Source organism: Cebidichthys violaceus, unplaced genomic scaffold, assembly GCF_023349555.1.
Source record: "Cebidichthys violaceus isolate CVI_PGR_0920_01 unplaced genomic scaffold, fCebVio1.0.p SCAF_8, whole genome shotgun sequence".
Taxonomy (NCBI): Eukaryota; Metazoa; Chordata; class Actinopteri; order Perciformes; family Stichaeidae; genus Cebidichthys; species Cebidichthys violaceus.
Window position 1 is genome coordinate 1,504,245 of NW_027176964.1, and position 71,390 is coordinate 1,575,634.

A 71,390-nucleotide genomic window follows, 5' to 3' on the forward strand; every position below is an offset into this window, starting at 1 on the left:
GCCCACCATAATACCATGCATAATCACTTGCAGCTGCTCAGTAAATACTTGTCCAAGCCTGCCTGTTCCTCCAAATGGCTAGGGAGGATTTCAAAGAATCAATAACCACATATTTAGTTCATATACTGAAAAAAAACAGCAAGCAAAAACTAAAAATTATATTTATCAGTGTTCTCTTTAACACTGAACTAAGAGTGCTACCCTTACCTGTCTGTCTAGACCTTAGCCTGGCTGCCAGGTCATTGTTACTGCTGCTGGAGACAAAATAATGATTTGGGGCCGGAGGAGGGAGGCCCCAGACCCCCATTGTGTGAAATTCAGGGAGTCCTGTCACGTCTCTTATTACGTGTCATGTCCTTAACTCCCTGAGCGACCACGCAGGTATCTATTAGCTAATGAAAGCACATTCGCAGTATGTGTTGAGGATTATCAGCACGATTAACAGGACATCTAAGTTTACGGTCAGAATGACTTAGAGGACTGGCCGAAGATGGAACAGTTCACCACCTCTATAATTAGACCATCTTTAACATGGTTATTGATGCTTGTGGTCTTAACACTTTCACAGTTTTTACACAAAACGCGGTTTGCTACTACCACTGACTACCTTAGCACGATGGTGATATATTTATAGCCAGTTCATGAAAGATAAGGTCTCTCTCAGGATACTCCCTCTGCTACTCATTTTCTTCTCCAGCAGCAGCAGCAGCAGCAGCAGCAGCAACATCAGCGGTAGTTTGGGAAAAGTAAAATTGGTTTGTTACCAGCTGCATTAATTGCTATGGCTGGACAAATAAAGAAAAAAACGCCACGTCCAGGAAGGATGAGGTCACCCCTCAAGATGATATTTGATGCAAAAGCACCAGAGCAATGACCAGAATGCACCAACAAAGACCAGCGTTTAAACAAAGACAAAGACCAGGGGAATATCCAGATACATAATGATTCACTAGTTAATGGACCGGTGTGTAGCATTTTGGGGGATCTATCAGCACAAATGGAATATAATATTCATACCTATGTTTCCATTGGTGCATAAACACCTGAAACTAGTCGTCATGTTTTTGTTAGCTTGGAATGAGCTCTTCATATCTACATAGGGAGCTGGTCCTCTTCATGCAGCCTTGCCATGTTTCTACGGTTGCCCAGAACGAACAAACCAAACACTGACTCTAGAGAGAGCCTTTCAGGTTTCTATGTTACCTGAAGGCCATCGTAGTTACCACCGAGTAGTCATGATAGCAAGGAGGGCCTCTCAGTCTTGGAAAGGGAGTGGAGAGGTAGTCAGTTGGTTGCAATCTGCAACCACACTGCTAGATGCTAGCTCCTACACGCTGTTCCTTTAAATGCAGAAATGAAGAAAACCATAAAAACCTGCTGTACTCAATGTACCAAGCTGGATCAACAACTTAGAGACTAAAACAATATTAATAAACTGTATTTATAAAGCCCTCGTATAAGAAAACAATAAAACAATTATAAAGTTACTGGTAAAATTTGAGGAAAACTTTCTGCCAAAATTGAGTTTCAAATAAAAAGAGGTTACTGTGAAGACTATTTTAAAGTTGCTCATATAAAGAGTGTTTATTGTCAAGGTGTCCTCCGGGACCAAAGGCCAGAGACACGTAGCTAAAAGCCCCATCTGTTTCTCCTTCTCCAGTAACTATATGTGGCGACAATATTCTCTTGTTGTGACATAAACAAATCATGTGAATCATGTTTCCTTTAATGAATACAAGTTTGAACTGTGAGGTCAGTGTTGTCTTCACTTGGTCTTTAGCAGGGGCATGGCATCTCTCACTTCCATTTGGCACCCTGACGCCGGCTGTCAGTAACGGGGCCGGGAGCCGACCTATCAGAATGGAAATAATCTCAGCACTTGTCACCAGCTGTTGACCCTCCTTTTATCTCTTGACCTCTGAAGGGGCTGTGATTACTGGTGCTAGTGACTGGTTGTGCATTATAGTTCCTAACAGGGCAGTCGAGACCATCGGGAAGTTCTAGATGAGTCCCGTATGGCCGATCTATTCTAGGCCAGTGGTCATTGAGTTTTTGTCTTTCAATTTCTAATGTAAGTCGTGGCGTATGGTCCTCAGTCGTGGCGTGTGGCGTATCTAATACCTTCAATACTGAGGGGGGATACAAGCAGCCCCTCCCAGTTTGAAATCTGACTGATTCCATCTTAAAGTCCCAGACTGAATTACAGTCTCAGTATGTCCCTGGTTGCTATACATAATAACTAATGTATGCTGAATAAGTTGTATGGGTTATACATTATTAAAGGTGCTATACACAAAACTGGGAGCATTTTGATGTGACACTCAATGGCTCTGAACATGGCGACGGTTGAGCCGGCGGCTTGCAGCTAACGGTGCTAACAGCACTAACAGGGCAAACTTTGGCAACAGTGCTGACTAAGCTGTGTTTACTTGAGGGGTAACAAGCGCGTGTGCGAGGGAGTGACTTCATTCTCTGCTCAGGTAGACATTACTCCTCTATATCTTTACATAGATAATACTTGTTAACTGCTTTATTAATACTTTGAATATCATATATTCTACCTTTAAGTGTTATTCAATAGTGGGTTAGGTCGATAATTTGTGAATTAAATTTTTTAAAACAGATACCTTGATAACCAGCAAGGGTGAGCAGTTGCTACTTTAGGAGATACCTACTGTAAAACTGAAGCAGCTCAGCTTAGACTCAGACTCCACATTGGAGTGGGGTTTGACACGGAACATTAAAAGTTGATGTGCTGTAGAATAAACCTGCCACTCACATTATATTTATGTGAGACAGAACCCAGCTGGAGGCCATCATCTGCTACAAGTGATCCCAGATGCAAGCAAAAGGCAGGGTCCCGAAAGCCTCTGAGGCTGTTCTCCTCAATCAGTGCCGTGTGCTAAACAGGAATTTCACACAGTTATCTTTGTCCTCCAAAGACGCGATGCCATGTCAACGGCACTGTAACTGCGAGGGCCGACTCGCGCCCGCCGCTGACTGATAATGGGAGAAGGCTTCCACGGTGACCTTCGCATCTCATCGGAGCATGTCGCGCTGACATAGCCCTCCATTGTGTGTCATCATTACCGCCTTTCAGTGAATCTCAAGCATGTCACCTGTGGCAGACCTCTGTCTGTGTTGCCTCGCACTTGTCGTCTGGTTAATCTCACAGAGTGCTGTTCTTTATTTAGACCGCCCCATGCGGTATCTGGTGGCTGTTTATATTACCCCAAAGTCCATTCTATGATAACTAAACACAATATGTTATGCCTCACTGCGACTCCACCTAAGCCTTCTGGGTAATTGAGACCCATACATGACATGCTTCTCTAGAATATCCCGCCAAATATTTTCTGCGTCTTCTTTTGTGTTAGAAAACAATATCAGTACTTTGCATTTACGGAATACTCTGGATTATTTTTCATTGTGCGAAGAATGTTAACTCTCCTTTTTAGTTTTTTTCTTATTTCTTTGTCAATCTCCAACACATGTATTATTTAAAAGTTTATCTTTTGTAAATGCAGAAATATATTGAATTAGAATGTAATGTGATGATTTCTAAATTTCAAAACAGATATATAATACCTGACTATTTCCACTCTAAATTCTAGCGATATACTAAAATGTACTATTTTTATTTGTTGTTGACCTCTACTTGCTTACATTTTTTATTGAATGATTTTTTTATTAAACTTTGTGTGAAAGTGCAGATCATCAAGTAAACATGATATAATAATATATAAACACATTTTAAACATGTTTTCTTTCATTTTCATTTATATTGGTAATATTTCCATTTGTCTTCTAATAGCAAACAGCTGTTTATCCACATTTCAATTACATCAATGATCATCTTTGTTTGACCTGCCTGGCAAAAAAAGAAAAGGTCTCACCAATAAATATTTAAAGTAAAGACACAACTAGAAAGGTTTTAACATCCTAAAGTTGATCATGTCACCATCTGTTTAAATATCACCACATCTATTTTAATTGTAGGCCATTACAATCCATTTGAACAGTTTTTGATCGGTATCCGTCTTGCCTGTTCGAAGTGAGGATGCTTCTGCTCAGTGCTGCATGTATTGTTCCTGTAACAGAAGCTCACTTAAGGGATGATGAGAAAGGAATTCCTCCCTGTGTCTATTTAAAGAGTGAGTTGTGGTCCCCTGGCTGCTTGAGGATACCTATGATTAATCGCTGCACCACATGGAGCTCCTAATATGGCCTGTCAGGAGACCCCATTGCTTATAACACTCTGACCTGCTGATTTCTATATTGCTCTCCGCCACTCATTAACCCCCTCCCCTCACGCACCCCCCGACCCCACGCAGACACAATAACATTCCTGGACCCTGAACACTCCACCATATTTGGCAGAGAGGCTTTGTTTATAAGGGGAACTCATGGTGAAACCCCCAACAGGTCACCATTCTATCTCAAGGTAAGGTGCGGGGACAATGGCTAACAAATCACTTTGTGCATTACCTGTGTTGGTGTGGACTTCAGGCTGGTCTCATCAGTTTCCATTATTTACTTCCTCAGGACCATTACACCTCAGTCTCCTTGGTAGGGATTGGTAAGGTAAGCAACTGAAAAATTAAAATGTGTCTGATTGAAAAACTGAATTTTATGAAACGAGGAAAGCAATAAAATATATGTGATAAATGAACTAATACAAAACTGACAAAAAACTGACTGGCATATGGAGTGTTTTTATCCTGAATTTCAATCATTTTTTCCTGTAGACAAGGTGAAAAATGGGTGATGCTGTCATGAGAGACTTCGGGGCAGCAGCCCCTTACCTGAGGAAGTCAGACAAGGAGCGCCTGGAGGCCCAGACCCGTCCCTTCGACATGAAGAAGGAGTGCTTCGTTCCTGATGCGGAAGAGGAGTTCGTGAAGGCTTCTGTCACCAGCCGTGATGGGGACAAAGTCACTGCTCAGACTGCAAAAGGGAAGGTTAGTGAGCTGGCAGGCACAGCTGCTCTGGATGCAACTGGTTTCATAACTAAGACACAGTGGTACAATGCAAGGGATGATTCAAGTCCATTTGTCCTTTAGTTATACATAGCAGAGAGACAATAGGAGACAGATGCTCCTACTGCATGATCACACAGAAAAGCATTACATTAACATTCACTATCTTCATTTTCAGACTGTCACAGTGAAGGAGTGCGATGTCCACCCTCAGAACCCGCCGAAGTTTGATAAAATTGAAGACATGGCGATGTTCACCTTCCTCCATGAGCCAGCTGTGCTGTTTAACCTCAAAGAGCGTTACGCAGCGTGGATGATCTATGTGCGTTGAGGCAAAGATTGTATTCCTCACCTATAGTACAACTACATCATAATTGTATCTTTTGAAATCATTAACCTCCTCTATTTCATTCTAACAGACCTACTCTGGACTCTTCTGTGTGACTATCAACCCCTACAAGGGGCTGCCAGTCTACAACCAAGAGGTGGTTGTTGCCTATAGAGGAAAGAAGAGGACTGAAGCTCCTCCTCACATCTTCTCCATCTCTGACAATGCATACCAGTACATGCTAACTGGTAATTCACCTTCAGTTATTATAACGTTCACAGAGAGGTGAATCCTAGAATCCTCCAGTGATAATTTCTTCTCTTTTCCAGACAGAGAAAATCAGTCAATTCTCATCACGTAAGTTGTGTTTTCGTGTTAGACTGCAATTGAGAATGATATATAGCTGTGAGAAATATTGTTTGTTTTGTGAGTCTGCTGTCCCAAAGTGTTGTTGAGTCATTTTTAAGTTATGTTACTTATGTTTGTGTTCACGTACCTATTATAAACCCAACCATGATGTTTTTCCTAAACCTGAGTAATTGGTTGTGTTGCCTCAAGCTAAGTTTAAGTACTTATTATAAAACCAACCATGATGTTTTTCCTAAAAAAAACTGTGGTTGTGTTGCCTAAACTAAGCTTACATACTTATTTTAAACCCAACCATGATGTTTTTCCTAAACCTAACTAAATTGTTTTGTTGCATAACCCTAAGCAAGTGTTTTTGTTTGAATTAACAACGTTAACCACGTGTTTATTGCGACCATGTACTTGGCTGCCATGTGTGTTAGAAAATTATGCTAAGGCATCAACATTGTCTTGAATCCAAAAACCTGACAAGTTATCAAAACCGTTTGTGTCTTCAGGGGAGAATCTGGTGCTGGTAAAACTGTCAACACCAAGAGAGTCATCCAGTACTTTGCCAGCATCGCAGCTGGAGGCGGGAAGAAGGACGCAGGCTCTGACAAAAAGGTTATAATGCTGAAACATTTAACAGCATATTGAATGAATCATTTTCTTTAGATTTTAACTATTTGAACAAAAGTTGCACTCCTCAATTTGTTTAGGGAACCCTGGAGGATCAAATCATTCAGGCTAACCCTGCTTTGGAGGCCTTTGGGAATGCCAAGACCATCAGGAATGACAACTCTTCTAGATTTGTAAGTTTCTGTCTGTAATGAAATACCCCTTTGTGCCAATTCAATTTTTAACACATTTTCATTGTCATCATTTTTAGGGCAAATTCATCCGAATCCACTTTGCAGCCAGTGGAAAGCTGGCCTCAGCGGATATTGAGACATGTAAGCAATCTTTTCTCTTTGCTTTTCATTTTGTCTGTTCACATGTTCACAATGATCACCAAACCCACTTACCTAATGCAAATGTCTTTACAGATCTGCTGGAAAAGTCCCGTGTCACCTTTCAGCTTAAGAATGAGAGAGATTATCACATCTTCTATCAGATTCTGTCTCAGAAGAAACCTGAGCTGCTTGGTAAATGAAAACAAACTGAAACAACAAGTAGTTGGAATGTTGCTACATCCCTACTGGCATACAGAATCTAACACTTCTGTGTTGCTTCTCAGAGATGATGCTAATCACCAACAACCCCTATGACTACGCCTTCATCTCCCAAGGAGAGACGACGGTAGCCTCCATCAATGACTCTGAGGAGCTGGTGGCCACTGATGTGAGTAGGGATGAACCATGATGTCTAATCACGGAGCCGGCCACTCACACGAAAAAGTCAAGTAAAAGGGTGACATTTTATAATAACCATCATTAATAAATGGTTAACTGGTTAATTCAACTTTAGTTAATAGTTATCTAAATTTTGACAAACAATGGCATGATAATTATTCATGTTTGCTTATTATTAGTTATGCTATAATTTATGTTATTTTATCATTAGTTTGTGTAATATAAAAAAATTAGAAACTATATATTTCATCATTGCTAATATAATAGACAATAACAATTACATTTTGACCAAAAAACAATTGTTAACCATTGAGTATTAACTATAAATAAAGTTTTAACAGATAGTAATAGATATGCTTTACAAAGTATTTATTAGCCATTTAAAAAAGTAAATTAAAGCATCACTAATAATTAGTAAACATTATTAATTATTACTGTATTGTTTGTTAACAGGATAATAACTATTAACCTAAGTTGAACTAACAATCAATTTACCATTTATTAATGATGGCTAATATAAAGGGTGGCTTCCTGCATGTTATTTTGCATCTAGCTGTTGATCTAGCATTATAAAACTTGATGTCACGTATCACCCAGTATCACTGTGTCTCTAGCCAAATGATTGAAATAGGCTGGATTAGATTCAAACTATGGTTATAATGTGGGATCATGGTGGCTCAGAGAGCACATACTATCTTATCCCCCGGATCTCTCCTGCCACTCTACTGTGTACCCTGATACAATCCAAAAAGTCAATGACATATCAAATATAATATCCCTCTTCCCAATTTAGGATGCCAAAACTAGCACAAATGTTGAGAAGTTATCCTGTGCTTCTCCACAGGATGCCTTTGATGTGCTGGGCTTCACTCAAGAAGAGAAGAACGGCATTTACAAGTTGACTGGTGCCATCATGCATCACGGCAACATGAAGTTCAAGAACAAGCAGCGCGAGGAGCAGGCTGAGGCTGATGGCACTGAAGGTGAGAGACGTTTTTTATTTAAATGAACTACAACTGGGGATCAAATAATGATGAGGACCTTGAATGGCAGCAATGACTATGATAAATTTATGAAAACATTTCTCAAAAGATGCTGACAAAGTCGCATATCTGATGGGCCTGAACTCTGCTGACCTCATCAAAGGTCTCTGTCACCCAAGAGTCAAAGTAGGAAATGAGTGGGTCACCAAGGGACAAAATGTCCAGCAGGTAATAATGTAACTTATTGTAAGGTGTTCCTTGAAGTACAATAGATAAAGGAAGAAACGCTGACTGCAAAACAAAGGCTATTTACAGTAACTTTCAAAGGTTGGATTTTTCTTTAGGTGTACTATGCTGTTGGCGCACTGTCTAAATCAGTGTATGAGAAGATGTTTCTGTGGATGGTGGTGAGGATCAACCAATCCCTGGACACCAGGCAGCCCCGCCAGTACTTCATAGGAGTACTGGACATTGCTGGATTTGAGATCTTTGAAGTGAGCTTCTTCTATTAATGTCTATATAGTATATATTATACAGGCAACTTTATTTAATCAACACCATCTTTTTCAATTTAATGCAGGTAACAAAGATATGAGTATGAAAATTACTACTTACTTATAAATACTTTTGTCCCATTTCATTACAGTTCAACACCTTTGAGCAGATGTGCATCAACTTCACCAATGAAAAGCTGCAACAGTTTTTCAACCACCACATGTTTGTGCTGGAGCAGGAAGAGTACAAGAAAGAGGGCATTGAATGGACTTTCATAGATTTTGGTATGGACTTGCAGGCCTGTATTGACCTGATTGAAAAGGTGAGAGACTGGGCTATTACATGTTCATGAATTAAAAAATAAAAATGTGTGGTAATTTAAAAACACTTTTATTGTTGTCCCTTCAGCCCATGGGTATCATGTCCATCCTTGAAGAGGAGTGCATGTTCCCCAAAGCCTCTGATGCCACCTTTAAAGCAAAGCTCTATGACAACCATCTGGGGAAATCTGCCAACTTCCAGAAGCCCAGAATTGTCAAAGGAAAACCAGAGGCTCATTTTGCCCTGATGCACTATGCTGGAACTGTTGATTATAATATCAACAACTGGCTGGTGAAGAACAAGGATCCTCTGAACGAGACAGTTGTAGGACTCTACCAGAAGTCTAATCTCAAGCTGTTATCTTTCCTCTTTATAAATTATGCTGGATCTGAAGGTAGGAATAAACTGAATGTATTGCGTTTGTCACAGAAAGAACTGCAACATTGAACAACTTATGGCTGTGTCTGTTAATGAAATCTAATGAGTTGTACAATGGTTCATTAGTTGATGGGGGAAAGGGCGGCAAAGGAAGCAAGAAGAAAGGTTCATCCTTCCAAACTGTCTCTGCCTTGCACAGGGTTAGTAAAAACACATAAATATGTGTCAACGGCTACTTCATATGTAAATTAATGACTGAGACTTAATTTTACATTGATAACGGGGAGATATGTATCACAATAATCATATAAAATGGGTGTTAAGCACAGGATTTAATGCCATCCACAGGAGAACCTGCACAAGCTGATGACCAACTTGAGGTCTACTCACCCTCACTTTGTCCGCTGCATCATCCCCAATGAGACCAAGACTCCTGGGGCCATGGAGAACCCTCTGGTGATGCACCAGCTGCGCTGTAACGGTGTGCTGGAAGGCATCAGGATCTGCAGAAAGGGCTTCCCCAACAGGATCCTCTATGGAGATTTCAAACAGAGGTATTATTTTGTATGTCAAATATTAGTTTTATATTTTTATATAATATTAATATATAGTTTGTTTTATTTATATATATATATATATATATATTTTTAGATGTTTCCATTTCATATTTCTCAATTTCTTGTAGTACTTTCCTGATTTTTTTGTCTATTGTATGCCCCAAATACCAAGGCAAATTCCTTGTATGTGAAAACCGCCTTGTCAATAAACCTGATTCTTATTATTCTGAAATGCTTAGTCACATACTTAATAATTCTAAAATAAAGTGTAAATGTAATTTTGACATTTATTTTTACCGTTCCATTTTCCAGATATCGCATCTTGAATCCTGCTGCCATCCCTGAGGGCCAGTTTATTGACAGCAGGAAGGGAGCTGAGAAACTTCTTGGGTCTCTGGATATTGATCACAATCAATACAAGTTTGGACATACAAAGGTAATTAATAAACAAGACAAGTCCAAAGCACATCTGTTACAGATGTTTAAGCAATAACAAACTACAGAATGATGGTAAATGCAAAATGTGGCAGAAAAGTAGAAGAAGAAAAATAATTAAGAGGTCTCATCAAGTAAACCAGCCAGAGAAACAGATGAAGAAGTAGATCGGATATTGAACTGTTTTCAGTGGTCATTTGACTAATACAAAAGAAAATGCTGATAGTTGTTAGTTATGGTGACAAGAAACGTCAGTGGAGTCGTAAAATGTTGTCGCAGCTCCCAGGGAAGAGAATGGATTCTGCTCCTGAGATGGATGGCTGGCTTGTTAAATAGTTAGCTTGTCCTTCTCCAGAGGTTGAGGCAGAGGGAGCGTTAGACCCAGGGTAGCTAGCTAATTAGTCAACTGTCCGCTAGTTAGTTAGCTAGCTTGCAAATTCCACACTGGTAAAAGAAAATGAGCCAAACAAAGTTGTATCGCATCTGGCGATAGCAATGAGCTTTCCTATGGTGTGACACGAGCGTGTGGCCGAAGCGTTGAGTTGTTAAATTTTAAGAATTTACTCTGGCTTTCTACGCTTAATAACGTTACTACTCCACTGCTCTTTTTAGTCGTTACTGCAACACTTCACTGAGTGAGTCCACAACTTCCCGTAAGTGGGTTTAATTTATATGGAAGTTTGGCCACTACAAGTGTATTGCATTGAGCAAGGGACCATTTACGTTGAACTTTGAATTTCTAAGAGGAACATATGTTTACATGTATCTAAAGGTGTTCTTCAAGGCTGGTCTTCTTGGGACACTGGAGGAGATGAGGGATGACCGTTTGTCACTCATCATCACTGGAATCCAGGCAAGAGCAAGAGGCCTGCTGGCAAGACTGGAATTCAACAAGATTGTTGAGAGGAGGTCAGAGAAATCAGGAATTTAAAAATTAACTAAATCCAAGAAAATGATAACGATCATTCATAGAGATTTACCTCTGGTTGATCTTCCGACAGAGACGCACTATTGGTGATCCAGTGGAACATCCGTGCCTTCATGGGGGTCAAGAATTGGCCCTGGATGAAGCTCTTCTTCAAGATCAAACCTCTGCTGAGATCTGCTGAGGCGGAAAAGGAGATGGCCAACATGAAGGAAGAATTCCTGAAGCTGAAAGAGGCTTATGCAAAATCTGAAGCTCGTAGAAAGGAACTAGAGGAGAAAATGGTCTCTCTTCTTCAAGAGAAGAACGACCTACAGCTCCACGTCCAGGCTGTGAGTCTCATAACATTATTCTTAAAAGTGGTAATATAACCATACAGTATACAAAACACTATCTCAGTCCCAACTTGTCAAATATGGATGCTTTGTCAGGACTTATTGGCATCCCTTCTTAATGCACTGATCATTTTTCCATGGGCATTCTTAAATGGGTTGTCCCATTAACTTCAACATGTTAACGTTACGTAGGTGACATAAGTTAAGTACGTGACATAAGTTAAGTACGTTATATTACTTGTTGTTAAACGTTGACTTTTACTTTCATTTGTACCAACCATCGCGACCCAATTTCACAACAAGCCTGTATAATTCGTGAGAAGAGCAAATTTGTGCATAAATGAACATACTGGACGATCTTTACTGCCATTTCCACATCACCTTACATTATCTTGAATGGGTAAACTAGCCAAAAAAAAAATTGGAAATGATAAATCACAACTTCATTTTATAGTTATTGAAACAGAAACACAAAATGAATACTTTATAAGTGAGAACAAATAAATACATATAGGTGTCATTCTTTTCATTTCCTCTCATCAGTAAAACAAAGAGAATGTACGCAAGCCTTTCGAACTGCTGTAGACTTCTGTGGTTCTGGTGTACCACCGATGTAAATGTTAATTAAAAGAAATTCTGCAAATTTGATTAGCAATCCACCTGTGTCTTTGAGAATGATTGGTAATGGTGATTTCTTTTTTAATTAATGATGTATCTTGGAAGTTACCATATGATAACAAAGTAATGACCATTTCAATTTAGGAGCAAGATAATCTTGCAGATGCTGAGGAAAGATGCGAGGGGCTGATCAAGAACAAGATTCAGCTTGAGGCTAAAAGCAAAGAGCTGTCTGAGAGACTGGAGGATGAGGAGGAAATGAATGCTGAACTGACTGCTAAGAAGAGGAAGCTGGAGGATGAGTGCTCTGAGCTGAAGAAAGACATTGATGACTTAGAGTTGACTCTGGCTAAAGTGGAGAAAGAGAAGCATGCCACTGAGAACAAGGTATGACATACACTAATTACTGTAAAGTGTCCCAAATAACATCTGCATTGAAGTCCTTGATATAAATGTCTTCTGGCCATAGGTGAAGAACCTGGTCGAGGAGATGGCTGCTTTGGATGAAATCATTGCCAAGTTGACCAAGGAAAAGAAAGCCTTACAGGAAGCTCATCAGCAAACGCTGGATGATCTGCAGAGTGAAGAAGACAAAGTCAACACTCTGACCAAGGCCAAGGCTAAGCTGGAGCAGCAAGTGGATGATGTAAGAATTCTACTACGTATTGTCGCAACCCCTAAGTGTTCAGTAATACCATATGCTCCTTGCATATTGGGATACATAGTTTGACTTTCTGCAATAATATTATCCAGCTTGAAGGTTCACTGGAACAAGAGAAGAAGATTCGGATGGATTTGGAGAGAGCTAAGAGGAAACTAGAGGGAGACTTGAAATTGACCCAGGAGAGCTTAATGGACCTGGAGAATGACAAGCAGCAACTTGAACAGCATCTGAAAAAGTAAGCACATTATACTACTGTATGTACAGTATGCCTGGAACTCATACAAGACATTGAAGCTGTACAGATAAAAGCAGAACCGATGACCATTTGTTCTAATCCTAACTACTGTATTTCATCACAGGAAAGATTTTGAAGTCAGTCAGCTCAACAACAAAATAGAAGATGAGCAGGCCATAACAATTCAGCTTCAGAAGAAATTGAAGGAGCTGCAGGTAATAGATGATTACAGTAATGTGTAATGGTTCAAAACGGTTAAAACCCTTGATGGTAATAGTGACCAACTAGTTCTGCATTTACAGGCCCGCATTGAAGAGCTGGAGGAAGAGCTGGAGGCAGAGCGAGCTGCCCGAGCCAAGGTGGAGAAGCAGAGAGCAGACTTGGCCAGAGAGCTGGAGGAGATCAGTGAGAGGCTGGAGGAGGCCGGTGGAGCAACATCCGTCCAGATTGAGATGAACAAGAAGAGGGAGGCCGAGTTCCAGAAACTCCGCAGAGACCTTGAAGAGGCCACTCTGCAGCATGAAGCCACTGCTGCCACACTCAGGAAGAAACAAGCCGACAGTGTGGCCGACCTGGGAGAGCAGATTGACAACCTGCAGAGAGTCAAGCAGAAAATGGAGAAGGAGAAGAGTGAGCTCAGACTGGAGCTGGATGATGTGGTCTCCAATATGGAACATATTGTGAAGACAAAGGTTGGCTGAACTGATTTCTTGCTAATGTTGAAATTGTACAGATATGGGGTATAATTCGGTGTACAATGGTAATATTTAAAATGTTTATTTTTTTAAATCTAGACAAATCTAGAGAAGACATGCAGGACTCTGGAAGATCAGATGAATGAATACAAGACTAAGTTTGAAGAGGCTCAACGCTGCATAAATGACTTCAATATGCAAAAAGCAAAACTTCAAACGGAAAATGGTATACTGATATCTGCTATATGTATTTGATAGCTGAGAATTTTCATGTCAAAATCTTTTTTTTCAAGTTTCCATGAATACAGACAAAACCAGACAAAATATCTCTAAAAAAGGTTCGTTGGCACACTGACAATATGATTCTGCATTTGCCGATACAAGGTGAGCTCACAAGGCAGATGGAGGAGAAGGAATCCCTGGTGTCTCAACTGACAAGAGGAAAAATGTCCTACACTCAACAGGTTGAAGATCTAAAGCGACAACTGGAGGAGGAGACCAAGGTGTAATGAAGTTTCAATGCACAGTAACATCATAGGACATTAACTTCTAATCAAAGTGTTTTACAGTGTTACTCATTCATATGATTTTGTTTTGACAGGCAAAGAGTGCCCTGGCCCATGCAGTGCAGTCAGCTCGTCATGACTGCGACCTTCTCAGGGAGCAGTATGAGGAGGAGCAGGAGGCCAAGGCTGAACTGCAGCGCGGCATGTCCAAGGCCAACTCTGAGGTGGCTCAGTGGAGAACTAAGTACGAAACTGATGCCATCCAGAGAACCGAGGAACTAGAGGAGGCAAAGTAAGACAGTTAAACATACAAATTCATGATTTGAAATATAATTCCTAAAGATACATTTTACTTCGTCTAGCAGATCAGCTTTTTGTTTGTGTTATGTTCCTACTAAAATGTAAGACGAACAAAAAGTTTGTCTGTTGGACGACCGAGCAGCCATATTAGTTGAATTTATTATAATTTATCCAGTAAGCAAAACTGCAGGAACATTGAACGATTTGAATGGTTGATTTCTAAAGGAAGAAGCTGGCTCAGCGTCTGCAGGATGCTGAGGAAGCTGTTGAAGCAGTGAACGCTAAATGTTCGTCTCTGGAGAAGACCAAACACAGGCTGCAGAATGAGATTGAAGATCTCATGGTGGATGTGGAGAGGTCTAATGCTGCTGCTGCTGCTCTGGACAAGAAGCAAAGAAACTTTGACAAGGTGAAATACTGCATCTGCATCTAAATATCTGTGAGCACCAAAATTATCAATTGGCAGGGTCTCTTCTCAGCCTTTGTAGAACCAATATCAGGACATTTACACTAAACAATCTAGATTGATAAATAACGCTACAGGTAAGAGAAAAAATATGTATTTTTGATATTGGGGTGAATTGTCCTTTTAAGTTCATTGGCCAATGGAACACTAACATGGTTTAACTCCTTAGTGGTAGTATGAAAAAGACACTCTAGCATACAGATGATTGGGCTAAAACATTGCATAAATTTAACCCTGCACTCAATATTTTCTAGAAAAAAACTATACCATCTGTAAAAGATGCAAATAGTGGCTTTACAAGGCAGGAGTGACTCTCCATCGGTCCAAATGTGTCTTTAACACCTATTGAGCAAATTTGTTCTGCTGCATTTACACCAAATCTGGTGTTTGGCAAAAAAATGCCAGTCCTTCCAGTCATTTGGATCTGGGTAAAAAAACAACAACCAAAGGTTGAAGCCGAATAAACTTTTGGAGAAACACAACCTGACCTCACATTGAGGTAACCGGTGATCAGACCAGAAGATGCTGACCAGAAGAAGAACCTTGGTTACGATGTAGCATTCCGCTGTTTACCAAGCTCTAAAGATGGAAGAGAGACTGATCGCTGCCACGACAACCTGTCCAGAACTGTACAACCCTTCGCTTGGCGATGTTCACAACATGACGTCACATGAGCAATTTAAGTGACACCCCCACACCGCCCAACAACCCTGCGGTAGTTGCTGCAATGCCTTATTTGGTGCAAATGCAGCCTTTGTGTTATCTTTAACTCCACCTTGGAGTGCTTTTTTCAATAATAGGACAAATTGTTTCACACAAAGCGAACTCCCAAACACGTTATCTGACGCATATACAGTTATTGTTGACCTTACTATCCGCTGTAGGTCCTGTCTGAGTGGAAGCAGAAATACGAAGAGTCCCAGTGTGAGCTGGAGAGCTCCCAGAAGGAGGCCCGGGCTCTGAGCACTGAGCTCTTCAAACTGAAGAACTCTTACGAGGAGTCTCTGGATCATCTGGAGACCATGAAGAGAGAGAACAAGAACTTACAAGGTAAGATCTTTTTTAAGAGTTTTTGCAGACATACTTTATGAATTAAATTGCAAAGCCATTTTAATCACTCTGCTTGACATTCCACAGAGGAGATTTTCGACCTCACTGAGCAACTTGGTGAGAGTGGGAAGAGCATCCATGAACTGGAGAAATTACGGAAACAATTGGAGCAGGAGAAAAATGAGATCCAGTCTGCTCTTGAGGAAGCTGAGGTACAGGCCCTCTGAATTAAACATTTTTGAGCTCAAACTGTCTGCTGCAGTGTATAACTCTGTACCCCCCTGTCCACCAGGCCTCCCTAGAGCATGAAGAGGGTAAGATTCTAAGAGCCCAGTTAGAGTTCAATCAAATCAAAGCTGATATTGAACGCAAGCTAGCTGAGAAAGATGAGGAGATGGAGCAGACCAAGAGGAACCTGCAGAGGACGATTGACACCCTACAGAGCTCTCTTGAGGCCGAGTGTCGCAGCAGGAATGAGGCTCTCCGTTTAAAGAAGAAGATGGAGGGAGACCTGAATGAGATGGAGATCCAGCTGAGCCAATCCAACAGGCAGGCAGCTGAGGCCCAGAAACAACTTAAGGCTGTTCATGCACATCTGAAGGTAAACTAGAAAGGGAAAGGCGGACTTTCTTAAGTTTCAAATTCAAACTGATTCTAAACATTCATGTGGTTGATATCATCCCATAAAGGATTGCCAAATTCAGCTCGATGAGGCTGTTCGGGCCAATGATGATCTCAAAGAGAACATTGCCATGGTCGAGAGACGCAACAACTTGCTTCAGGCTGAGCTGGAGGAGCTCAGGGCTGCTCTGGAGCAAACTGAGAGAGGTCGCAAACTTGCTGAGCAAGAGCTGCTGGACGTTAGTGAAAGGGTGCAGCTACTGCACTCACAGGTAAGATCTAATAATTCATTGCAACAACCATGGATTACTGACTAGGTTTTTTTTGGACATTATGAAGAAATCAAAGGCATTACTATTTCTAACTGCAGTAACAATCTCTCAAATCTCACATCTCAGAACACCAGCCTTATAAACCAGAAGAAGAAACTTGAGGTTGATGCTTCCCAGCTTCAAATTGAAGTAGAGGAAGCGGTGCAGGAGTGCAGAAATGCTGAAGAGAAGGCCAAGAAGGCCATTACTGATGCTGCCATGATGGCAGAGGAGCTGAAGAAAGAGCAGGACACCAGCGCTCACCTGGAGCGCATGAAGAAGAACATGGAGCAAACCATCAAAGACCTGCAGCACCGTCTGGATGAAGCTGAACAGATCGCCTTGAAGGGAGGCAAGAAGCAGGTGCAGAAGCTCGAGGCCAGGGTAAGAGAAATTAGCCAATATACAAATTTTACACATTTCTGCAAGTACAATTGTGTAACCAATATAGGCGGCAACCTCCGGTTCTGAAAAGTGAAGCCAATGCAAAAGTGTGTTAAAGCTGCATTCTCTCTAGTGTCCACCAGGGGGCGACTCCTCTGGTTGTATCGAAGTCTGTGAGAAAATGACTCTACTTCTCTCTTGATTTATTACCTCAGTAAACATTGTAAACATGAGTTTATGGTCTCAATATCTAGTTTCAAGTCTTCTTCAATACAGCATGATGTTCATTTAGTAAGTTATGGTCCATTTAGAGTCAAACAGACCATAAAAAGGAACATTATTTAGGGCGGGGCTACCTTGGGATTGACATGGTGCTACCCTGGCGTTGTCCAGTCTGGAAGTTTTCTGGGTTTTCATCTTAGAACTTTAACCCTTTCACAGTGTGTTTTCAGATAATGAAAGTTAATTGTAAGCATTTTGGTCCCCTAAAAATGTCTTATTCAGTGTTGATTTTACTTAGCTCCACCCTCTTGTGTCACTTCAGGCTGCAAAAAAACAACATGCCGTCGGCCAAAATCCAAGATGGCAATGGCTAACATGCCCCACTAGAGACTTCTAAACAGTCCACAAACGTCACAGTGACTACGTCCACTTCTTATATACAGTCTATGGATCGACATTCATTTTATATTCATGAAGATTTAGTTCCACAGTTTGAACTCGCAAGCAGACAACATGATCATCCCACCAGAATCTTTCAAATGGAAAAAGGAAAATGCTTATTTTTAGTTTGCTAGATAATCATATTCCTTCACCAGGTTGTCGCTAACTTTCTTTCTGCTGTTTGATTACGTACAGGTAGTGTACAGTGGGTATATCAGACCTTCGAGACTGTGCCATGCCATTAAATGTAAAAAAAACAGTGAGCTGAAATTGGTTAAAAAACTCAGCTGTGCCGCAGAGTGGACTGATAATTATCTTTGGAGTCAAATGTTAAAATATATTGTTGTAGACCAGTGCATTTTCAATGAGTCATTTTCTGATGTTTTATAGGTGAGGGAGCTGGAGAGTGAGGTGGAGTCAGAGCAGAAGAAGAGCAGTGAAGCTGTGAAGGGAATCCGTAAATATGAGAGACGCATCAAAGAGCTCACATACCAGGTGATTTGTTTTTTTATGAATGGATCAACACATTTTTCTGAATATTCTCTTTATTCTCCTTATCAAACTTGAGGCTTATACCTATTCCCTCCATGTATTTAGACTGACGAGGATCGCAAGAATATGGTGCGTCTGCAGGATCTGGTTGACAAACTGCAGTTGAAAGTCAAAGCCTATAAGAGAGCTACTGAGGAGGCTGTAAGTGTGGAAAGTTGTTCTTTTTTTGTGCTGTGTGCTCATGACACTGTTTCTTTATTCATTCAAAACTACTTCTCTTTTGTCAAATGTGTCTTGAAAATACTTTAACATTTTGATATTGTACAATTTATTACATTTGGTAATTGCTAAAATGCTATTACAACAGCAGCTGTTTTAAGTTTTAGGCAGAAAAAGTTTTAGGCATAGCCTCCACTATGACTTGTTTTAGACCTAATTGGTAAACTACAATGTTGAAGCTGTGAAAACCCTTACAACTGAAGACCATGTGGCCCCAGGTTCATTGCTTCTAGCAGTGATAGTATATTGTGGTCTTTGTTTTTGTTGCATCCTGTAGGAAGAGCAGGCCAATACAAATCTGGGCAAGTTCCGTAAACTGCAGCACGAGCTGGACGAGGCTGAAGAGCGAGCTGACATCGCAGAGTCTCAGGTCAACAAGCTGCGTGCCAAAAGCCGTGATGTGGGCTCAAAGGTAAGAAGCCTCTCTACACTTCATGTACTGTCCTACTGCCTTCACAGTGCTGCACACTACTATTCAATCATCCATTAACCATTTCAATGTAATCCATTTAATATGTGTTTTAATCCCTTTTAATGAGTAATTATAGAAATGTTCATCATTTTAAATAGGAGTATTAAGGAGTAAATAAACCAAACCAGTTTTTGTATAGATCAAATTTATTTACATTTCTTTTAATTAATTTAGTTAGTTGTATTAGTTAAATTGAATAGGTTAGTGGTACTGCTTTCTTTTGTTACACAGAAGGTACCATGGTAATTTAAAAGCCAACTATAACTACAAAAATATCAAATAGTTACTTTTTGTAAATAATTTTTTCAGTGAGTTGACAGAAAATGTATGACAGAAAATCAGGGTAGAAAGAGATGAGGAACAACATGCAACAAAGGTCCCCTCCTAAGGGGACTCATGGTTAACGCCTCAACCACCAGGGAGCCTCCAAATTAATATTCTTTACAATAATAACTATCAGTATCAATAAACATTCAACCAATCAAATGGATGTAGACTAAATAATATATATATAGATAAATAATAGCAATTAGTGTTGACAGTTCCAACTGTATTATTAGCCCTTATGCAGTGAGTGGGATATGCTGATGTTGTGGCAGTGTTGGTATACTTACCCACATTTTTGTTAAAGTCCGGGTTTGTTAAAAAGTTTGTTTCTAAACATACATAGCATTAGCGTTTCTGCTGATCAAATTTCTAGTTACAATTTCTAGTTACAACCATTACTAGCATTACAGCCTAGCTGTGGTGTACTGGCCGCCTGACATACCGGGACAAACTCCAGTGGGTCATCCAACCCGTCTGTCTCCTTACCTGCCCTCTCTGTGTGCCTGTACAGGAGAGCGTGCAGCATGTGTGTTCCGGTTTACTTTGTGCTTAGGTCATAGGTTCCGCCGTAGCCTGCTCCGTCGCTACTATTGTCACTGTGAAACGGAGTATAAATTGTCTCACAACCGCCACAAAATGTGTCGATTCACTATCAGAACTTTATCAATTTGGTCCAAGAACATTCAGAAAGTAAAGAAGATCCAATCAATTTAATTATTTTGTCCTCATTCAAGTTCGGCGGCTTGGCGGAAGCCTCTGGTGCCCCTGCTCTGCCCATAGAACATGTGCGTTAACATTCAGCAAAAGTAGCATGCAGTAGTGAGATATACAACATGTGGTATTTACAGTAACTGTACATTTGAAACCAACCCTCACCCACAATTGTGCTTAAGTTCCGAGCCTCCAGCGTTTCAGAGAACATTGCCTTTTTTATGATTTTGAAACCTAATTTGTATACTTTTTATAATCATTCAAATTTGGCTGGGCGGTTAATAACACATTGTTTTGTGTTGTGACAAACTTAGAAGACATATTTATTTTTGGTTTACCCAAACTTTAACCTTCTATCTTGAAACTAAATTATTTCAACAGAACTCAGTTTTTAGTGTAAAAAAAAAAATGGCTTGATACTTAAAGCTAGGGTAGGCAGTTTTCTGGAAAAAGCAAAAAAAAAAGCAAAAAATACGCCAGGATTTGAAAAACAATCCTCCTGAACCTCTTCCCTCTCTGTCCTAAGTCCCGCCCACCAGACGAGCATGGGCATTTACATGTGCAGCGGCAAGCTGGGAATCCAACTTGAGGCCAACGCAATCACGACGTTGACATGTTTTATTGTATTTATTGTCAGACTCTCTTTGAGACTTTTGAGTCTGTCTTCTTTTGTGGGTTGCTTCAGTGTGGGCAGTTGTTGCCAATGCTGGAATAGCAACTTTGTCTGCAGGATTTTCTCCCACTAAATCAAAACTTTCACCCTTTGAAGGGACGCGCATATGCATCTGCATTAGTAGACCAGCCAATAGGAACACCCTCTCTGAATACACTGTGGGCTACACATGGGCTAGATCATCTAAAACCTTAGAACAGAGTGCAGAACTTTAGCTTTCTCTCAGACAACTTGAATTACAATATATTGAAAGGTTATTTTGTCCAATAACACCCCAAAAAATAATTGCCTACTCTAGCTTTAAATAAAGATACGCTTCTCTCTTTTTTAAACATTTTAGCTCTCCTCCAAATTCATTCATTGCTAGAATCTTTAGATTCATCTAATCCAACAAATTACATAATAGTACTCTAGCATTTCAAATGATTTGTGCCGAGCCAACATACTACAGTAAAGGAAAGCTGACAGTAAAATAAACCTGATGTTGAATCACTAACTAGTAACATCTTCAAGTTACCTTTGGTAACACTTGTTGGGTCTTGTTGGTCCGCTGTCACTAATCTGTGTCTCTTTGTCTACTCTCTTATCATTCTTCATCACAGAAAGGGCTAGATGAGGAGTGAAACTCTCAGACGACCACCTAAGACCTTTGGGATCTCCTGTGCTGTGGTCCCCTTTGTCTTCAAAGTAATTCTGTAGAATAAAGAAAAAGTGCATTCAAGTTAACGTGTAGAGTCCTCATTCATTTCAATCAGGCAGAATTCTCCATGTTAACCTAGAGAAGTCATATCACATGTATGTTAAATCCACCAGCTTGACCCATGATGACTATCACCCAGCTGGTAAATGAATTCCAGTAGACGAAGACATCAGAAGGGTTAGCATTAGAAAGCACAAAAGAAACCCGTCACAAAACTACTAAATTCTCTTCCTGTGTCACAAATGGACTAGAGTTACTAAAGGTCACTCCTGCCACCTTGTGCTGACACTCTGAACTTACTTTCTGTTGTTGCGGAGAGGTTTTTGACAACAATTTCTTTTTTCACTGTTTTTAATGACAACCCTAGATCCTAATAGTTTCATACATTTATGACTAGATTGTGACTAAATGATCACGTTGACAATATGGGAACAATCTTGGCTTTATGTGAATGTATTATATATCAGTTAGTAAAGGTCCTTTCCTAACTACAGCAATACAACTGTAAATATATCTGTGAATAGAATCAAACAAGAAAAGAACAGCTAGCCCTCTGAAGAATATGCTTCAGTGGAATGTTACTCATGGAGGTTTCTTTACCTTCTCCCTAATAAACCTACATACAGGGGAAACATGGATTGTAAACATAATTCTATGGAAGTTAAATATTTAATGTTAATGTTTAAAGGAGACCAACTTTTTATTGGCATTTAAAAAACCACAGTGGTTGAACCCAAATTTGAAAATCACTGTCGAACAAGAGAATCCCAATGCAAAAAAAAAGAAAACATCTTTTCTTAATGGTGTTGTGTGAGATGCTACCGTGTTAATCAGTGTAACATGAACAGTCTGGAAGTGGAACTTGTTTCTACAACTTTAGCGCTACTATAAACAAAGAGCATTTGTGCATTGATTGAATATAAAGTAAAATATAGGTCAGAAGAAGAAATCTTTAGAAGTAGATTTAATATTGTTTTTCATATTTATAGATCTAATATGACTGGGTGGAGACCTGAAGCACAAAATGACCCTCCAAACCAGACAAGAAGACTTTTGTTATCTATATACAGAGATGTGGAAATGACAGCACAATAACATCTAAAGATGCTGTTTGTCTGTAGGTAAATTATACTTCCACTGGCATTTTAGATGTTCAATGCATTCTGACAGTCGCTCAATTGAAGCACCAAACTAAAGGTAACAGATTATATCTCTGCTTGTGTGTCAATGGGTGATAATTGGCTATTATCTTCATATTTCATCAGACTTATCTCGTAGTGGTGTACTGTAACCTTCTCATGTTTTCACCGTTGTTCAAATTAATATTTTGGCTATACATATATGAAGAGTTTGGTCTTATGAAATGCATAACAGTGGAACAAACTGTAGTTCAATGAACATTTGCCACATTGTACATGTCAATATTTAAAAAAAAATACTCATTGTCATAATGTTAGAATAATTTCAAAGCATATCACCAAGGTGCATTATGTAACATGCAGTTAAACAATGTAACACTGAGTGTAACAATCATTATAAACTAAACTGTTTTATATAGTGAAACATAATTAGTAAATTAAAAACAATATAATTATATATCAATTAAACAAAATACAATATAAACAAACAAAGCTGAAATAAAAAAAAAGTATCTAATTATAAAAATCTCAATCAGCTCTGTTTATAATAAATCTAGCTTCCAGCTCAACCTAAGAGAGGCTTACCGTTCTTCATTCTCCAGCAGTAGCACAAGGAGCGACTCGTGATCAGGTTCTGACGATATCAGAGGGATCCAAGTGAAGGGCAGCTATCAGCTGCACACTTGTTGAGCACTGCATGCTGACTTTGATCTCACGTGGCCCCGTCCTTCCAAGGATTTAGATATTTGCAGAGAGATTACAAGATAAGACATAAAACACGTAATGTTATTCTTTGTCGCCCACATGCTAACACTAACAAAACTCATGAGCCATTGCTTGATTTATTTTCCTGCTGACCCTTTAAGACTCAACCCTTTAACGTCATTACCTCTGTGCTTATAGGCTCCTCTGTGTCAACTGCTTCACATGTAGGACTACAGTGTCTAGAAATGCTATGGGGCTAATTAGCAGACAACAGCAACAATAGCATCAAGGTGACATTGTTTGTTCTTTCCATCGACGGTTTTTGCCGCCAACATTAGTGGCATTACCTTAGAGAATTCTGATGGCAAGTCCGTGCCCAAAGAAGGGGAGGAAAGTCAGGAAGGGGGCACGAAACAGATAAAGATTTCCGCAGGGATTTGGACAGCTGGGAATGAGAGCGAGTCCAACAACGTGAAAAACACCCTCTGAACAACTGTCACAATGTCTCACAAGAGGTGAGAGTGGCTACATTCCATGAAACTAAAATTAATCTAAATCAATTTGTATATACTGCATAGATTCAAACAACCAACATCTATTAATTACATTCCATAATGGAATAAAAATTAAACTTGTGGTGTAGAATAAAGGACGGTTTCTAGGTATATTTTTTTAGTGCCATACACCTGTTACCCCTCGTCCATCATGACACAAGAGATGGCACTTCAGCTATATCGCTGCCCTCAATCACAGAGAGAAAAAATCCAGACAAGAATTTCACAGGGTTATCTTTGTCCTCAAGGCCTCAAGGAAAAGGGAACAATGCCATGACGACACCACGGGACAAAGGGTGTCGACCAGAACGGTGATGAGTGATAATTCAGTGTGCCTGACCTTAGCTCTCACTGCAACAGCTGCAACGCTCAAAGAGCATCATGGGAGAGAGAGAGTGGAACATGTCGTTTTGATTCACTTCTATTTTTGATCTTACATATTTATGTGAATTCAAATGAACTGACTTAACTGAATCAAGTCAGCACTTTGTATGACGTGACATTAAATGATAAACTCTTATGATTCATCTGAATAAAACAAAAGTCCTTTGACATGGAGCCTGTCCCTGATCCACACCTCTGCCCCTCCTCTCTCTTTGTACCGTGTATTGTCCTCGCTTTGTTTGTCACAAGGTGAAAGCAACAAATAGCAGCAGTATATCCTGCCCAATTAGGAGAAAGCTTTATTTTTGTATATGCAACCATATTCCAAAATTGTATCCCATATTTGGTGGATAAATATCCTTTATTAATGCAGGGAGGGCTGCGATCAGCTACGGGGCTCATCACTTCTAAGAAAACAGTTATAATCAGTGATATGGGATTGGACATATTTTAGAGTAAAGATTTAGTAATCTTTGTGTCTCACAAGTATATCATGTTATTTGCTGGTGGTAACACATGATGATGGTATGGTAGTTTTCATGGAATCATGTTTTGCTATGTTATCTGGTTTGAATAGCAAGTCCTTGACTGACCCTGGTCTCCTTTGAACACCAACCAACCCTAGGTAAAAAAATATTTTTATTCTGTGTGAAAAGTATTCCATCATGACAACAATATGACTAATAGTACATTTTGTTTGTTTATGTATAGTTGTTGACATTGAATTGATACATAATTAAGATAGGGTTGGGCAGGGGGTCCTATAAAGGTACTATCATTTGAACTGATTGAACTGGGATGATACTTTCAAAACTGGCTTTAATTAATTAATTAATTCATATTCAGGCATCTTGCTCAGCCACGCTGCTTGACTGAGTGCTGAGGACTGGGGCTGAACAGGTCGTCCAAACTAGGGCTGTTCCTCGAACAGGGAAATTCATGGTCCACTAATGGATGACTTGACACTTTAAATGTTGTGTTTACCAGAGATGTGCTCGTAAATGTTTTAGAAATAAGTCATTCAGCATGAAAAAAAGCATAAAAAACAACTAATTGACTTAATTTGTCAATTCATTTGACCAAAACAACCGACTAGTTGTCAACTAATCGAGTAAGAGGGGCATTATTGTGATACATTTTAGCTGACGTACATATTACGACAACCCATTTAGTTAGTCTTTGGTCGGTGTGACTTTAAATTATTTTTCTTTGTAGACTGTGACAGCGAAGGAGTGCGATGTCCACCCTCAGAACCCGCCAAAGTTTGATCAAATTGAAGACATGGCGATGTTCACCTTCCTCCATGAGCCAGCTGTGCTGTTTAACCTCAAAGAGCGTTACACAGCGTGGATGATCTATGTGAGTTGAAGCAAAGATTGTACCATTCATCTATAGTACAACTACATGCTCCATTCATATATCAATGGGTAATGTAATAGCATCTTTGAAAAACATTTACTTGCTCTTTCTCATTCTCACAGACCTACTCTGGACTCTTCTGTGTGACTGTCAACCCCTACAAGTGGCTGCCAGTCTACAACCAAGATGTGGTTGTTGCCTATAGAGGAAAGAAGAGGACTGAAGCTCCTCCTCACATCTTCTCCATCTCTGACAATGCATACCAGTACATGCTGGCAGGTGAATAATCTATTTTACCCTTCATTTTGCTTTAAATTTTCAACGTAAATTCCATTTTTTACTGATGATTTGAAAATCCATCTTGCCGACAGACAGAGAAAACCAGTCTATCCTTATCACGTAAGTCACTCAGTCCCAAAAAAAATGACCTCCGTAGTTAAAGGGTCTTGGGTTTTGCACTAAAACGTTCTGTCTCTCTCCCACTCAGTGGAGAATCCGGTGCTGGAAAGACTGTCAACACCAAGCGTGTCATTCAGTACTTTGCCAGCAAGAAACCACTAAACTAAAATGAGTGCCTCTCTTTCTCTTAGGGTAAATTCAACAGAATTAATTTTGACAACCGAGGAAAGCTGGCCTCTGCTGATATTGAAACTTGAAAGTAACACAAGATATTTGAAGGTAATACCTATCACCTTATCGGTGTACCAAAATAACAATTGATTTATCTTACAGACCTTCTGGAAAAGTCTCGTGTGACCTTCCAGCTCAAAGCAGAGAGGGATTACCACATTTTCTACCAGATCTTGTCTCAGGCCAAGCCTGAACTTCTGGGTATATATCCGACAAAAATGCAAAAATTCTCAAGAGCCATCTAAAGGGTTATTACTGTATTTGACTACAGTGATATATCTAATAAAGCATTTCTTTCATTCCCTCTTTAGAAATGTTGCTCATCACCAACAACCCCTATGACTACACCTTCATCTCCCAAGGAGAGACGACAGTAGCCTCCATCAATGACTCTGAGGAGCTGGTGGCCACTGATGTGAGCTGAATCTTCAAATCCAAGTCAAAAATGTATTTATAAATCCTACTTTTGCTAGGCCCGAAATTCATTTTTGATCTTATATCTTTTTCAGGATGCCTTTAACGTGCTGGGCTTCACTCAAGAAGAGAAGAACGGCATTTACAAGCTGACTGGTGCCATCATGCATCACGGCAACATGAAGTTCAAGAACAAGCAGCGCGAGGAGCAGGCTGAGGCTGATGGCACTGAAGGTGAGAGACGTTTTTTATTTAAATGAACTACAACTGGGGATCAAATAATGATGAGGACCTTGAATGGCAGCAATGACCATGATAAATTTATGAAAACATTTCTCAAAAGATGCTGACAGTCGCATATCTGATGGGCCTGAACTCTGCTGACCTCATCAAAGGTCTCTGTCACCCAAGAGTCAAAGTAGGAAATGAGTGGGTCACCAAGGGACAAAATGTCGCTCAGGTAATGACTTGAATGGAACCCCTTTGAAAAAAGTTTGATTTAATAAAAAGGGAAGTTTTACAAATATCACTGATTAGTTTTTCCCAAGGTGTCCTATTCTGTTAGTGCACTGTCTAAATCAGTGTATGAGAAGATGTTTCTGTGGATGGTGGTGAGGATCAACCAATCCCTGGACACCAAGCAGCCTCGCCAGTACTTCATAGGAGTACTGGACATTGCTGGATTTGAAATCTTTGATGTGAGATTGAAAAGATTACATACTCTCTCTATATATATAAAAAATAAGGATTACTTGGTTTCAGGATAAATTATAATGGCTGGTCATACTGTGGACCATTTCATTACAGTTCAACACCTTTGAGCAGATGTGCATCAACTTCACCAATGAAAAGCTGCAACAGTTTTTCAACCACCACATGTTTGTGCTGGAGCAGGAAGAGTACAAGAAAGAGGGCATTGAATGGACTTTCATAGATTTTGGTATGGACTTGCAGGCCTGTATTGACCTGATTGAAAAGGTAAGACATTTGACTATTACATGTTCAGACATACATGAAGATTGATTGATATATTTTCTTCAAATCGCTCATGTTTTTGTCCCTCCAGCCCATGGGTATCATGTCCATCCTTGAAGAGGAGTGCATGTTCCCCAAAGCCTCTGATGCCACCTTTAAAGCAAAGCTCTATGACAACCATCTGGGGAAATCTGCCAACTTCCAGAAGCCCAGAATTGTCAAAGGAAAACCAGAGGCTCATTTTGCCCTGGTTCACTACGCTGGAACTGTAGGGAACCAGGGTAGTGAATGAGCTACAGGGAATGCACAGGGTTAGTAAAAACACATAAATATGTGTCAACGGCTACTTCAAATGTAAATTAATGACTGAGACTTAATTTCACATTGATATATAATTACCTAACATGGGTATTAAAGACAGGGTTTAATGACCTCCTCAGGAGAACCTGAACAAGCTGATGACCAACTTGAGGTCTACTCACCCTCACTTTGTCCGCTGCATCATCCCCAATGAGACCAAGACTCCTGGGGCCATGGAGAACCCTCTGGTGATGCACCAGCTGCGCTGTAACGGTGTGCTGGAAGGCATCAGGATCTGCAGAAAAGGCTTCCCCAACAGGATCCTCTATGGAGATTTCAAACAGAGGTGTCTGTCAGATATGCAGACGCATGCCAAATGAAAGAAAAAAACTAAATCATCTTCACAGCAGCTTCAAGTTGCCTTGTCATACTAGAAATTCTTGAAGTTTCTGGCACTTTGACAAAGAGATGGACAAAATCCTACCAAAGATATTCCCTCATTCGTTTTGTTAATGTGAAAAGGAGCACTGCCGAACATGTTGCTCCACAAATATTTGATAGGTGTTGAATTTGGTCAAGATCTGGCGACTGTGAATGCCACAGCATATGATTCACACCATTTGTGTCAACTCTCAAATCTCACATCTCAGAACACCAGCCTTATAAACCAGAAGAAGAAACTTGAGGTTGATGCTTCCCAACTTCCTACCAGAGGAAGCGGTGCAGGAGTGCAGAAATGCTGAAGAGAAGGCCAAGAAGGACATTACTGATGCTGCCATGATGGCAGAGGAGCTGAAGAAAGAGCAGGACACCAGTGCTCACCTGGAGCGCATGAAGAAGAACATGGAGCAAACCATCAAAGACCTGCAGCACCGTCTGGATGAAGCTGAACTGATCGCCTTGAAGGGAGGCAAGAAGCAGGTGCAGAAGCTCGAGACCAGGGTAAGCATAAGTTGCCTCTTTGGCTCCTTGCATCATTTAAATATGAAAAATAAATAGCTGCTCTTTATAAAGTTGGCTGACTTTTGTTGTGACTACATCCTCCATTCTGCAGGTCAGGGAACTTGAAAATGAGATGGAAAGTGAACAGAAAAAGTCCAGTGAATTAAAATGCAAAACTTGCATCTTACCAGTATAATCTGAGAAGACATAATAAGTAATTTATGTGGTGGGTTCATTCTACAGGAGGAACAGGCCAACAATAATCTTGGAAAGTTTCGTAAGCTTTAACATGAGCTTGATGAAGCTGAAGAGAGAGTGGACATCGCTGAGTCTCAGGTCAACAAGCTCCAGGCCAAGAGCCATAATGTGGGGTCAAAGGTCAGTATTGAGAGAAATGCCTTACAGTGACAATCCCCTTGTTCTTATACTTTGTAACAATGAGGACTTCCACTGATTTGTCAGTGGTTCAATCCATTACGACACAAGAGTTGAAATAATACTATTAAATAAAAAAAGAACACCTCACTAAACACCTCTTTTCTTTCAGAGAGGACTTGATGAAGAGTGAACTCTACACAAATGATTGTTTCTGAGGCACCCTTTGCCTAAGCATGTCGTTTGTTCAGTAGAATGAAATCAATATGCATCTGAAACTGTTTCTTGACTTTTTATTGACAAATTCTCTTGTAGTTCATTATTATAGGGGAACTAAACTTGACTTGTTTCTATGATGAATGAAAGAAATATAATTATTTTTTCAAATAAATCGAGAAATTCAATAAATGTTTACACAACAAACAAAGAACAAATAGATGAAATGCAAAATGATAAAAAAAATATACAAAATGTGTGTTGTATTTACATTTTTTTAACGAAATGTATTTTCCTTCAGCAACAAGGTCTAGTTTTTTATTCAAATATGCAAAACATGATTATGCCACTCATACTCCTCAAGGTTGGGACCTATGATTCCTCAGTGAATTGTTAATTTAATCAATTAAATATTTTGTATTACTGTATATGTGTGTGGAAAATATTGTGTATTAAACAGTTGAAAAATCTATTTCACCTGTTGTGATTTCATAGGACACAGACAAACTTTATTCTCAGACAATGTAAAACCATGCACTCAGGCTGATATCATTGCATGAGTATCTAAAAAGTAAAGAAATATTTGTGGTATTAAACTATTTGTGTTCTAGGAGGGAATATAAACTACTCCATGTTCACATACATATGTTATCATTTGTCAAGTGAATGTACTTGACTTTTCCTCATTCGTCTGATGTTGCTAGAGTAATTCAGCATCATGATCAGCAGAGTGCGCTGAAACATTCTATTTCTTTATTTTTTGTTAAGAAGGTATAAGGTAGTCTTGTTAAAGTAAAAACAATTAACCCTTTTATACTGAACATCTATTGTGCTATTTAATACTAATAATACTACACAGCTGGTAAATAAGTTGTACGGTGTTAATGGATTTTCCTTTTCTTTAAAATCCAAGGGTGACAATGTATTTTTCTTGCAATATTTCAATAAAAAAAACATAAATATAGTATTTACCCACATTACATACTAATGTTTAATGCTTTAGGAGGTTTCTGGAGTTAAATCAGATTATCTTTCTAGAAGAAGCCTTACATGTGATAAGGAGAACAGACTGCATAATGTTGCTGCCTCAATCCCTCACTGAGAAAGGTGACTTACGGCAGAGTAGTTCAGCAGAGTTTGCTAGTACAACTGAGAAGAAATTCCACATTCTGAATATTAAACACCGACCAAGAAACTGTAAATGTATTTTGAGAGAATTTACTTGACTAGTTCACTACTTCCCACTTCATAAAAGCTTTTCTATGGGAGTACTGTCCACTGCTCAGGTAACATAGCATTTTGAGTTTGCAGTAGCTCTTTAACAAAAGTGGGTAGCTAGTAATACCAATATGGACACCTACAGAACAGTAGTGGACACACTTTTTTGACAACTTTGAGGAGTTCATACTAATCTTTTACAGTGCAATGGAAATATTCTGTAATAAAACAATGGTACTATACAAACTGCTGTAGTTTGAACTATTGATAAGTGAAATGTTCTATTATCGTATAACTATTATGTAAGGTAATTGTAACTCAAAAAATAACTATTTACACATTTATTTATTTTTACAAACCATAAATGTAACTCATAATGTTTCCCTACATTTAGATAAGATTACAGACAAAACTGTCAAAAGATCAAGACTAGTAAAGTCAAAACTACCAACCTTCATATCAGTATTGGAGTCTTTCTCTGGTAACAAACATCTTCTTTTCAAAGCCAGACAAAGCAAGGTCATTTAAGGTGTTGACCGACATCAGGTAGTCTGGACTCGGTGTGTTCTGGGGTAGAGTACTCCAAGAGAGACCTAGTGAAATCAAGCAATACCGCTTCAGCAATCAAAGTAGAACATTGGTAGTAAGAGAATATTGTTGCAAAATGAACTCTTTATCAGCCTTCCTTATTAGCAGATTCACCTACAGATTAAAAGTTCTGCATCCAAAAAAGTACACAATAAAAGTTTTATATCATTAACAGTACCTTTCCATTGTTTTGCCATGTCCTGGACTAGCAGTACTCAGGATATGAGTCCACGCAGAGGTCCACAGTCTATAATAGGTGGGAAGAAGACAAGAGAACAATCACCAGAGCTCAACACCCCCTTAGAGGTGACCTTCCACAACAACAAAGAACAAATACTGACAATAACTTTGCTGACTCTAGTTTCAAACTTAAGAGAAGCAAGGTTCCTCACACCTTCCCTTATGTGTTCATGTGATTGTAAAAGTAAGAGACACAAGGACTGTGGACAGCTGGCAATGAGACCTTTAATGGACGGCTGAGGGCTCTGCTAGAGCCTGGAATAGACTGATTGATAAGTAAAGGAGATGAGAATTCTACTTTGAAGGCAAGCAAGCAGGGAGGAGACCTGGTCAGACCTAATGTGATGGTTCCCATTGCATTGCTGACCAGCATGCTTTCATTTGTACCAGATAATTCACTTCAATTCGTGTCAGGCCAAGAAAATCATATTATATATTTCAGAAAGCTCCTGCCATTATTCATAGTAGTTTCAGGTTGATATGCCTCTTTGTAGTATGACACGTTTGAGTTGTTCACATGACATATAGTACTGAACATATAGTACATAATTGGGTTTCTCGTGGGCTTATCACCTGTTGCTGCTGATCAAAGAAAGAATAAAAACCTGTCCTAACCACCTGCGTCACAAGCTGTCCCCAAGCTGTCCCCTACTACCAAGCCCCCCAAAGGCCGCCAGCAGGAATTTCACAAGTTATCTTTGTGCCCAAGGACAGAGAGAAGAAAACAATGCCGTGTCAACAGAAGCAGGCAGAGGGCACTCACAGCATTCTCAACGTTTGGCTTGAAGCCTGGAATAGAGGTTACAACAATACGAATGTCACAAACATATGTTGGGTATTAAGTTTTTAATAAAACAAATTATGGGAATTCGTCTGAATCAGTATACTGTGAGAAAAATAATAAAACAATATTGAAAATGTAAAAATCTGATACAAAAACTATTGTTTCCAGTTCAAACCCAGGAGCTCTGTCTTTAATTTCTTTAAATCTTTTATTTTTAATTTGTGCCATTGGAACTTTTAAAAACGCTTTGTTTGATCTGATCATGAACTCAACTGCTCCTCAATGCAGGAATTATTTGCTTAAAACCAGTAAAAAACTAAAACAGTGAGCCTTATATGTTTGTCATGATATAGCCTGTAAAAAGAAGACTTCCCAGGCAATGTCACTGACTTGATTACAAAAAAAAGTTATTTTATGATAATTAATACTGCACATGCAAAACCTAGAGTGTGCACATCTAGCCTGCAGCCTTACGGTCTTTTCAGACCAAATGCAAATAATTCTCGTGTATAACTCACACATAAATTAAAAAATTGTAAACTATTTATCTCTACGAACCTATCAATGCCAAATCTGAAACCTGGTATATTTTAGATTTTTGCAGCTTTTTCAGTTTCATTGTTTCAGATGCCGATAAATACAAGTTAACCTTTAACAATCTCACAATCAGTATCATCAGTAATCAATGTCATCATTCTGTTAATGCCTTCACACTAACACACACAAAAAAAGAACAACTTAACATTTTACTGGATGGATGAATAGCAGTTAAACTCATTTGTGATGGTGAGTAGCCAACAAAAAAAGTACAGTGAGAGCCATTCATTTCCAAATGCATTAGCAAATGTATGCTATGGACATTTTACCTCTTAGAAATAACATGAATCTGTTTTTTTGAAAGTTAGCCTCTACTATAAAACCTGACCATATAAGATAAGTTATACTGTTACGTATATTACCATTAGGGCTGTACTAAATGTAATTCTTTACATTCTAAGCTTCTATTGAGGTTTTCCAATGAAGCTTAGAATGTCTGTCTTAAATAGTTTGGTCATCATCCTTAAAAATGGGAAAAATATGGTTTTGTGATATTGTTTAATATGGTTTGTAGCCGGCAAACAGGTTTTTGAAAATGTTTGTTTTGAAAGGCTAACTGCCAACAAATATGAATTGAAGCAGAATATATTGTTAGATAAAAACATGTTGGGAATTTTGGAAATGATTACATCTATCTCTCTAAATTTTGGCTTTTGAACTAAGACAATTACAGAGACTCACTGTGTGTAAGAGAAGATGGGAGGTGGACCATTGAAATGTTTCTGTAAGTTATTAATAATAACAATTTGAATGTCAAAGTTATGGATGAAGCTTGTTATAAGCTGACCATTATAAACTAAACATTAGGCCTTGTATTAAAGAGCATGGATCACATAGACTACATATGATTCATTCCAGTCATGAATGATGAAAACCAATGCAATGAAGCCCAGCTTTACACGTGTTACAATAACATGCTTCTTTGGCGCCACCAATTGGCTATCATATTGAATACAGTGATAACATTAAAACAGGTTAGCGTGTTAGGGTATAATTCCACATGTTACACCTCCATCACGTACACATCAAATACTGTATAATAATAAATGGCAACATGATTATTCAGCTTTCTCTTGGTTTTGCAGATTTTTTAATTCTTTTAATTGTCTCACTGCCAATTATGATTGGGTTAGTTGTAAGCCCATGTGTTTGCCAGCCCTGGTCCAGGTCATTGAGAAGTGTCTATCTCAAAAGGTCAGCCCAAGTAACTTCAGTTTCATGTAAGATGAACACTAGTTGGATTGCACAGTGTCAGAACATTTCTATTGCCAGTAAAGAAAAGAAAATAATGACAAGGGACCATTGTTAGACGGGCGAATATCTGAACAGTCATGAGTGATGAAAAGGGGATTTCACAGCTGTGACCTTGGCATTGTCAACAGCTGCAGCTCTTTATACTCCCTCTTGAAATGTATTTCACACCATATCACTTGACAGACTATTGTTGAACATAAATGACAGACATGCATTATTACAAAAGCACATTGGATCTAACTTCTAAGCAACAAATACCAATAATAAGTGCTGTTTTGGGACATACAGTAGAGTAAGTCCCATCATGTCTTGGTCATGGATTGATACAGACGAATGATTCATTTAAGATTATCACAAAGTGTTATAGATGGATGGGGATTTTTATTCCCTTTACAACAATCATGCCCTTAAATAAAGGCACCTATTCATGTCATATAATCAACAAGCATAGATAAATAATGAAATGTCTCACATTTACTTAATCTTTATTTATTTTATCATAATTTATTTTAGAAGCCACTGATGTTGGTTATTATTCCAAAACTGCTTGATATAAAGGGGACAGAAGAGAATAAATTGATAGATAGCAGCTTGTCCCTGCTCCCCCACCTCCTGCCTTTCCCTTTTCATTTGCCATCACAAGTCTAGTGTATGAGTCTGTTCACAAGGTGAGAGCAACAAATAGCAGCCCTGGGCTCTACCCAATTTGGAGAAGGCTTTTTATGATGCCAACCTGGATGCCATTTCTCTGATGATGCAGCCCCATATTTGGTTGACTAACAACCTTTATTAATGGAGAGGCAGCCTGGTGTCAGCCACTGGATCCATTTTACTAGACAAAGGTTGACGGTCAAAGGTAAGAACATCCACTCAAGTGAGACACTGTTATGTTGTTTGTTCAAATTCGTCCCAGCGATATGTAGAGTGTTGTTGGTGCTAGCTACATTTTGTATGGAGTTAGTAATACATTTTGGTTGTGAAGATGCATTGTGTTACTGTAAACTTTTTAGTTTTTTACTTGTCATTTGATTTGTCTTCATTAAACAATGAAGTAATTACATATTTTGGTTTTCTTCTGCCTATTAAATATAAATACCACAGATTCCAAATCCCTGTGGAGTGAAACACCTCAGGTAAAATTCACACATTTAAATTCTTACATTTAAGTGACAGTGCAATAGTTAAGCCAATTATTAAGCATCTTGCTGTCCTGTTGATATGTGCACATGTCAGGAACAAATGAATGTATTTTCTGATTCTGCCATTTTGGGGTTGTTTTCATTGCATATTTTCATTGCCCTGGCATGTCTTATCATGTCTCTGTAACTCTAATGTTAGAGGTGCATCCATTTATAAAAAGTTTTGAATAATACAGGTATGTTAACAACACAATGACTGCAAACATAGTTTTTTTTTAATTTTCATTATACATTTTTAACGATGTTTGTCTTATGTGAATGATCCACGGGTCATATATATGTGTGCAAAATCACAGGACGTTAAAGATGTTCCATTCTTAATAGGTTGAAAAATGGGTGATGCCGCCATGGCAGAGTTTGGGGCCGCTGCTTCTTTTCTTAGGAAGTCAGATAAGGAGCGTCTGGAGGCCCAGACTCGTATATTTGACATGAAGAAGGAGTGCTTCGTTCCTGACCCCGAGGTTGAGTACGTCAAGGCATCCGTCACTAGTCGGGACGGTGACAAAGTCACTGTTCAGACTGAGTTTGGAAAGGTATGCACATCATATCAATGGAGCTCAGTTCAAATGTTTCTTTACCGTTATTTAAGACTGTGCTATCTTCATTTTCAGACTGTCACAGTGAAGGAGTGCGATGTCCACCCTCAGAACCCGCCAAAGTTTGATAAAATTGAAGACATGGCGATGTTCACCTTCCTCCATGAGCCAGCTGTGTTGTTTAACCTCAAAGAGCGTTACGCAGCGTGGATGATCTACGTGAGACAATTTCCTAATATGTAACTCTCCTTTGTTAGTAAGACATCTCAGCATCTGAAAACACTATCGTCTACTCCTCTCTTACTACGACAGACCTACTCTGGACTCTTCTGTGTGACTGTCAACCCCTACAAGGGGCTGCCAGTCTACAACCAAGATGTGGTTGTTGCCTATAGAGGAAAGAAGAGGACTGAAGCTCCTCCTCACATCTTCTCCATCTCTGACAATGGCTACCAGTACATGCTGGCAGGTGAATAATCTATTTTACCCTTCATTTTGCTTTACATTTTCAACTCTGACGTAATTCCATTTGTTACTGATAATTTGAAAATCCATCTCGCTGACAGACAGAGAAAACCAGTCTATCCTTATCACGTAAGTCACACAGTCCCAAAAAAATGACCTCCGTAGTTAAAGGGTCTTGGGTTTTGCACTAAAACGTTCTGTCTCTCTCCCACTCAGTGGAGAATCCGGTGCTGGAAAGACTGTCAACACCAAGCGTGTCATTCAGTACTTTGCCAGCATCGCTGCCGTCCCGAGTGGGAAGAAAGATCCAGCAGCTGAAAAGAAGGTCTGTTCAATGATAAATATTTCTGAATATTTTGCAAAGTATCAGTTGCAAAGCACAATTACACTTCCATTAAAAATAATTTCTAATAACTGAGACACATTTGGTAGTTTTACTTGGCACTGAACCTGCGGTTGTGTCTTTGACAAATTCAGGGAACCCTGGAGGATCAAATCATTCAGGCTAACCCTGCTTTGGAGGCCTTTGGGAATGCCAAGACTATCAGGAATGACAACTCTTCTAGATTTGTGAGTGTCTGCGTGACTGCAGTTGGGCTACTTGATTATCACTGATATGGTAATTTTTTTCATTTTAGAAATAGATGAACACTTCTTTTCCTCTTAGGGTAAATTCATCAGAATTCATTTTGACAACCGAGGAAAGCTGGCCTCTGCTGATATTGAAACTTGTAAGTAAAACTAAATCCATTCATTCGTCCATTTCCTATTTGTTATTCCTATTCATCCATTTGTTATTTGGAGCCAATCCCTGCATGTGAGAGGCAGGATGGACAGGAACACACTAATTTCCAACTTACATTTAAACCTATGTGCCACTTTGAGTCTCCAGTTGCCTAATCTGCATATAGTAAATCAGAGCGAACAAAGGAAGCGACACTGACACTAGAGCCAACATATAGACGCCTTACACAAACAGCTCATTGCTGTCACCACTGAACCACTGTGCCACACATGTAACAGAAAAATGAATTCATAAAAAGTAATAAAATAATGTTTGTTCACATTTAATTCGCAGTTCTGACCGTTTTGTTTCAGTAAATGTGTTACCTGTTTACAAACCTGTTGATTTTGTATTGTTGCATCAATGAGTGGTAGAATGCCAGTAATTATAGCTAAGCCTACACCGATAGCAACTTATTTATTCCGAAACAAAATAACATAACATATATTATACCTCTAACAGACCTTTTGGAAAAGTCTCGTGTGACCTATCAGCTCAAAGCTGAGAGGGATTACCACATCTTCTACCAGATCCTGTCTCAGGCAAAGCCTGAACTTCTGGGTAAATGCACAATATACATGTGATGGACGTTTATTACTGTACCGCATCATGCATTGTATCATAAAATAAATATTTTCTATTTTGTGAAAATATATTTTTTAGAAATGTTGCTCATCACCAACAACCCCTATGACTACGCCTTCATCTCCCAAGGAGAGACGACAGTAGCCTCCATCAATGACTCTGAGGAGCTGATGGCCACTGATGTGAGCTGAATCTTTGATTGACGGCAGCAAACATTTAATTAATCAATTAAGAATAATATTAGGAAATGCAAGATTTATTTTGATTTTGATTTCATTCAGGATGCCTTTGACGTGCTGGGCTTCATTCAAGAAGAGAAGAATAGTATTTATAAGCTGACTGGTGCCATCATGCATTATGGTAACATGAAGTTCAAGCAGAAGCAGCGAGAAGAGCAGGCAGAGGCTGATGGCACTGAAGGTGAGATAGGCTATCCTATGTGGGGTGACCTTGGCTAAGTGGAGAGCAGGGCTGCCTTTCAATCAGAGGGTCGTTGGGTCGATCCCCGGCTCCTTCTCCGCTAGTCTCATGTCAATGTCTCCTTGAGCAAGACACTTAACCCCAAAATTGCTCTGGATAAAGGTGTCTGCTAAATGACTGTAATATAATGAAGATAGGTATTATTATAGATTCTTAACCATCTTAAAACATAATAATAATTTGATGATACAAAACCATCTATGGACTTTTCATACACGCTCCAGCTTATCAGGTACACTTAGTGAGGTGTTGATTCAACTTTATGGTCATTTTGGAGAATGTAGTTTGTGTTGAACTTAATTGCATTATACAGAGAGCTGTTTCTGTTATTTAACCTACCCTCTTTGGTGAAATGGTGTTGACAAAATAATAGAAACACGTTAGCATAATGAAATACAATTAAACTGTTTCAACAAACTAATGAAGGTAGGATTTATTGCAGGACGTTTGTATTAGACTGCATTAGTTTTAGGTAGCTGCACCTAATAAACTGACAACTGAATGTATTTATGACATAGTCAAGAAGCAAGTCTTTGTTAGCTCTTCCTGTAAGCATTGAGGCTTTGCCTAACATTTTGCATTTATTGCATTGAGACGAAAGACTGAAACAAATGCAAATTAATGAGAATGAAATTGTGAGGGCAGTTGGCAGCGCGTGCCCTCCCGAATCCTTGTGCTCCACATGACAACCACAGCTGAGCCACTGTATCAACACAAGTTATTTTAAATCTGCACTTACAAGCTTGTAAAAAAGAATCTGTTGGAATAACCATTTGTAAAAATGGTAACTTGGGACGGTATCAAAGAAAAGCATTATTTACATGACACTATGTTCCAACCTTGGCATGTTCAACCACGTTTGTTTGACCACCGGCCCATACTTTAAGTGTCAACGAACCCCTAAAGAGAAAGAGAGGGCAGCTGAAAGAGCATGCTCAGTGCCAGGGTAAAGAAAAAAACACTTATGTATGTCTTTACTTTCTCAGTTGCTGACAAAATTTCATATCTGATGGGCCTGAACTCTGCCGACCTCATCAAAGGTCTCTGTCACCCACGAGTCAAAGTAGGAAATGAGTGGGTCACCAAGGGACAAAATGTCGCTCAGGTAATGACTTGAATGGAACCCCTTTGAAGAAAGTTTGATTAAATAAAAAAGGGAAGCTTTACAAATATCACTGATTACTTTTTCCCAAGGTGTCCTATTCTGTTAGTGCACTGTCTAAATCAGTGTATGAGAAGATGTTTCTGTGGATGGTGGTGAGGATCAACCAATCCCTAGAGACCAAGCAGCCCCGCCAGTACTTCATAGGAGTACTGGACATTGCTGGATTTGAAATCTTTGATGTGAGTTTGGAATGGAATACAACGCTGATAAACAGTAGCAACATTTTCATGCCTGAGTTAATTTCTGCTCAATGTCGATGTCATTACAGTTCAACACCTTTGAGCAGATGTGCATCAACTTCACCAATGAAAAGCTGCAACAGTTTTTCAACCACCACATGTTTGTGCTGGAGCAGGAAGAGTACAAGAAAGAGGGCATTGAATGGACTTTCATAGATTTTGGTATGGACTTGCAGGCCTGTATTGACCTGATTGAAAAGGTAAGACATTTGACTATTACATGTTCAGACATACATGAAGATTGATTGATATATTTTCTTCAAACCGCTCATGTTTTTGTCCCTTCAGCCCATGGGTATCATGTCCATCCTTGAAGAGGAGTGCATGTTCCCCAAAGCCTCTGATGCCACCTTTAAAGCAAAGCTCTATGACAACCATCTGGGGAAATCTGCCAACTTCCAGAAGCCCAGAGTTATCAAAGGAAAACCAGAGGCTCATTTCTCCCTGGTTCACTACGCTGGAACTGTTGATTATAATATCAACAACTGGCTGGTGAAGAACAAGGATCCTCTGAACGAGACCGTTGTAGGACTCTACCAGAAGTCGACTCTTAAGCTTTTGTCTACTCTTTTTGCTGGGTATGCAGGAGCTGATGCAGGTATGTGGACACTCACTAGTTGACGTTAATACAAATACATTAAAGCCTACTGAAATATTTAATAATGACTAACATTACTGTACAGTTTTCTGTCCACTAAATTTAATTTCTATTTTATATTATATTTAGATACTGGTGGGAAAGGGAAAGGTACAAAGAAGAAAGGTTCTTCCTTCCAAACTGTATCAGCCTTGCACAGGGTAAAATATAAATGTTTTTTTTTTCATCGACATTTTCAAATATTGGTCAAATATTGCAAGGTAAAACAGCATTGATGAAAAGAGGATGTAAGCTAACCAACACAGAAATTTCTTCAGATTATGACACAATAACTGATTCCTGATAACATATCGAGTTTAATGATTTAGGCACACAATTCATTGCGTTAAACAAAATGAAAACACAAAATGTCTTAAAAGTTTTGTGTTGAAAACTTGCAGGAGAACTTGAACAAGCTGATGACCAACTTGAGGTCTACTCACCCTCACTTTGTCCGCTGCATCATCCCCAATGAGACCAAGACTCCTGGGGCCATGGAGAACCCTCTGGTGATGCACCAGCTGCGCTGTAACGGTGTGCTGGAAGGCATCAGGATCTGCAGAAAAGGCTTCCCCAACAGGATCCTCTATGGAGATTTCAAACAGAGGTTTGCGTGTGATGGACAAACCCACATTGAAAACTACCACTGAAAACAAATGATTGTCTTGTCAGAATTGTTGTGCTGTTTACAATATATTTCCCAACATGCAAAACAATGTATGTGTTGGTTTTGAAGATACCGTATTCTGAACCCTAATGCCATTCCTGACGGACAGTTCATCGACAACAAGAAGGCTGCCGAGAAACTGTTGGGTTCTCTGGATATTGACCACAGCCAGTACAAACTGGGGCACACCAAGGTCAGTAGTTTATACAGATGCTCTTTGCATAACATCTATATGTTATTACTGACTATCTAATCTGACTCTATAAAAAAAGGTGTTCTTCAAAGCCGGACTGCTGGGTCTGCTAGAGGAGATGCGTGATGATCGACTAGCACTAATCATCACTGGTATCCAAGCCCGGGCTCGAGGCCTTCTGGCAAGAATTGAGTTCCAGAAGATCGTTGAACGCAGGTAACTGCTCACAGCATGTCCAAACTCTGTCAGTAAATTAAGGGTATTTTTATTTAATATAGCCCAATATGACAAATCACACATTTGACTCAAGGGGTTTTACAATAAGTACAGCATACAACTCTCTCTCTCCTCTTTCTTAATTCGATATGGAAAAACTCTACCTATTAATACAAAGAAACCATAACCTATGGCAAAACGTTCTGCATAATGCACATGTACTCTGCCTTACATACACAAACAAAACAACTGCCTTTGAAATAAATATTAAACACATGAGAGCATCGTGAGGGATAGGAATCGATTTAGGTCGTATTGAAATGGACATTTATCAGGTTAAAACTGGATTTTTGTTTTGTATACATGTGTTCATGCTGAACAGAAGTATAAGAAATATGTGTATTTCATTTGAGGATATGTGTACATATTGTTGAAAAAAACGCTTTAAACAATGATCTATTGTGCACAGGGATTCACTACTTGTGATCCAGTGGAACATCCGTGCCTTCATGGGGGTCAAGAATTGGCCCTGGATGAAGATGTACTTCAAGATCAAACCTCTGCTGAAATCAGCAGAGACTGAGAAGGAGATGGCCAACATGAAGGAAGAGTTCACCAAACTAAAAGAGGCTTACGCAAAATCTGAGGCCCGCAAGAAGGAACTTGAAGAAAAAATGGTGACTCTTCTCCAAGAGAAGAACGACTTGCAGCTCCAAGTTCAATCTGTATGTTTATAATCTGTCAGCTTTACAAATAATATAAAAATCAAACAAAGTCTGCAAATGTTTAATGCTGTGCCTTTCAAATAACAACAGGAGCAGGATAATCTGAGTGATGCTGAGGAAAGATGCGAGGGGCTGATCAAGAGCAAGATTCAGCTGGAGGCTAAAGGCAAAGAGCTGTCTGAGAGACTGGACGATGAGGAGGAGATGAATGCTGAACTGACTGCTAAGAAGAGGAAGCTGGAGGATGAGTGCTCTGAGCTGAAGAAAGACATTGATGACTTGGAGTTGACTCTGGCTAAAGTGGAGAAAGAGAAGCATGCCACTGAGAACAAGGTATGACATACACTAATTACTGTAAAGTGTCCCAAATAACATCTGCATTGAAGTCCTTGATATAAATGTCTTCTGGCCATAGGTGAAGAACCTGGTCGAGGAGATGGCTGCTTTGGATGAAATCATTGCCAAGTTGACCAAGGAAAAGAAAGCCTTACAGGAAGCTCATCAGCAAACGCTGGATGATTTGCAGAGTGAAGAAGACAAAGTCAACACTCTGACCAAGGCCAAGGCTAAGCTAGAGCAGCAAGTGGATGATGTAAGAATTTATAAAATATGGTGGATTTGTCTGTAACGTGAAATTATGACTGAATTACAAGTTATTTATTACGACCCACAGCTCGAAGGGTCCCTTGAGCAAGAGAAAAAAGTACGTATGGACCTTGAGAGAGCAAAGCGGAAGCTTGAGGGAGACCTAAAGTTAGCGCAAGAGAGTATTATGGACCTGGAAAATGACAAGCAGCAACTCGAAGAGAGGCTGAAAAAGTAAAATGAAAAGTGCCAATGTAAAACACAAATAGGTCTTAAACTAAGTGTAAGATGGTATATTTTACTTATTTTTTCTCTCCACAGGAAAGATTTTGAAATCAGCCAACTCAATGGTAAAATAGAAGATGAACAATTGATGAGTGCCCAGCTCCAGAAGAAATTGAAGGAGTTACAGGTAATAATTTCCATAGGATAAAGACATTTTGGTAAACTGGTGTGTGATCATGACATTCTAAGACCATCATTTCGGTCTAGGCCCGTATTGAGGAGCTGGAGGAAGAGCTGGAGGCAGAGCGAGCTGCCCGAGCCAAGGTGGAGAAGCAAAGAGCAGACTTGGCCAGAGAGCTGGAGGAGATCAGTGAGAGGCTGGAGGAGGCCGGTGGAGCAACATCCGTCCAGATTGAAATGAACAAGAAGAGGGAGGCCGAGTTCCAGAAACTCCGCAGAGACCTTGAAGAGGCCACTCTGCAGCATGAAGCCACTGCTGCCACACTCAGGAAGAAACAAGCCGACAGTGTGGCCGACCTGGGAGAGCAGATTGACAACCTGCAGAGAGTTAAGCAGAAACTGGAGAAGGAGAAGAGTGAGCTCAGACTGGAGCTGGATGATGTGGTCTCCAATATGGAACATATTGTGAAGGCTAAGGTAAAATACTTTTATGTGTATGTTTTACTACCTATTTTTTGATTAACATGTTATTCTGTTAGTCTAAGACACTTTCAGTCCCTGTTAATGCCTTTTGTTTTCAGAATCATTTGGAGAAAATGTGCAGGTCTCTGGAGGACCAGATGAATGAATACAAAACAAAGGCAGAAGAGGGACAGCGGTCCATCAATGACTTCACAATGCAGAAAGCGAAGCTTCAAACTGAGAATGGTATGCATTTGATTTGAACAGTCTGTTTTGTTCGGGATGTCATGAAATACAAATTTTATTCTTCTATCAATATTAGGTGAACTTTCAAGGCGGCTTGAGGAAAAGGATTCCCTGGTGTCTCAACTTACCAGAGGAAAACAGTCCTACACTCAACAAATTGAAGACCTTAAAAGACAACTAGAGGAGGAAGTGAAGGTTGGTTCCAAATACCAGAGAGAACTTGGTACAGATGGTGGTACATGAAGATGCACCAAGATATGATTTCATTTCAGGCCAAGAATGCGTTAGCCCATGCAGTGCAGTCAGCTCGTCATGACTGTGACCTCCTCAGGGAGCAGTATGAGGAGGAGCAGGAGGCCAAGGCTGAAATGCAGCGCAGCATGTCCAAGGCCAACTCTGAGGTGGCTCAGTGGAGAACTAAGTACGAAACTGATGCCATCCAGAGAACCGAGGAACTGGAGGAGGCCAAGTGAGTAAAACTGATTTTGACCAGAACAATTCAGCAAAGTTTAAAAGCAATTAACTCTGAATCAATTTTATCATAATGCAGGAAGAAGCTGGCTCAGCGTCTGCAGGATGCTGAGGAAGCTGTTGAAGCAGTGAACGCTAAATGTTCGTCTCTGGAGAAGACCAAACACAGGCTGCAGAATGAGATTGAAGATCTCATGGTGGATGTGGAGAGGTCTAATGCTGCTGCTGCTGCTCTGGACAAGAAGCAAAGAAACTTTGACAAGGTTGAACTTAGAATACATCTGGCACCTTGGCTCTTTTAGACGGACAATTAGAGTAGAACTGACCTTTAAGCATACATATTTCAGGTGTTGGCAGAATGGAAACAGAAGTATGAAGAGTCTCAGTGCGAGTTGGAGAGCTCTCAGAAGGAAGCGAGGTCTCTGAGCACTGAGCTCTTCAAACTCAAGAACTCCTATGAAGAATCTCTTGAACATCTAGAGACCATAAAGAGGGAGAACAAGAATCTGCAGGGTAAGGGTAAAACCAGCTTACACCTCTGTTGTAGAGTTTGTTCTCATGACCAAACCATTGACAATGTTACATTTTGTTTTTCTCAGAGGAAATATCTGACCTCACTGAGCAAATTGGTGAGAGTGGAAAGAGTATTCACGAGCTTGAGAAGATTCGTAAACAGTTGGACCAAGAGAAGTGTGAGATACAAACAGCCCTGGAGGAAGCAGAGGTATGTTGAATGTTCTACTGGGGACCTCATGAACATTTCTTTGTTATTGCTAATAACATGTCATATATTTCATTTTCATTCTGTATTTCATGATAGGCCTCGCTGGAGCATGAGGAAGGGAAGATTCTCAGAGCCCAGCTCGAGTTCAACCAGATTAAGGCCGATATTGAGCGCAAGCTGGCCGAGAAAGACGAAGAGATGGAGCAAGCAAAGAGAAACCAACAACGAATTGTGGATACTCTTCAGAGCTCTCTTGAGGCAGAGACTCGAAGCAGGAATGAGGCTCTCCGTTTGAAGAAGAAGATGGAAGGAGACCTCAATGAGATGGAGATCCAGCTGAGCCAGGCCAACAGGCAGGCAGCTGAGGCCCAGAAACAACTTAGGGCTATTAATGCACATCTGAAGGTCTGAAGGAACTCAGGAAAAATTATAATGATTATCCATCGCTTACACGCAAATAACTCAAATTGAAATTCCTTGTAATTTCATCTTCCAGGATGCTCAGCTCCAGCTTGATGACTCTCTTCGAGCCAATGATGATCTGAAGGAAAACAATGCCATGGTCGAGAGACGCAACAACTTGCTTCAGGCCGAAGTGGAGGAGCTCAGGGCTGCTCTGGAGCAAACTGAGAGAGGTCGCAAACTTGCTGAGCAAGAGCTGCTGGACGTTAGTGAAAGGGTGCAGCTACTGCACTCACAGGTAAGATGCCGTGGATTTCAATATGTCCTAGCATGTTTGTTTGACACACACTGTTACAATGCAAATTCAACTACTTATTTAAAACTAGAACACCAGCCTGATAAACCAGAAGAAGAAGCTGGAAGCTGATACATCCCAGCTTCAGACGGAAGTAGAAGATGCGGTACAGGAGTGCAGAAATGCTGAAGAGAAGGCCAAGAAGGCCATTACTGATGCTGCCATGATGGCAGAGGAGCTGAAGAAAGAGCAGGACACCACCGCTCACCTGGAGCGCATGAAGAAGAACATGGAGCAAACCATCAAAGACCTGCAGCACCGTCTGGATGAAGCTGAACAGATCGCCTTGAAGGGAGGCAAGAAGCAGGTGCAGAAACTCGAGGCCAGGGTGAGTTTCAAATATTTGAAATGAACAATGTCGTCACGAAATCCGAAAAATCAGACAATATTTAACATTCTAGAACTATTATTTTTCACCAAATTCAAAAAGCCAACAAACTTCATTCCCTCACATCATTCCCTCAACAGATCAGAGAACTGGAGAGTGAATTAGAGGCTGAACAAAGAAAGTCTAGCGATTCTGTCAAGGGAATACGGAAATATGAAAGACGAATTAAAGAGTTGACCTATCAGGCAAGTTTCTATGCATTTACCACATTGTGGAACACTGAGATTGTTATTTCAAATCTGAATTATAATTGTTTTTTTGTTTTTTTGTATCCAGACAGAAGAGGACCGTAAGAATATAGCCCGTCTGCAAGATCTGGTAGACAAGCTGCAGCTCAAGGTCAAATCCTACAAGAGAGTTTCAGAGGAAGCTGTAAGTACTTATTTTATAAGAGAAACTAATCTAGATCAAAAACATAGAAAATGTTCAAGCCCACAGCACATGTGTGCTTATTCAATACCACGGCTCATTTCCAGCTCAATACTGTGAAAAGCCATAGAGCTGGGCAATATGGAAAAAATAACTTCAGTGTTACAAATTAAAATGTTTCATTATATAAGGAACAGTATTAGTGCAGACATATATGCGATATTGTGTTTGTATTCTACAGGAGGAACAGGCCAACAATAATCTTGGAAAGTTTCGTAAGCTCCAACATGAGTTTGATGAAGCTGAAGAGAGAGCGGACATCGCTGAGTCTCAGGTCAACAAGCTCCGGGCCAAGAGCCGTGATGTGGGGTCAAAGGTCAGTATATTTCTACCAGAATCCAGTAATGCCACCAGTTAAATTGTGTGCACATGACCTTCTAACTAATATGTAGGACAGTGAATCTACAACATTTGAAAGTTTCACGACTTATAATTAATTTTAAAAATAACATTTTATATTGTTTACTTGTTGTTTTTCTTATTTCAGAAAGGACACGACGAGGAATGAAGCTCCTGGAATGAATTTGTGTTTCTGAGACACCTGATGTCTGGATAATGGTGTCTCCCTAAGCATGTTAGTTGTTCAGTAGAATTAAATTAATCTGCATCTCAAACTGTGCCTTTGGCTTTTTTTTTTTATAAAATGTACTTTACAATATATTGGTACTTAGAACAAAAAAGATACTGGTGAAACTTAAATTAACTGGGGTATTATAGCAGGTCTACAAATACATTTAGTTATGGCTGATGTGGCCATTACTATTACATAATCACAATGCATTTCCTAATTTAAATTGTATCTATTTACCAACTACAACCTGTACGTAAAATGTAGGATTGTAGCTACACACTCGGTTGCACAACTCCAACAAGCATTAAAAAGAATCTGGATCTTTTCTTGTGCAAATGATTATCATCTCCGGCACAAATGTGTGTGGAAGTCTAAATAGATGCTTCAAGTCGCCTGTGAGATGGAGCTGAGACGCACGCCTGCACAGAGCCGGTGCAGACACCTGCAGAGATTCAAATAAGAGCAAGTGTGTTGAGTGAGGCCTGAGTTATGTGCAGTTCAGCCCTGATTGTGGGTCGTCTTCATGCATTCATCAGTGGTCGCTGCAGACCCACCTTGTAGAGATCTGCACCATTCTAGTTAAAACGTGGATTTGAGTTAAAAAACTTGACTAATATGTTAATGGTTTCAGTAAGTCATCAAAACAGCTTTAGAAAGGCTTAATATTCATTAGTTGTATGCATTTTATGAACAGTAATTTTGGATAAATCAAATCAACTAAATGTATGGTACCACACATATGTCAAATATTGAATTCATAGTTATTGTTATACATTAAGGATACAGTGATTTGTTATGGATATATTGTCATATTTTTATGATTATGTATCACTAATCCTGTGAAGGACCTCTGATCATACCCTGCAACACCAATAGGGGGGTGGGGGGGTCGATGTGGTCAAAAGTGTACCCAGCAGTGAGGTCACAGAGTAGGGACACATCCGGTAGTACAATACTACATCACTGTACAATACTACATCACTGTGCAGTACTACATCACTGTACAATACTACATCACTGTGCAATACTACATCACTGTGCAATACTACATCACTGTGCAATTCTACATCAATGTGCAATACTACAGCACTGTGCAGTACTACAGCACTGTACAATACTACATCACTGTTCAATACTACATCACTGTTCAATACTACATCACTGCAGCAGCTTAGTAATAAACAATATTGTGATAAATATGGAAATCTCTGTGACGCGACACTTCATTAATAGAGACAGTATTTACATCCACAGCATGATTCACACTGCCAAATAGTCAAGACCTCTTTACATATGTGTCATGGATAATTGTCTGATTATTTACAGATTATGATCACGATACAGTGTCCTTAACATAAAAGATACTATTTGCAATACAAAGCTGAAATTCACGTATAGGCTCACCTGGTATACTGAGGTACTCTGGTATACCAGGTGTCTCATTACAAAGCTTTGTGTTTCACAATAAAAGCCTATGATTTTTTCAAAAAGATGAGCATGAAATGTTATAGAATTTGTGACCAAAGGCACTTCAGCTCTCTGTCAGGTAAGTGTAACTTCAAACATACAATATTATTACAGAATTTATACATATCAGCAAAGTATTTAAATGCATTGCAATAAACTATACTAAACTACACTTAAGTGTATAACAATATATTGAAGTAAGCTCACTTATATAAAATACAATAACTGATTGTCCAACAATATTACTATATTTTTACATATTGCAAGATTTCATGAAAAATGTCATATTTAATGAGCACAAATTGCAGATTGAGCATATGTCACGGGAAACATTTCACATAATGACCAATGTATTACTGAAGGAATGGATGAAACAAATTCATTCAAATATAATGTTATTCAAAGCCTACCTTTTCCGCTTCAGTATTCATCAGCAGAAGAAACATTTAATCTATAGGAGTCTTCCAGATCTGAGCACAACCTGCACCAACCACTAACTCCATTGTCTGATGAGAAGGGCAAGACAAGAGAAGGACACATGGAGGCATGTCCAATACTCAACACCTCCTCAAGTGACCCTCGGTAAATAACAAGAGTTCTAACAATAGCAACCTCATCTGAACCACAGCTGGCTCCGATTTCAAACTTAAGAGAGACAAGGTGCCTCACACCTTCCCTTGTGTGTGCGCATGTGATGGCAGAACAAGTCAGAGGTTTAAGGACTGAGGACAGCTGGGAATGGGACCTTTGAGGCCACTAACGCCTGGAATAGATAAGAGCTAAGTAAAGAAGTTCACAATTGTGGTATGAAGGAAAACACATTGTCAACCTTTTTGTATGTCCAATGTAAGGAGGACGTTGTAAATGACGGACTGTTGTTACCGTATCATTGAGCAAGGTTCAATGACAGGGTATTGGTATATCAGGGCCTGCCTAGTGCATGGCATCCTTCAGAAAGTCTATCATGGATGACATTGAGTCACAAATGATATGCTAGTTCCAGTTGAGTGGTTACCTGTTGAACATGTTTGCTTGTCTGAAGTAATTTAGAGATGCACCAATGGATCAGCAGCCGACAGCAACCGCCCGGTGTTAAGCTGATAGGTTCACAGACAGACACACACACACACACACACACACACACACACACACACACACACACACGCACACACACACACGCACACACACACACACACACACACACACACACACACACACACACACACACACACACGCACACGCACACGCACACACACACACACTATATGTGTTGGTGAGTAAAGAAGACGGAAAGCTAACAATTTGTCACAGCAGCAAGTCCTAAATAAGCCCTTGAGGAACGACCCTAAGCCTCAGAGACACTAGACAACCTGATCAATCCATTGGTACCAACCATGTGGAAGGGGGCTGGATAACTCTGCAAAGAAGCAAAACTGCCACGGCAATATTCAGAGGGGTCCCTTGATCTCGCACCTCCAGATATCTGAATAGAAATGGGTAACCCAAAAACATCAATGCAGCTAAACAGCTAATGTTAACGGAGGTTGCTTTGACTTGCACTCTGCTCCACTCTATAGTATATAAGTATATAATCAAGAAAATGTACGTAAAATATAAAAGTACAGGTACTCATTGTTGTTAAAAATTCACTGCGGGCCACGGGCCATGGTTTGGCCACCCATGTGTTAGATACTTACATGGTTCACTTCATGGTTGGTTGGTTTGGTTCAACAATATATTGAATATCGTTGTAGAGGGGTTTTCTGTAACTTAGGATGTAACATGGAGAAGATGTAATGGGACGTGTACTTACAGACTTTGGGCTGTCAAACCTCAGGTGTGGCAGACGTGGGAGAGGTCACCGACCTTTCTTCACAAATACAGTACTACACACAGTGTCTTACCTTACCTAAAAAAACAAGTATTCATTTGAATGTAGTCTAATCAGCCCTGGGAGAAACAGAACCAGAGTGTGATCTAGTTTACATATCAGAATCAAAGATATGAAGAGATGGGTGGGTGTAGAAGAGGTTTACAGGATTGTGCATCTCACATTATTTCCTATCATAACAATATTCTTAACAGGATGTTATTGAAATAAGACCCATATCAATTTTCACTGGATAAAAACTTGTCAAAAAGCTAAAGTAACATCAAAATACAGAATAATCTTGCCATGGAAGATGCATTGCATCCAAAGGATGTCTGAGTAAGTTTAATAAAAAACTCATATGATATTCATAATTTATTTTTCTACGGCTAGTTTTGAGTCTTGATTTCTAGTAGGCTATACTGTTGTTCCCCGTTTCAAATGGCTGTACGGTAAATGATTGGCGGTCTATTGCTAAATCACCTGTTGCTGCTCCTCTGCCTTGTGTCACAAGCTGTCCACTAAGTCATTGCTACCATGAAGGCAGCCAGCAGGAATTTCACAGGTTATCTTTGGGCTCAAGGATACAACGCCACGCCAGAAGGCAAGGACAAGAAGCAAGGGTACCGACCCGTTTTAAATCCTGAGATCATAACAGTACTCTAGGTGACTTATAAAATACAGTACTAGTCTCTACATTTTGAATTTCAAAAAAGCCAGCTGAACAAAAAGGTCTTGGTACAGAAGAACGTGGAGGTGACTGTAGCCAACTCACTGCTACTCGCGGGTCCTCCTCAACACAAACAGAGTCTTGAGCAGTTAATTATCACACAAACGTACTTTATTTCTCTGTGTGTCACCGGCCACCACGAGCTGGATGAAGGATATTTAGCAACAGGTTACAGCTGTGCCAATTAAACCTGACACTGTTCCCCTGAACCAGTCCCACACATCTCTCCCCTGCAGCTGAGCACAGACCACGCCCACTACCACAGTGACGTGTACAAAATACCTTAAGCAAATGTTGGCTAGGTTTATTTCCAATGTATGGTCAACAATTAACCCAAAGCATCATTGTCACACCAAACACACAAGTGATCCAGTGGCAGTGTCTCTCCTTTTGAACGTGCTTTGAATAGAGGTCACAGAGCTCATTATAGAGTAGGATTTAAAGACATGAGATGAAGTACTGTGTTAGACAAAGATTGGATAATGGAGCTTATTAAAGTAAGACTGTCATTCAGTAACTGTAGAATGTTACTGGACGGTTAGTAGAAAGCTTAATGAAATCAACTACAACAAAGTACATATTTATCTCACATAAACCACATACATATAGTATGGGCCTGTGATCATCCGAACTTATATTCAGCATTCAAAACCACATTTAAACCCCCATTATAGTTGAACCATAGCCACTCTAACATTACACATTCTAAACAACTGTGATTGTCTGCAAAACAAGTGTAAGTATAGTTTTTTAAACTAATTACAATACCACGTGCTAACAATAGGCTACATTCATAAATACTAGTCTAATAAACCATGGCTAAGTGGAGAGCAGGGCCGCCTTTCATTCAGAGAGTCGGCGGTTCGATCCCCAGCTCCTGCTCTATTACTCTCATGTCAATGTGTCCTTGAGCAAGACACTTAACCCCCAAACTGCTCCCGTAGCTGCATCTACGGTGTGTAGATAGATACTGAATTGTAAGTTGCTTTGGATAAAAGCGTCTGCTAAATGACTGTAATGTAATGTAAAGAAATGTCACAGCATCTACAATGAACCCAACAAAGCCAAGCACTAAGAAGGTATAGCAGACATAATGACTTACTGTACCAGCCCAACATTCTGAAGACCGACCCTACCTCCATGTGTGGTGTGTTATTCCGGGAAGCTAAATGTAATACTTCTAGTTTAATTAAAGAACAAGAAGTTACTTGTATTGAGTATTAAGTTCTGTCTTTATTAACCTCACAGTCTTCTCTCAAGAGTCATTTTTATGTCCAACATTCATTCATTCACAAAATAATTTACCTTAGCTAGTATGGAGATTAACCTCATCCTTCACTTGTTTGAACCGTCCGTTTTCTTCTCCTTTTGAGAATATGCAACTTTTACTGAATGCATGTCTATTAGGGTGTCAATGTTTGTATTCCACCTCAGTCAGCCCACTATACACCTCCACAGTACTTACAGTTGAGTACAATTTGATGGTACTTGTACTTGTAGCGACAGCACCCCCCCCCATGACACGATACACTTACTTCCTCCTCCGGCTGCTCCTTCATGTTCACGAGCCGCTGTTCCTCACCTGTCCGCCCCCGGACGCGAGCCTGAACGTGGCGAATGCATGACCCGCCCTACTCTGCCTCTGATTGGCTGACCCGGCCTTAACATTCTATTCCAATCTACTTTGGGAACGAGTACTAGCCAATCAGAGGCAGAGTAGGGCGGGTCATGCGTTCGTCTTGACAGGATTCACACCTGCAGCTACAGAGCTTTGCTCTCACAGCAACTCCTCGAAACAAACTACAATAAATAAATAAACAAAGATATATCAACAAATAAACTGTTTTATTTATTCATGATGTATTTTCGCAAAATGTATGATTTGTCATTGATCCCCGGAGTGAATTCACAATCTAACCACCCAGCAATATGGTTACACATAAAACATCAAAATAAACATTGTTGGAATTCAGCCATTCTGCACAATGACTTCTAACGCAATATTTTACATTGAATGCTTGAGCACCGAACCAGGTTACTGATTAACACCGAACAAATGATCCTTATTATACATAAACTTCTGCATATGAATGCATGCTTCTCTAAGTCTGCATACAACGTTCAAATGAGACACGAGTTTGCTTATATGCAAACACACAATGAAAGAACAAATCAGGTTTGTGACACATTTGGTTGGTATATGAGGACAATTCAGGAAGTTTGAGAAGTTTACTTTTTGCAGCCCTAAGTAATCAATTGTCAAAGTATGCATATGATTATATTTGTCTGTGTCTGTGTAGAAACAAAATGTCACACTGTCATTGCTGCAAAGCCTCCAAAGTCAGACTCAGATATAATGTCCAATTAAAGACCAACTATATATACACCAATCAGCTAAATAATGAGGAGTTATGTTTCTAAAGCAGTTCTACCTCAAAGCTCATATTTATACTGTAGTATTACATAAATAATGTCATAGTATAGAATATTGTTAAATTAATATATATACATACATATATATATATATAGTATATCATAAAATAATATTGTATGTCATAAAAATATCATGATATATATAGTATGTCCTAAAAATTATATTGTATTTCATAAAATATCATGATATAGTATGTCTTAAAAAACTAGTGTCATAAAAATGTCAGTTCAGTATGTCATAAGTACATAAGTAAATATCAAAGAGTAGAATAAAAAAAAACACAACTGTGACACTGGTGGATGTTTTGCTCATCTTTTTTTATTTATTTCATGATTAATATTCACATCACTGGTTAACAATGAATCACAATGAACATCTCTTTCATACCAAATATTCAGAATTGGGGGGGGGGGGGGGGGGGGTGGGGGGGGGTGGATGAGCTCTATCTAACAGGACAGATGCCTCTAACAACCAGCAGATTGTTTGTTGTCTTCTGCATGCTCTTGCTACAGAATAATACAGCACACACTACAGTGGCTCCGCTCCACGGCACTGAAAAGCACTTTCTGTTTGTCTCTGACGCCGCTGACCCCAGTACAGCAGGTAACAACGTCTCACAAATCACAGTCTAACAAATCCCGTCTTATAAATAAAATAAATACGTGTCGTCTACAAAGTGGTACTACAGAGTTGTAGCTTTGTGCTCGCCTTGATAAACTGTATGCGTGGTAAAGGACTCTAACAGGGGATAAGAAGCTTTTCAGTGCTGTGATGCTGACAAGCCTCTGTAGGTGGGAGACACAGCTAGGAGGCTCCAGGTGCATATCTACCAACACTCCCTTTGTTCCCAGTTACATTTCACCATCACTCTTAAAAGGTACAGTTCAAGCTCAAACTTTTTTTTAAATCAATTGTTCAAACGTTTCCAAAATGCTCTTGTATTTTCAGCCTTCGCTATCGACGGCGAGAAGATAATTAGGCCCAGAGACATCCCATAATTCAGTCCCGTGTTGGTAGGTATGTCGAGGTGTCTATATAGGAGCTGTCTAATACACAACATTACATTCTACCACATGCCAAAAGACTAAGTCTGGTTAGTCTAACGGGGAGGGGGGGAGGTCTGCGAGAGAAAGGGCTGACCGGTGTGTGTCAGGTGTAACATGTACAGCAGTGCATTCCAAAACCCAAAAGCGGAAACGTTCTTTCTTTCCGTTTGTAATGAACCGACCGATTGTGAAGTGCGGTTTACTCGGTGACTCCAGGTTTGATTTTTGTTTTTCTGTGATGCTCCTTAAGTCGCATGAAACCCGACACACACGCTGCCTCCCTTCCTGCCCGTCGATTTGGAATCCGGGCTAATAGTGTTTTCCGTATGTGATCTATCTTCCAAAAACAGAACAGAGACAAACCTCATACACGTACTCGTACATCTTGCACCTTTAATACATTTTTAAAAACATTCTTGAGACTTCAGCAGCCCTTTTTCTTAGCGGGGGAAAAAAGGCAAGACTCTGAAACAAAAGAAAAAGTACACTTTTCCTCTCTTATAATAATACCATTATTAAGCTTTAAGGTTAAACCTTAAGGTTTTATGAACGTCAATTCATCTGTCAACATCCACAACACCCTGTTAAGAAGTACGATTTTTTTTAATTTTCTTTGTTTATTTTAATTTCTTTGAGTTCATTCTGGAGTGATAAAAACATGGTGGAGACTATATACAGGGGACGGTGTGAGATACTAGTGGAAGGTGGTGTTTAAGAGATATAAGTGGGGAACAAACAGTAGTGAACGGACATCAGAGTGAGTCTGGTTATTACCTTTTGTCCAAGCTGCAAAGTTAACTGTATTCCACAAATCTAGTCTTAAGCCTGATCATATCCTCTATGATTATAATAAATGTGAACTTTATTGTGAGGGGGTCCAGACAGCTGCATGTGCTATAGCTATAGCACACAGCCTGACCCGTGCTAGTTTTCTGGCATATAGCAATATTGATTTTTGTTTAAAATTGATAACGATGTATCGACTCTGTTGGTATTGATTTGCACTGAGCAGGACATTTTGTGTACATCTGTTCGTGGTCTCTTAACAAACACACCGATCCGCTTTGAGCCCAAATCGACCTGATCCTCATGTCAAGTCACAGTAAACCTTCTGACGGTTCACTGTCGTCTAGTGGTTTAAGATTTTTAAGATCTTGATTTAACGTGCCCTGCCCTCATGGGTTTATGAGTGCAGTTCAGAGTGGAGGCCGTTAGCTAGCCACTGGAACAAAGGTGACTTCATTCTCTGCTCAGGTAGACATTACTCCACTATAGCTTTACATATACCAACATTTTTGCTGTTTTTAATGCTCTAAATTTTGAATTTAGCACCGTTTACATGCCAAAGGAACAAGATTCAATCGCTGACAAAAGGATCTGCAAGAGGTGTCTTTGATGCTAGTCCTCTCAAACATCAAACGAGTCTCCTTTAACCGAGTATGAACTAACAACTGTTGTAGCTCGGTCACAAAGTAATAACCAGTGGATGTTGACAGGAACAACATGAGGGCGGACTGGAGAGTTCGTGGCCAAAGCACACCGATGATCAATGTCCCACTAAAATCCACTAAGCCGACCAAGACAAAGGGGCACCGATGTGCCGTTCAACATGCACAACATCAGGTCATCCCGTCGTACGCCAACAAACTCTAACACTACGCTTCCAACACACATTATTAAGAATACAACTTCTTCCTCTGTCTACACCTGTCAAAGTGCTTTCATCCCTTTTGTTCTTCTATCCCGAAGACAGATTCACATGACCGCTTTCACGTGTTTATTTACTTTCAGGCAACTCATGGGCATGACGGTTTGGAGGGAACGGGAACTATTAAATATGCTTTAACGGTGCTTTTAGTTGCCTATTCTTTGTTGTTCACTATTTGATCACTTGCTCTTTGATTATCATAACTTTATCTAACTACCAAGACTGCTTTGCTCCCAGAAGCACACATGTACAGTACACCGCTGACGATGTTTGACCAATAAACAGCAAAGCAACTTTTACATCACTCCAGTGCATCAAGCAATGAACAAGACTGCGTTCAAAGTGCACAAGACTTTTGGAGTTTTAAGGGGGACTGTACATAATCACTAGGATTTTGGTGGAATTAAGTGATTCCAGATACAATAATATAGATCATCAATGAGAACAGCGTGAAACTGGCCTGAAGCTTCTCTAATGGCGACGTAAGGTTTCTCAGAGCCAGACTATCAGTGTTCTAGAGGCTGAGCAGCGCTCTCTACAGGATGGATGCAGTAGTAACACTTCACACATCTGACAACTACGGCAGCACCCCACCATCACGTCTCAGTTCCATAGTTACAGAGACCGGTCCTCAGAACCATGCATAGAATCACAGCCAGTAGAAAGGGCAGCTCTCCGTTAGGATCAGCCGCTTCCACTCCTTTCTATCTGCCGTGACGCTTTTGGGCTGTAAATCAAAGTCACATCACAGTGTTGTTTCCATAAAATGCATTGCACTGAATTGAAGTGATTTCCTACAACAATACAAACAGGGAAAACAAAAACAACTAAAAAAAATTCTCCACGCAAGTTCATTGAAGACATTTAACAATTGTGGAAAAAGAGAAAAACTAATCCCCGATGACTTCAGGCAATTGTATTATCTACTGTTGATTTGAGAGCACTGCGAGCATTTAAATTACACTTCGCTGCTATACTCTATTTTAGTACAGATTGTTCACTAGATAGACATCTTCACACACCCCTGCATGGTCCCTGCTGCAGTCTTCTTGGTTCTGCTGTTGCTGAAATACTGCTGCATTCATGGCATTTTGGAGCTGGGCAGTCCCTCCAGTCCAGTGTAGTAAAACAATTTCTAATTAGTATAGAATTTTTTTTTACCTTTGAGAATTTTAGGAATTTTTTTATATCCAGTGTTATCCTATACAAAACAAAGAACTAGAAAATGCTGAAAAAAAATGTTTAAAAAATGCATTTAAAAAGCTATTTACTTCAATCTATTTACACTACAAATGAGTAAAACATACGCTGGAGACTTGAAACTTGATCATCTGTTACCGTGCAGTAGTCACCTCGAGTGGCTTGGTACTGGAGTTCGATCTACTAGACAGTCTCTAGTGAATTAACTAGACACTAAAACGTTGCAAAGAAAATGCTAACTTCAGACTTGCCATGAATGTAACATTATTCCCCTTTAATTGACACTCCGTCCTGCAAGTGAACTCCCTTCACACCCTTCAACTTCTGTGGTCGTCCTCTGTCTCTGTCTCTGTCGTGTGTGTGTGTGTGTGTGTATGTGTGTGTGTGTATGTGTGTGCCGCGCGTAACAGAAGGCGTTCCGATTAAGATCACTGTATTGCTGTCAGAGAGACAGAGTGAACCACGAGACGAGGAAGCGGACGAGAAGGAGGCGGGATGAGGCGAGCCCGTGATGATGATGTTAGACAATGACCACGGGAGGGACGGCACACCGACACAGATCATCATTAATGTAACGATATCAGCATAGACCACCAAAAACACGACAAAGAGTTGCTTCCATTAACAGAGAAATGCTTCTATGGACAGCGTGCCGTTTTTTTATTTCAGGGTGCATTTTATGTGTGTATTATAACGTGTGTGCACGTGTGCTGATTTCTGTTTGTTTGTGTGTGTGTGTGTGTCTGTGTGTGTGTGCGTGGGCATGCACACCAACAAGCATGTATGTGCTTTCCTGTATATATCTGTGCTTGTGTGTCGGTGTGTGTGTGTGTTTGGGTCTCACAGAGAGGATTCTAAGACGCACCGGCTAGTGGGAGGACTCAAAAGAGGGTGTGGCTCTGTAGCCCCACCCCCTCTCCATGTACCACATGACCAGGAAGTACCACATGCGCAAGAGAAAGAGGGCACTGTCTGTCAGTCTGTCTGTCTGTCTCTGATAGCCATACGTGAACTATGAATGCTGGACACATCTCAGGGGGACTGCTGGGGCCGCTCAGAGTCTACTGTGGGAGGTTTGGGTTCAACCCTCTTATTGAGAAGACTAAAGGGTTAAGTTCCCCCAAACTTTATGTCACGCAAATGGTCGGACATAAGAGTGTATGAGCTTTTTTATAAATAAAGGTTAAGGGGTTTGTAAGTCTTACACATGAAATGGTCTTTTGCTTAATTGCTTTTTTTTGGGCCTTTACCCAGCAGCCTGTGTGACACTGAATATACATTCAGTATACTGTGTATTGACGCATTCATGTTGACTAAAAGATGCAGCAGCTAGCAGTTGAACTCCAAGGTTTAACACTTACTCTAAAGGGTTAAATACTCCTTTTTAGATTAAATACTGTGATTCCAACTCATTCGGCTTCAAGATCAAATACCTGTGCCAAATTCTTCTTGAGCCAAGGTGAGAGAAACCCCATCACTTTTCGCCTCTTGATGATTCTCATGCACTAATCACATCATTAAATGATGTTTCCAATTGTGGCAAAAGCCGTCTGCTTTGTTATAGCCTCTACATTTCTGTACTGTACTGTCATTGAATGCATCTTTTCTTGAAACCTAAAACAGGAGTCGTCTGACATCCTAAGCTCCGACTTTCTGCACTGATTTGGAACTCCACCTTCAGATCCGTTTCCAAACGTCTCCGATAGTATCCTCTCTACTCCACATAAGCCCCTGTCCTCTGCGCTGATCGCTGCTACTGCTGAAGATAAAGAAGCATTGTTGTCGTACATCTGGGTGAGACAAACTGGTGCAGTGATGTAAGAGATGTATTGGGAGATAATGTTTGACTTGTGGGCTGTAGAATGACCTATGATGTGACAACGTGCATTGCTGTGGATACTGTAGATGTGTTGATTTAAAGCAGACTTGCCAGGCCTTCAGCTGGTTAGTGTGGTCAGTGGCTAAGGGGACATGGACTAACAATGGAGGTGGGGCAAATGGTAGCGCTAGCATAGGTCTGCTAACAAGCGTTGAAGATCAAAGTAGTTTTGAATTTTGAAGGCCTGTGGGAGGGACCATAGATTGGCCTCAGAGTGTTAAAACAGTATAAGACTCATAGGTGGAAATATTCTAAGACTGGCTATGTTCAATATACTTCCATTAGCATTGACTACAATAGTGGGTTTATTGCAATGGTGTTGTTAAATTTGGGGTTTAATTTTATCAGCCGAGAAGCTGGCGGAACTCCACACAGAAACACAGACAAACAGGAAGTGCTCTTCTCTGTGGTAGGCGGGGCCAAAGGTCAACCGTTGAGAGGTCAAAGGTCAGGGGTGGGTAGCAGGAAGCCGGCAGGCGGAACCCCCAGAGAAACACAGAGAGGCGATCGGTCAGTTCAGTGCTGCGGTGGGCGAGATGAAGGGCGGGCCAAAGGGAAGTGACTGCGCCGTGGTAGGTTGGTTGGTCGGTCGGATTGGCAGGTCGACGAGCGCCATGCGTGTCCCGCCAAAATCTACTGGTCACTGGGACTCAATCTGTTGGGAGGAAGAAATGGGATTGAGAAACGAGGAAGGAAAACGAAAAACAAAACAAAAAGTGAAAGAGGGTGAGAGAAGGAGAGAAAAGGGATACTGAGACGAGGGAGTCTCATTGATACCAGCCAGACGGTGTGTTACTTTAACTGACAGGCCTCCACAGTCTGCAACCAGGTTCATCTGAATTACAGACTAAATTATAAACCATTCCTGTTTTAATTGTATTAGCACTACAGCCATCTATCAATTAGACCAAGTTTGGAAACCATATCGGGTGGCAGAAGTCTGTCGTCCCTCTGAACTCAGGGAGTCTGGAGGCCGGCTGCAGTGCCAGAGATGACTTTATCCACTAAGACCGGCTAATCTTCAGCCTGTAGGTCTCTGCATAATTTCATTTAGTAGCAAAGCGTCTGCTATTTTTACCACCAATCTCCATCAGACACGTAGCAGAGACCAGGTTATACACATGCACGCACGCACAATATCTCTTTATCGTCACGTGTGTCTGTATTTGCTAAACCCCTCAACAGCGATTGTCCAATCAGAGCCAGTCAGAGTCATTGACTACAATCACAGACGTGCACGTCAATGTTTTTAGATATGATAGTGTGTGTGTGTGTGTTTACACCTACTTGTCTCAGTGATGCGTTTGTCTATGCTATGCTCCCTCAGTCCGTCTCCCCCGAAAGGAGTGGGCGTGGCCTCCTTCACTCCATTCTCCTTGGCAACACCTCCTGGTGCTGTTGCCTTAGCAACACCCACCAGTCCTGTTGTCGGAGCACCACTCTGGGGTGAAGATGTCTTCTCCTCTGCTTTCTCCTCCTGTGGCCAAATATAGACACACAAGGGCAGACACACACACACACACACACACACACACACACACACACACACACACACACACACACACACACACACTAAGGTTTTATTTATAGTGTACTATCTCATGTAACGACACCATCTTGTGGTGTCGAGCAGTAAAAGCAGTGAGTCAGAGAAGGTAACTGATAGAGTTGGACCTTGTGTCCGTTGGTCTGCTCGTTGCCTGGCCCCACATTGTCCATGGATCCAATCTTAGACTTAGCTTTAATGTTCAGCTTATGGGACTCAATCTTCACATCACCTCCACCTAAGGTAAAAACAAAATTAAAAAAAGAAAAAGGTTAGTACGAGAGCTGAAATAGAATCATGAAATAGAGGAGAATAGAAGTAATAAGTCCGACCTGGCTTGTGTTTGATGTTGTCCTTTGAGCCACATTTGGACGTCACCTTGCTCAGATCAACCTTCTTGTACTGGATCTGCACCTGGAGGGGGAGGGGTGGGGGTCACGATGTAGCCGCTTCATACAAACTCACAAAGAGGCCACAACAGCTACACTCCACTCTGTCCACCGTCACTAACATGCACCTGGTGCAGTAATAGAGGATGCAGTCTGTACAATACGGTGGTGTATGATGCTGCACTACCTGCCCATGCTGCATACTTTGACCTGTTCTGTTACGTGCTGTCAGGCTGGTAAACGACGCTCCGTCTATGCTTATGAATCAACACAGACTTTAATTGGAGGAAGCGAGAAGCCAGTTGTGAGACCGCCGCCCCATCATGAGAGTGTGCGTTCAGTACCACAGGCAGCTGATGGATTTTAGGAGGCGGTGGCCCGTCTGACAGCGTGTGATGAGATCAATCAAATATATGTGTGTGATGACGGACAGTCAGCTAACTGTGACCCTCAGAGCTGTTGACATTGTGTTAGCAAACATACCATGATTGGTTTCGGATTGGCCGATTGACATTAGAGCGCTCCCTCATTAGAGGTTCTAACATTAATCACCTGATTTTATAATACAAATATTTGGATTCTTAACAGCTAATCTAAATATTCATGACGTCATTTCAGACTGAGAAACACACCCATGACTTCAGTGAATATAGAAAATTTGAATATTGGTGAAAATGTATGTGTTAAGCCTACTGCAGTACATACCAATGAGTTTGTTTTGTACTGTGATATTACTACCTTACAGGATTGTGTATTGTATTTGCTTACTTTATGTGGAACATGCTTTAGGAAAAAGAATCCACTTTCAGCAGGTCGCTTAAATACTCTCTTAAAGGGGAACTACACTCATTTGCAAAACTTGCATTTCACAACTGAGATCACTAGAATAGAGTTACGCCCATTTCAGTGTTATAAAAGGAAAGACAATCAGTCTCCCATTCACTGTCTATGGAGCAGCTCCACTTCATCCTTGATGATAGCACACCTTTGAAACTTCCTTCTCTGGTTTCTGGCTTGCAGAGAGAGTAGCTTATGTTCACAAATATTGATATATCCTTTTCGGAATTTTTCATTTAGGTGGTATTCACCCTTTAATATTTAATTTGACTTTTGCATGTGTTGTTTTTACATGTATATGTAAACAACAGTACAATACACTAAAACCTACCTCATGTAAATAACAAAATGGGCAAGACAAAGTAAAGATTAAAATAAACATCTGCATAAGAATAATAGTACAGGGTTGAGAGGCATTGATGATCATGAGGAAAAGGGCGAAACAGCTGCGTTAGAGACTCCTCCGCTCTGATTGGTTGTTCTCCTTCGGACGGTGGAATCTTCTAAATGCCATTAGAAGCACAAAGAGGAGGCAGAGGAACCTGTTTTTTTCACATATTATCTATGTTGTGTACTACTGTCAGTACATAGTTTGAGCAATTATGATAAAAAGTTATTTTCATTACGTTAAGTTACCAACTGCAGCTTTAAAACTGTTAACAGTTGCTGCTATTGTGACATCGGTCTGGCCTCTAGCTGTACTTGATGTCACATTCTTGGACACTATGAGCCGATTCCTGTATACCTTTTTGCATTTGGTTTAATTGATGAGAAACAGCAAAGTGGTGGTTGTGAGGGCAGCCCAGAGACGGACTATGATAGTGCAGCAGGTGTTTGGAGCAGATGGGAGCAACATCTGGAAGGGTGGGCAGAGAGACCTGTGGTCAGGTCCCTTTGAGTGAAATCAATCCAAAATGCAAACAGAGAGGAGCCATAAATGCGCTGATTATAGTGCAATCATTCTTAGTTGCTTTGAAAATGATGCTTTTGGGTAAATACAGCCAAATTGGGTGTAAGTGATACAACATGCTTCCAGCCATGGTGAACCACCATTACATACGAGGAACACAAATTCCTCATCTTTTTTAGTGGCTGGGATCAAAAAAGTAGATCCTCAATTGATCACAATTTTTGAGCAATTGAGGGTCTATAAGTTTGTAATATGATGCGCATCCACCCTCACCAGTCTCCCTCCAGCTCCAGCAGTACTTACTTTGCCACCTCCAGGGACATGTTTGATATTGTCCTTGGAGCCACAGCGAGACGTGACATGGCTGAAGTCCAGCTTTTTGTGCACTATCTGAACCTAAAGACAGGCAGGCAGACACACACACAAGCAGGAAAGTGAGGAGGTAGAAGGGAAAAGAAAGAAAGAAAGAAAGAAAGAAAGAAAGAAAGAAAGAAAGAAAGGCATGAAAGGCAGACAGACAAGAGTAGCAGAGAAGAGCAGATCAGCTGGCAGCTTAGGTTAACAGGAAACAGAGTGGCCTTGCTCTGTAAGTATGGAAGAGGTTCTGTCATTCAAATCAAAAGGATTCCTCCTACACACCAGTTTGGTGGTTATCTGCATGTGATAAATTTATCAGCACATGGCACTGTAGAAATGGTGTAGGGACCTAATGCGAGGACATCATGGGTTGAAAAACAGGGTGCAGCTGATGGGACGGATTCTTAAAGGAAAGATTTGTGATTTCCTACCAAAAATCAACACTGACGTATCAAAAGATGGAGGTTACTGACTGAATGACAACAGATACTTCCATAATCAGTAACAAAAACTGAGCACAGGACAAACAGTGGAAGGCTATGGAGCCAAATCCAGGTCAATAGTTTTGATCATTTGAAAAAAAATCGAACCTGAAAGTTCAAGTTGTGGTCTTGAACATTGAAAAACACAGCAATGTATTCAAAATAAAAACAAGTGAATGAAAAGGTTTTTTTGGTTGAATATGATTTTGATTCAGTTCTGGAATTTTTTTTCTTTCCTTTTTTACTTATATATTTATAATACTATATATTTTGATATTTGAGGTCTTATATTTTTCACTTTCAGATTTTATATTTTTCTTGTTTTTTTCGGTCTCTCAAAAGGTCCTCAGCCTTCTCTGTTATGCTGTCACTCATGATGACACGCCCCTCTCAGGTGATGCCACGCCCCCCACGCCAGATCAGGGCCAAAAGTCTGAACTGAAAAAAAACGATCTGAAAGTGAAAATAAGATTTGAATCCAAAAATATAAAATCTGAAAGTGAAAAATATAAAATCTGAAAATGAAAAATATAAGACCTCAAATATCAAAATATATATGAAAGTGAAAAATGTATTAAAAAAAATTCCAGAACTGAATCAAAATTATATTCAACCCCAAAAAACTTTTCATTCACTTATTTTTATTCGGATACATTGCTGTATTTTTTAATGTTCAAGACCACAACTTGAACTTTCAGGTTCAAATTTGGTTTTCCAATGATCAAAACTATTGACCTGGATTTGGCTCCATAGTATGGGAGACGGAGGTCATGCAACAGAATATTACACGGAACAATCAGTGATTGTGTGTTAATGCATGCCGTTCTAAGCAGAGAAGCGACTGCAAGCGACTAATACAGGAATGTGGAAGACGAAAGATGTTGCTTCTACATAATACCTATCAGCCCGTTGTTCTGCCATGAAGAATGACTTAAGCACAAACTAGATGTTGCATGGATGGGTTTGCCAGGATTGTCTGGAGTTCAACCCATTGGTTAACCTAAGTATTATGTGATGACCAAAACAACTCATGTGGGATGCGTTGAATGCCATGTCGTTGATACTAAGATTTTCAACGTTACATCTAAAAGCAGGGTAAATGATTTCACAGCAAGGGCTATATAACAACGACACAAAAATCTGAAAAGTATAAACACAACACAATATAAAAGAATCAGCATCTCAGGTTTCAAAGGGACACCATTAATATTGATAAATACAAACAAGTGGCCAGTAGGAAGTGATTTGCGGTTCAGCAGTGCCGATGCACTTGAGATCAATTTGGATTGGTGGTGGCATCTTGATACCGACACACACGGTGCCCTTCAGAGCAGTATGAGACGCACCGAGCTTCCAAGTAACTACAACGTAACTGCTGTTTCACAATGTTAACCAGAACCGCTTCACAACGCACAAACCTTCAGTGTCAAGATACTATGCTGTCATTAAAGTGACATGCGAGTGCTTCTGCCCAAGCAGCAAAATATGATGATATTTAATATTATATCTCATAATAGGATGAGATCACATTGAGGCTGACAGCGACTTTCCTTGATTTAATGCTATTTTCAGCCCAAACTAGACTGTAGAAACAGTAAATCAGAAGATCTGTGAAAGTCAAGGATGTTGAGAGGTTTGGAGTTTGGTGCATCCCACATGAGAAGAATTTTGGATTCAGTCCCAACAAAAGGAGTAAATGACTACGACACTCCACTATCACCTTTAATACGCATCATCCATGATCTCACTTTTGACATAATGATAGTTGCTTACTGCCACTCAACATTACCGACAATGAGGAGTCAGCATGCAGGCTTGAAACTATTAACCTACCAGGGACATTTTAATTCTCCTCCCCAGTGGCTATTTGAATGGCTCATTTTCTCAGGAACTTGATGTATTGCTTTAATCAAGCAAGCTCACATTTATGCAATGGTCAGTTGTTTGTATTGTTCTACCACTGAGGGATAAGAGGGACTCACCCCACCCCTCTCCTACACTAACATAAGCTCTCCCCATTGTGTTGTGATATTGGTTTCTTTGCCTCGGTGGTTGTATCGTAAAAAAAGCCTGCAGCAGACTATAGACGCCTTCCTCCATTCTCTCCGTCTCTGTCTCAGTCTCTTCCTCCAGGATGAAAATGGCATGATGACGCAGGTGGCACCAGCAAAGGATGACTCACTGAGCAGTTAGCACACGTGCGTTTAACGCATGATTGCGCACACACACAGACACACACACAGACACACACACACACACACACACACACACACACACACACACACACACACACACACACACACACACACACACACACCTGTAGCTCCTAGTTCTTGTTTATCATGTCTCCTCAATGTTAGTGAGGAATGTTGCTAATGCAAAAAAGGGACACAGCAGGATGCTGAACATGTTTCCCCATATTATTATTGTGCAAGTGAAGAAACAGAACGAAGTGAAACGAAACCAGGGAAAGGTGCCACACGTCTGATGACGACACCTGGCCAGTTCACTCATAAGGTCCTTCTCAGGATACCTTTTGTGCCTATGTGCTTTGCGCACTCCTCATGCACATCTGTCCTGCAGCTGTGTGCACATCGTCTGCAACCAGCAATGTGTCGTCCTGTGCAGTGGACGAATCTGCAACTGGCACACGGAAGTGAACGAAACCAAGCAGGAAAAGCCTTTCTTCAGAATAGGCCAGCTTCCTTTGTCATTGGTTGGCAGTTGAGAGAAAAAGTGCTCGGCTTCATGGAAGCACAGACCAGCAATCTACGTAGCTACACACTGCCAGTTGGACTGTCAACCACAATATTTCAAACTCCAAAGTGTATGACATCATTCATGACTCAAAGCTAGGGTTGGTAATCTTCAAAAACAGTTTTTGTCGTAATTCTCTTTATTTCCTGACAGCAGTCAGCAGTTTGGATAATTTAAAAAATCTAGCGTACTCTTGCAAGTATCTCAACATAACCAACCCTAGCTTAAATTTTGGGGGTTTGTAATGGCGCGTGCAAGAGCATGTAGAAGTCATTTGTGTGTTTTACAGTGACATCATTAGGGCTAGCATTTAGTTTAGACTGTACGGACTGCCTGTCTGACACTGTGGCGAGCAACACGGTTTGTCAACATGTCTGTTCACCTTCTGCACCTCAAACACTCCAGATACAAATCCAAGCCTTGAAACCTGCAGAAGTTCTCCGATGACTCTGCAATTGTGGGCTGCATCGGTGAAGGGGAGGAGGCAGAGGACAGGGGAGCAGTGGACTCCTTTGTTGAGCGGTGTGAGCTGAACCACCTGCAGCTTCACACTGGCAAGACGGAAGAGTTGGTGGTTCACTTCAGCAGGCAGATTTCATCCAGGGGGACAGAGATAGACACTGTGCAGGACTACAAGTCCCTGGGAGTTCACCAGGGCACCAAGCTGGACTGGGCTAACAAAACGCTGTCCAAGAAGGGCCAGAGGCGGCTCTACTTTCTGCAACACCATGCTGAGGACGTTCTACCAGTCTGTGGTAGCCACTCTCTAGTGTTAGAGAGGAGGATGCTGTGCATCATGGACAGTGACTCTCACCCTCTCCACGAGAGTCACAAGGGTCTCCCCTTCATGTGCTGCTCACGCACCTTCAGCCTAATCTGTTACCGCCACAGGAAATCCAGTCAAACCCTTCAACTCATCCGCCTCATGCAGCGAGACGTTTCAGCTCAGACTCTCTTTCTCTCGAGACGTAATGTGCAATATCATGGACATAATCAGGGACATTCTGAACCCTACACACTTACCTGTTCTTCAGATTTGATATTATACATACATATCCCTGTTAACCATATTTTTGCCATTGTATATATTCTGGATTTATTTCATATTAGCACTTTATACACTTACGCCTCCTTTCTTCTGCAACTGCTGCACTTTCCCAGGGGATTGATATAAAGTTCTACCTTATCTCATCACAGCTGCCCCTTCAATCAATTTCATTTAGTAAAATGGGTCATTCCCCCGCTGGAAAGTGTTGACATACAGGGATGTGTAAATGACGATACTGGTGAAGTTAGACAAATGTATTTAAGGTATATAAAAATTGAAATGAAACTGTCAATGAGAAGAAGTCGTTGAGTTCTGATCGAGTCTCTATGATACCAAAATCTGCTGCGGACAAAGAGGCACTTTGCAAGTACAAGAGGAGCGGTAGGGCTAAGCTGCAAAACCGCATCAGAGTTTATAGAAGCAACAACTTGTTTTTGACAAGGCCATGATCCCTCACTGGCATCCCATCCGCAAAAACTGCTTCTAGTGTACGACGGGGCGATGTCTCTGTGTAGGTGAGTGTCTCTGGGAGCCACGAGGTGCAGTAAAAGCAGGATGGTATTAGGAGCTGCCAGAACCAATTAGCTACGCCTCATGACACCGCTGCTATCAAACTCATTTCATTTTATATGGTTTTAATGTTCAACATAGACACTGACTGATGCTCCTTGTACAGCAAATAGATTTTAAGGGGCTTGTAAAAAAACCAGGAACATGCATATATCGTTGGTATTAAACTGCCATGGTCAGCTAATATTAGCTGGCACGGTTTGGTTGCTTTGAATCTTTATTTTCTCCTCACAAGGTAAGAGCACAGCACCTTGCTAGAAGAAGAGTTTTCTTGCTTTTGTTCATGACTGTATTAAAGGACCAGTGTGTAGGATTTTGTGGAATCTATTGGAATATAATATTCATAACCTTTCATGGTAGTTCTCCGCAGTTCTCCGACACACTTGGAAAGGGAGGAGTGAGCGCAGCCTCACCACTAGATGCCACTAAATCCTACACACTGTCCCTTTAAACTAAGGTTACACAGAACAATACCCACAAACACCTTTGAGATTTAGATTGTATTTGGTCATGTCATGTGAACAGTGATGCTGCTTTTAAGAAAGCTTTTGTTTGGTAATAATAGTCATAATGAACAGGTATAATCAGCGAGGGTGTGGATGGTGCATGTGGTGAATGCAGAGGGAGGATGAGTGTGTGTGTGTGTGTGTGTGTGTGTGTGTGTGTGTGTGTGTGTGTGTGAGAATTGTGAGGGGGCAGATGGTAGGCACTCACTCTGGCCTTGGCGGCGGGGGTGGAGGGGTCTGATGCCTTGTTGTTCGGGGTGGAGGAGACCTAGAGGAGACAACAACACCCCACCTGGTCAATACAACCTCCAAGCAACCACACGCCAGAACACAAAGCAGTGGGAGAGCAGGTGGAGGGGCGGGGACACAGGAACTGACGCGTTAGCAGCTGGACCAATCAGATTAATCATTACGGCCAATCAAAAGGGAGGCACGTGATTGTATGGAGAAGAACAGCATGGGTCAAAAAGATCAAATTCACTTGGCTAAATGTGTGGGTGTATCAATCATTACTAGCACCAATTACACGTAAGAAGTCATTATGGGCCAATCAAATGGGAGGAAAATAAACAAGTATGTGTAGAGCTGCCAATCAGATGCTCTGTTTCAGATGGATAACGGCAAGTGGCAGTGAACGTGACAATGAATTACAGTAGATTAGCAGCAACACGATACAGTTTGTGAGCCAGCCTCAAATATCAGCACAAACAAAAGAGAGTAAGAATAATTACACAAGCAGAAAACAACACCAGACACATGATTTCATTACTGGGGATGAAAAGGTTGTCAGACCACTAAGCTCCTGTTGAATGGCACATATTAAAATACATATCAGACAAACCAATATTAGTCTCTCTGGAGAGACTGGGTGAGTCAGCGCCACTGATTGTGATGCATGGCGGTGACGCGTTTGTTTGTTTGTGTGAAAGTGACTTTGCTTTGACAAAAAGAGTGGGAGCCTGCGTTTGAAGGGGAAGGTACGACAAGGGACGGACCTGCTCCTGCAAAACACAGCACAGCTGCCTGAAACGATGCCCAAAAATATGTTACAGTTTGACGCTGACAACCAGAGACAACATTTCCCTGTTGAGCGAAGGAAAACACAAGGTCAGGCCAATTTCACGGAGTCAATTTGGGGAGGCAACTGCGGCTCCTTCTCTGCACTGATCGCACTTTGACTGGCCCGTGTGATCGTGTCTGAATGATCCAGGTGGAGGAAGTGAGGAGTGAATGTGAAACAGGGTGTGACCAATCTACCCAGCCAGCTACTGCCACATGTGCTGCTATGTGCCCGCTGCAGACGGTTAATGGAATATAGGAATATAGATGTGACAGAAATATATTAAAGTTGATATATGTATAATATATGGTTGCGTGATTTGGTGAATAGAAACTAACAGATGGAGGCAGCGGTAGACCAGCAGCTTTAGTGTTCTGTGAGGTAAAATTACTGCTTTGGTCAAAGTAATCTGAGAAGGCCCGTCTGACAGCAAGTTAACGGTGAAAATGTTCTGAATGCAGCGTACACTTAAACCATTATTGACTTTTATAGGAGTCTAAAATACGTCCACAGCAGTACATGTCTTTGCTCCCGTGCCGGTTCTCCTGTCTGTTTCTACAAACTCCATCTACTGTAGGCAATACTGTAAAAAAATGGAAAGTATCCCTTTTACTAGAACACAGTAAATGCATACAGGAAATACATTTAACCATGAGTGTTGTACACTGAGTGTTGTTCACTTTGTGTTGTCTTTGGTTTGTTTTAATTCAGTCATTTTTGTTCAGTTTGTGTCCTCTGTGATCATTCATTGATGTGGTTGTGGACAGTCACGCAGCACAGTTGCTTGTCATTAAACGGTATTTATGATTATTTTGTCACATAATGCTCCGATTAATAAATAGTGACATTATTAAAGGTGAAGGGGCAGCAGCAATACTTCTTAGCAAACTAGCAGGTTAATACTCCTAATGCGAGTTGAGATTCAGCATTAAACGTCTCGAGGGCCAACATGTTAGAGTAAAACATGTTCTTATGATGTACAGCTCGGAGCAGCTGTTGTAGACTTACAAACCAACCAAAACAAGACGTTCCCTCAGGAACCGTGACCATTTCTTCCTCGTTTGTTATTCATTATTGTTATTCTTGTGTACTTGTGCTTTTTTCCTACCTTTCCTCCGCCGGGCTGGTACTTGATGTTGTCGATGGACCCGATCTTGGAGCGGACGTTCTTCAGGTCGGGTGTGGGAGCGTTGAGGGGACGGGGGGTTCGAGGAGCACGGGGCACCGCCGCCTTCTTCTCCATCGGGGTCTGCTTGGGCACGGGAGGCTTAGTGATGACGCGGCGGCGGTGAGAGGCTTCGCCGTTAGTGGAGGCGGCAGGAGTGGTGGTGGAGGCCGGGCGAGGACGGGCTGCAGGAAGAGAAGAGGAGCCTGTGGTCTTAGTATTGATC

At 40.5% G+C, this 71,390-nt stretch overlaps 4 protein-coding genes, 1 long non-coding RNA gene and 1 pseudogene across 7 annotated transcripts in view; 4 read left to right on the forward strand and 2 right to left on the reverse strand.

The window, feature by feature from the left end:
- Window positions 1-3,754: 3,754 nt before the first annotated feature.
- LOC137892583 (myosin-7) lies at window positions 3,755-21,621 on the forward strand. The gene is made up of 39 exons (XM_068737850.1): window positions 3,755-4,444; window positions 4,546-4,584; window positions 4,749-4,961; window positions 5,158-5,301; window positions 5,399-5,555; window positions 5,637-5,664; window positions 6,171-6,276; window positions 6,372-6,464; window positions 6,542-6,605; window positions 6,699-6,797; window positions 6,890-6,993; window positions 7,849-7,987; window positions 8,097-8,215; window positions 8,332-8,481; window positions 8,634-8,804; window positions 8,891-9,197; window positions 9,308-9,381; window positions 9,530-9,735; window positions 10,051-10,174; window positions 10,946-11,082; window positions 11,175-11,430; window positions 12,196-12,438; window positions 12,521-12,697; window positions 12,805-12,950; window positions 13,075-13,165; window positions 13,253-13,642; window positions 13,745-13,871; window positions 14,030-14,148; window positions 14,247-14,443; window positions 14,677-14,860; window positions 15,802-15,967; window positions 16,055-16,179; window positions 16,260-16,568; window positions 16,657-16,860; window positions 16,987-17,283; window positions 18,337-18,441; window positions 18,544-18,639; window positions 18,995-19,129; window positions 21,503-21,621. The coding sequence occupies exons 3-39, from the start codon at window positions 4,761-4,763 to the stop codon at window positions 21,521-21,523; spliced, it is 5,811 nt and encodes a 1,936-aa protein (XP_068593951.1). The 5' UTR covers window positions 3,755-4,444; window positions 4,546-4,584; window positions 4,749-4,760; the 3' UTR covers window positions 21,524-21,621.
- Window positions 21,622-24,992: 3,371 nt separating this feature from the next.
- Window positions 24,993-28,540, forward strand: LOC137892588 (myosin-7-like; annotated as a pseudogene).
- Window positions 28,206-31,644, reverse strand: LOC137892589 (uncharacterized). Its single transcript, XR_011105423.1, has 3 exons — window positions 31,578-31,644; window positions 31,264-31,404; window positions 28,206-28,385 (listed from the first exon to the last, which is right to left on the reverse strand). It is a non-coding gene; the product is annotated as an uncharacterized lncRNA (long non-coding RNA).
- LOC137892586 (myosin-7-like) lies at window positions 28,593-30,045 on the forward strand. Its single transcript, XM_068737852.1, is given in 5 exon segments — window positions 28,593-28,766; window positions 28,768-29,002; window positions 29,115-29,192; window positions 29,246-29,380; window positions 29,550-30,045. Coding segments are annotated over 5 exon segments (639 nt in total). The 5' UTR covers window positions 28,593-28,596; the 3' UTR covers window positions 29,571-30,045.
- Window positions 31,645-35,805: 4,161 nt separating the features above from the next.
- LOC137892587 (myosin-7-like) lies at window positions 35,806-47,246 on the forward strand. The gene is made up of 37 exons (XM_068737853.1): window positions 35,806-36,006; window positions 36,085-36,228; window positions 36,322-36,478; window positions 36,576-36,603; window positions 36,691-36,832; window positions 36,952-37,044; window positions 37,142-37,205; window positions 37,721-37,819; window positions 37,922-38,025; window positions 38,125-38,263; window positions 39,310-39,428; window positions 39,518-39,667; window positions 39,757-39,927; window positions 40,016-40,325; window positions 40,455-40,525; window positions 40,766-40,971; window positions 41,101-41,224; window positions 41,304-41,440; window positions 41,910-42,165; window positions 42,256-42,498; window positions 42,581-42,757; window positions 42,839-42,984; window positions 43,072-43,162; window positions 43,243-43,632; window positions 43,737-43,863; window positions 43,940-44,058; window positions 44,136-44,332; window positions 44,414-44,597; window positions 44,682-44,847; window positions 44,934-45,058; window positions 45,155-45,463; window positions 45,555-45,758; window positions 45,847-46,143; window positions 46,284-46,388; window positions 46,480-46,575; window positions 46,814-46,948; window positions 47,120-47,246. Exons 1-37 carry the CDS (start codon window positions 35,806-35,808, stop codon window positions 47,138-47,140), a joined length of 5,847 nt encoding a protein of 1,948 aa, XP_068593954.1. The 3' UTR covers window positions 47,141-47,246.
- A 6,756-nt stretch (window positions 47,247-54,002) lies between these two features.
- LOC137866035 (microtubule-associated protein tau-like) overlaps window positions 54,003-71,390 on the reverse strand; it is a 102,405-nt gene continuing 85,017 nt past the window's right edge. For 2 of the 3 annotated variants that reach the window (XM_068701672.1, XM_068701670.1), the window contains 7 exons: window positions 71,108-71,349; window positions 69,148-69,207; window positions 63,523-63,615; window positions 61,416-61,497; window positions 61,212-61,321; window positions 60,825-61,014; window positions 54,003-60,192 (listed from right to left, as the gene is read on the reverse strand). In XM_068701672.1, the coding sequence (XP_068557773.1) occupies window positions 60,188-60,192; window positions 60,825-61,014; window positions 61,212-61,321; window positions 61,416-61,497; window positions 63,523-63,615; window positions 69,148-69,207; window positions 71,108-71,349 (782 nt within the window). In that variant the 3' untranslated portion in view covers window positions 54,003-60,187. The remainder of the gene's footprint in view (window positions 60,193-60,824; window positions 61,015-61,211; window positions 61,322-61,415; window positions 61,498-63,522; window positions 63,616-69,147; window positions 69,208-71,107; window positions 71,350-71,390) is intronic. The other variant, XM_068701671.1, reaches the window with a different exon arrangement.

What these genes read in the sequence shown, in the direction of transcription:
- LOC137892583 (XM_068737850.1), top strand. Translation starts at nt 4,761, where the DNA reads ATGGGTGATGCTGTCATGAGAGACTTCGGGGCAGCAGCCCCTTACCTG. An exon ending in ATGACAACTCTTCTAGATTT is followed by an intron (nt 6,465 to 6,541) that starts GTAAGTTTCTGT and finishes CATCATTTTTAG; the next exon opens with GGCAAATTCATCCGAATCCA. An exon ending in AACTGGAGGAGGAGACCAAG is followed by an intron (nt 14,149 to 14,246) that starts GTGTAATGAAGT and finishes TTGTTTTGACAG; the next exon opens with GCAAAGAGTGCCCTGGCCCA.
- LOC137892587 (XM_068737853.1), top strand. Translation starts at nt 35,806, where the DNA reads ATGGGTGATGCCGCCATGGCAGAGTTTGGGGCCGCTGCTTCTTTTCTT. An exon ending in ATGACAACTCTTCTAGATTT is followed by an intron (nt 37,045 to 37,141) that starts GTGAGTGTCTGC and finishes TTTTCCTCTTAG; the next exon opens with GGTAAATTCATCAGAATTCA. An exon ending in TTAAAGAGTTGACCTATCAG is followed by an intron (nt 46,389 to 46,479) that starts GCAAGTTTCTAT and finishes TTTTGTATCCAG; the next exon opens with ACAGAAGAGGACCGTAAGAA.